The following is a 72,089-nucleotide window of genomic DNA, read 5'->3' as shown; positions in this document are numbered from 1 at the left end:
ACGGCGCTGGCGAACCGGCAGCCCGAGAGCCCCAGCGGCCTTCACGGGCCCAGGTGACAGCGTGGAGGCTGCGAGAGAAGCGGGTCCGGTTGGGCACGTGCGGCCTCCGTCAAGGCCAGTGCCTTGTACCACAGCAACCTGGGAGAGGACTCGAAAGCCATTCTGGAAAGTACTAGTGCCCACGGCCAGAAGCACCATGGAGTCCCTGCCCCGGCCCACGGCAGCCCTGAGCTAGGCCGCCCACCAGCTGCGTGCAGCCTGGCCCCTGACACGTCCGACAGGACAAATGTTCGACCATCTTCCGCTCAGTCAGCCTGGGGACACAGGGCCCGCTGAGCTGCACACACTGCCCACCTGCGGCGCGGAGGAGGGAGGCAGGCTGAAGCACTGCGTGGAGAGCACGCGCAAGGAGAGGCGTCCGCCGCCCCTTGGAGGTCTTCTGGGTAGAGGAGCAGTTCGGTGGCCCCGAGCAGGGGAGAGGCCCCGGCAGAAGACACCAGGGAAAGCAACGCAGGAAAGTTCACGCCCAAGATCCTGGGCACGTTCAAAGGCAAGAAGTAAGTCTCCTGGCCCACCAGTTCAGGCGGGGGTGCCCGCATCCCTGCTACCGATGAGCCAGAGCACCGGGCCCTCCTGCCACAGTAATTTGGAACCCAACTGAGCACAGGCAAAGCTCGGCTGCCCTTGGGACTCACTGTGGATGCTCTGTCTCTTGCCCCTCTGCCTTTCTATCCTTGAGGCCCCAGCTCCTCAATGCCCCATGCTTTACACCCCCTTCCCCCACTTCCATCCTTTTTTAGCACCTGTCTCTGGGCCCTCAGTCACCTCTTTATGCATCTGCCTCCACCCTTTTAGGCCTTCATTCAAATCAGGGAGCCATCCCTTCGTGGCTCAGTCCTCCATCTTTCCGGGGGGGGGGGCATCTTTTTGTGCTTCAGGCCCCCATTCTCTCAGGGCTTTGTGTTTTGGGGCGTCTGTGTTCTCAGGGTTCCCCTCTGTTCACAGCCTTCTGCTTTGCATCTTTACTCTGCCGCCTCTGTACTATTCTGGCACCTCATCCTCTCTCTCAGGACCTCCCACCTTGCACAGGTCCTTCTCAGGGCCTTTTCTCTCCCATCTCCATCTCACATTGGTGAGGTCTCACTTGCCCTGCTTGGATTCTCATTTTTTTGGTTTGCTCTCCTAGCACCTTCCTTGGTGGCCTATCCTTTTGCTGTGGGGAAGCAAGAGCTGGTTGCAGGCAGTTTCTGAGGGAGGGGTGGAGCCAGACCCAAAGGGTGCCTCTCTCAGCAAGTGCAGTAGGGCCAGTGCAGGCAAGGGGCAGGATACAGAGGATCCCTGAGAGGCTGCCCTGTCAATGCCAACTGAAGCAGATCTGGCTCACTCCACCAGCAAGGCTCCAGCTAGGACCTGGTGAGGAGTGAGAGCATTAGGCTTTGCAGCACAATAAAACTCAATCCGGGTAGATGATGATACCCCAGCTTCATGAAGGATCCCCGGCATCCTCTGACAGACACACATTCACAGGCCTATCGCCAGCTATGCCGGGAAAGGGGTTGGATGAGGACTGCTTCTTCTTGAACCGGTGAGGGCAAGGGACATAGGATGGTGGTGCCTGAGCCCCAGCCCACTGCTCCACCGGGTCCTGGCACACTATGAGATGGGAGTAGTCTTTGCCCTGCAGGTACCCAGCAGACCCCAACTTCACCATGTTGTTGGTCTTTTCCTCTTCGTCACAAACCTGCAAAATCTGTCCAAGTTTCTTTTCTCACTTTTCTTGTATCTTCTTCACCTCCAGAGAGTAACTTTGATTTCGAATGAGACATTTTGGCATTAAATGCTTAGAAAGTCCCCCACTGTAGTTTCTAGCACTGTGAAATTAGTGTTTCTGCTATTTCTTTTCCGACAGTTGTGTTTTTGTTTTTTTAAAGTGTAAGAATTTACAAGAGCAAAAGGATTTAAGAACCAAGGCCATTCAGCAAAGGCAGCAGTTCTGAGAAGCTGGAGAAGGGAGGATGGTGGTGTTTGGGGGACACTTTCACTCCCTGACAGCTTATTGTCTGTTACCAAAGCCACCTGTTAGGTAGGGGTGACAGCAGGGACTTTTTTGGGGGTGGAAAAAGTCATGTTTGTTTTTGTGCAGCCTGGTGTGTTGCTGTTCTGAGCAGGCTGTTCTAGGCCCGTTATTAAGGGAGAACCTTTGCAGGAAGTGGAGCATTCTGTCCATGCAGAGGCCAGGGTTTGGGAGTCCAGCCAGAGCCCTTGGAGCTTCTGTCTGCATCCTCTCACATCTTGTTAAATAAGACATCTCTTAAAATGTGATTCTTTACATTTTGGTGTTAACAACAAAACACAACACACACACACACACACACGAATAATGATGTACACTTTCAGAAAGAGTAATGGTAGGACATACCTTGTGTTCCCCTTGTTATTGATTATAAGACCAACCAAATTCTGGGTGTCCCAGTCTTTATTCTTGGAGGAGGAAGAATGAGAGTCTTGACTTAGGTTGGCTTAAAGAAAATTCCAAGATGAATAATGTAATAAGATCATAAGAGGAGCAATGTATTACATCATGATGTAATAACAATTTTTTACTGTTTTCCCCACAAAGAGTACCAATTTCGACAATCACCCACAGATGAGAGAGCCTTTGTGGAAGTCCAGAAGCTTAGCCCAGAAGTACCAGAACACTGTCGGAGCAAAAAAATCCAAGATTGGATGCATTGAAGAGGGTAAGAGGAACAGTTTCACTTTACCTATGTCCTGCCTCTCCCAAGGCAGCATAGCTCATTGCCAAAGGAGGTGTTCTTATAACCTGTGACTTGTGATTCCTTCCACTGGGAAAAGTAAGAGCATGTGAATGAAGGTCTGGTTTCCTCATCTATGGGAGACACTGCCAAAGAGATCCACTTCTCATCCCATTCAGATTGCTGAGGTATATTGTGTGACTGAGGGTGGGTGTGTCTGGGAAGGTAGCAGGTAGGATTGTTGGAGGGCATCAAAGCGATGTGGATCCTACTAATTATACCATGGACTCCATTGGGAAGCTTGTTATTGCGCCACTGGGGTTGTCCTCAAGTAGTCATGAGCACTCCCTACCTCTGTGCACCTTACCTACACATAACCCCATCCTGTAGATGGTTTTCCATTATGTGCTTCCAGTGACAGAAAGCCTTTGCAGATGGCTAGTAAGCACATGCAGAAAGGTGGCCCGACTCTGCAGGCTGGGGAAAAATCACACACTTGAGCGTTCAGTCCCACCCTAGGGAAAGGAAAAAGGAGGCTCTCAGCAGCTCACCTGACTTTGCAGGACGGAGGAAAGGCATACAAGTTTAAGAATTCTGTCATAAGATGAAATAAGAAGTTTGGAGCAGGAATAACCATAGAAAAGGTCTGAGAAAGCCTCAGAATCACGAGCAGGGGTGACAGAAGGTAATTCTCTGCTAAAGCAAGTCAGAAATACTGGAGGTAGCTGCTTCTTCATATATGAAGATAACAGCAGTCTTCAAGGAATATGAAAAATCAATGTAACCTGACACCACCAAAGAAACACAGTAATTTTCTAGAAATAGATCCCAAAGAAATGGAGATCTGTGATTTGTCTTAAAGAATTCAGAATAGCTATTTTAAGGAAGCACAGTAAGCTACAAGAAAACACATAAAGACAATTCAGTGAACCATGGAGACAATACACAAACAAAATGAGAAGTTTAATGTAGAGATAGAAACCATCAAAAAGAAGCAAACAGAAATTCTGGAGCTGAAGAATACAATGAATGAAATGACAAATGCAGGAAAGAATATCAGTATCAGACTGGATCAAGCAGAAGAATGATCTTTGACAGGACATTTAAAATTATGCAGTGAGAACACAGGAAAATAATAAAAAGGGATAAAGAAAGCCCACGTGGCCTATGGGATACCATTAAGAGAAACTACTAGACATTTTTGGAGTTCCAGAAAGAGCAGAAAGCTTGGTTAAAGGAATAATGGCTGAGAAGTTCCTAAATCTGGGGAGAGATTTGGACTCCTAACTTCATAAAATTAATAGTTCACCCCAATATTTCCACCCAAAGTGATCTTCTTCAAGACATACTATAATTAAGCTGTTTAAAATAAAAGATAATGGAAAGAATTTTCAAAGCAGCCAGAGGAAAAATAACCCTCATATACCAGGAAACCCCCATAAGGCTATCAGTAGATTTCTTTGGAGAAACCTTGAAATGCAGGATGATACACTCAAAATACTGAAAGAAAAAACTGTCAACCAAGAATGCTTTACTTAGTAATGTTATCTTTCAGAAATAAAGGTGAGAGGGCGCCTGGGTGGCTCAGTTGGTTAAGCGACTGCCTTCGGCTCAGGTCATGATCCTGGAGTCCCGGGATCGAGTCCCGCATCGGGCTCCCTGCTCGGCAAGGAGTCTGCTTCTCCCTCTCCCACTCCCCGTTTGTGTTCCCTCTCTCGCTGTGTCTTTCTCTGTCAAATAAATAAATAAAATCTTTAAAAAAAAAAAAAAGAAAGGTGAGATAAAGACTTTTCCAACAAACAAAAACTGAGGTAATTCATTACCACTAGCCTGCTTTATAAGAGATGCTGAAAGAAGTGCACTGAGCTGAAACAAAAAGACACTAACTAATAACATGAAAACATTAGAAAATATACAACACACTGGCAAATATAAATATATTTAGTCAAATTCAGAATACTCTAGTACTACAACATGGTGGTTAACTACTTAACTCTAGTAAAGGTTAAAGGACGCAAGTATTAAAAATAACTATAGCTACAATAATTTGTTAAAGGATATACAATATAAAAAGATAAATTGTGACATCAAAAACAAAATATGAGAAGGGAGTAAAAGAAGAGGAATTTTTGTATGTGATTGAAGTTGTTGTCACCTTAAAATAGACTGTAATGTCTATAAGATATTTTATGTAAGTCTGATAGTAACCACAAAATAGAAGCTGACAGTGGATACAAAAGGATAAAGAGAAGGGAATTGAAGCATACCATTACAGAAAGTTGTCAAGTCACAAAGGAAGACAGCAAGAGAGGAAGAGAGGAACAAGGGAACTACAAAACAGCCAGAAAATAATTAAGACGGCACTAATAAGTCCCTACCTATCAATAATTACTTAAAATGTAAATGGTTTAAATTTTCCAGTCAAAAGGCATAGAGTAGCTGAATAGGTAAACAAACAAATGAAAAACAAGACTTAACTATACTTCGCCTACAAGAGTCTTACTTCAGCTTTAAGGACACATAGACAATAATGAGGGGATGGAAAAAGATATTCCATGCAAGTTGAAACCAAAAAACAGTAGGGTTATCTATTCTTCATCAGATGAACTAGACTTTAACTCAATAGCTGTAACAAGAGATAAAGAAGATCATGACATCATGATGATGATATGATGCATAGGAGACGTTACAACTGATTCTGCAGTAATACAAAGGATCATAAGAGACTATGAACAATTATATGCAAATTGGCTAACCTAGAAGAAATGGATTTGTTTTTAGAAACAGACAACCTACAAGACTGATTCATGAAGAAATAGAAAATCTAGGGGCGCCTGGGTGGCTCAGTCGTTAAGTGTCTGCCTTCGGCTCAGGTCATGATCCCAGGGTCCTGGGATCGAGCCCCGCATCAGGCTCTCTGCTCAGCGGGAAGCCTGCTCCTCCCTCTCCCACTCCCCCTGCTTGTGTTCCCTCTCTCGCTGTGTCTCTCTCTGTCAAATAAATAAATAAAATCTAAAAAAAAAAAAAGAAAGAAATAGAAAATCTGAACACACCAATAACTAAGGACATTGAATCAATGATCAAAAACCCCCTAAGAAGGAAGAGCTCAGTACCTGGTGGTTTCACTGGGGAGTTTTACCAAACATTTAAAGAAGAATTGATGCCAAACGTTAAACTCTTCTAAAAATTGTAGGGAGGGACCACTCTCAAACTCATTGTACAAGGCCAGAATTACCCTTACATCAATGCCAGGCAAGGACATTATAAGAAAAGAAAACTACAGGCCGCTATCTCTGATGAATATTGATGTAAAATCTCCAAACAAAATTCTAGTAAACTATATTCAGTAGCACATTAAGAGGATCATACACTATTATCAAGTGGGATTTATCCACGGAATGCAAAGATGGTTCAACATATACCAATCAATAAATGTGATACCCCAGATTAATAGAATGAAAGATAAAAATCATATGATCATCTCAATAGATGCAGAAAAAGCATTTGACAAATTTCAACATTCTGTCATGATTAAAAAAGGACAGGAGATGGATTTCAAAAGAGTATGAAAGAACTTTTGAGGGTGATGGAAATGCTCTAGATCTTGATTATGGTGGCAGTTACGTGAATGTATTATTTTTTGAAAGTCATTGAAAAACTGTACTTTTAAAGTGGAGGCATTTTATTGTATTCGAATTATAACACAATAAAATTGATAAAAAAAGAGAAAATTGCAAGAAGAACAAGTCTCAACTGTGATCTTTCTGCCCCTGCCCCTGAAACATTTTCCATAAATAAAACAGATGTAGTTTTGTATTAAACAACAACCTCATTATTTTTAAATTACTACAGAAAGTTGAATAAATGTGGGTTGTAAAAAAATGCAGCACAACTCAATAGTAAAAGAAATGGAGCAATGATGCATGCAACAACTGGAATGGACTTAAGGGCATCATGCTTAGTGAACAAAACCAATTTCAGTGTTATGCATGGTGCAGTCTCATTTGTTGTCTTTCAAATGACTCCACTTTAGAGATGGAGAAGAGGTTAGTGGTTGCCAGAAGATACAGAGGAAGGTGGGAGGAATTGGGTGTGACTAAAAAGGGGTAGAAGAAGGGAGTTCCTGTATGGTATAGTGGGACAGTTCTCTTTCATGATTGTGGTCATGATCATATGATCATGATCTTGATCACATACCACACACTTTGTGGTCAGATCACATAGATCTACACACATAACACAAACACACAGTATATGTAAAACTGCTGAAATCTGAAAATGTTTGTAGTTCTGTATCCTGTTAACATTATTATACCAATGTCAATTTCCGGGTTTTGCTGTTATGCTACAGTTGTTAAAGATGTTACTACGGTAGGAAGCTGGGTTGATTTCAAGGAACTGTGTACATTATTTTTGCTGTTTTCTGTGAATCTATAATAATTTAAAAATAAAGAAAAATTAGATGCCTTCTCACAAGCATGATCATAAATTAATACATAACTGGGAATTCTAAAGTCATATTTTCTTGAAATGGAAGCTCCTTAACAGTGATTTTTCTTATAGATTTGATATAATATGTTGAAAGCAAAGACATACTGAGTCAGAACAACCCAAGGTAATTAAATTTCCATGAAATAATGGCTCATTTTTATATTAAATGATTTTTATTAAATAATAAGATCTGAAATCAGTTAAAAAGTTCCTTTTGTTCATGTCTATATAATTTGCTCACACACTGAATATTTAAAAGGACTCAAATATTTTAAAAAGGCAAAATAAATAAACTTCACTGAAATGTTCATAAATCTTTATGAAAAATCCTTAAAACTAATATGTTGCCTAGAATTATAATTAGAAAAATTTTTTTTCTTAATTTAAATTCAATTAGCCAACATATAGTATATCATTAGTTTCAGATGTAGTGTTCAACAGTCCATCAGTTGCGTGTAACACCCTGTGCTCATCACATCACATGCCCTCCTTAATTTTCAATGACATTAATTATTTGAACCTTTACAGGAGACAGCATAGGATCCTTTCTCATATGCCCTAGGGAATGTATAATCCCTGATGGAAATTAACATTTACTGTCACAATTAGGGTATAAACAGAGACACTAGTTTCTTCCCTACAGAACTTATCATAATGGGAAGGTCCTAAGGGAGATCTACGTGTACCTGGATTTCTAATCAGATTCAAAAAAATATAAGCCTTAAGCAAATGCCTTGAACTCTATGACACAGTGGCTCAGGTGTCAAGTGTGTAGTTGCCCGTCATACTTTCTTAGTAAATTTATAACAACAAGTTTGATCTACAACCAAGAATGACTCCTGGAATGCTCAGACTGTGAGATCTGTGATGTGACTCTTTGGCCAATAAAGGAAGAAGATTCTGTGACTACATTTGCTCAGCTTTGATATCCCAAAAGCCAGTTCTTCTTCCAGTGGAGGTGAAACACACATAAAGGGTCAGCACAGTTCTTTCAATGGAAGGAGAGTGAGTTAATCAAATTTCTATTTATCTCTTATTCACTCTGTTCTTGAAAAATGAGGAAAAACATTTATATTGAATAACAAGAAATTCAAAAGTATGGAGCTCTGACTATACCACCTACATTATTTTGAGCATACCTTCTCTGTGTTGACTTCATCTTTGGTCTGGCAGCAAGATAGCTATAGCAGTACCAAGTGACACAGCTAGAATATAATAACATCAAAGGAAGAGATTTATCTCTTTCCTAAGATAAAATTTTTAATTGAAATATGAATATAAAAAAATTTGTGTTACAAGCATGCAGCTTGATACATTTTCACAAACTTAACAACTAATTTAATCAATGTCCACATTAATTATCTTTCTCTTTCATGCCCTCCTACAAAACCAAGGAAAAGAAATCCACCTTCCTTTATTCATCCTCTGTCTGGCTAGGATGGAACAGAGAAGGAAAATGTGTAGAAACAACTGAGTATATGATGAATTATAAATCTTAGGCTACCAAGGTTCTCCTCAATACTTGTTATAAATTATTGACTTCATGGATTCTTGCAGTAAGTTACCTGAAAACATTATAGACTCATAGAGACTCTCTTCTAGGAAGCACAGTTGTGATATGGTCTCTGCCAAGAAGAATCCTCTCTTTCATGATGGCCATCACAGGGGAACTGAGGTGTCTGGTAGGGTAATGGAAACATGAGTAGGAACTAGGAAGTGAAGGATCAGATGAGTGGGAGGGAGAGAAGGGGACACCCTCTCACCAATGAAGGTCACCAACAGGTAGCCTTAATCCTCAGCTACTCCATCCCTGTATCTTCTAGTAATGATAGGAGCAGTTGTTTGTCACATGCAGCTCACGCAACAAAAGAAACAGTGATTTTAATGTTGAGGGGCATGTGTGCCAGTGCATTCTGACCCTGTGAAGCAAAGGAGGACTTATTTGCTGGTCTGAGTCTTCTTCTCATAAATAAGAGTGTGTAAGGAGACAGCTGGGGTTTCTATTAATGGCATTTTCTTCTGTTCTCACAGATTTCCAAAGAGGAGAATATTGGTTAGAAATGACTCCTTAGTGACTGAATTTCTTCTTGCTGGATTAACAGACCGCCCAGAGCTCCAGCAACCCCTCTTTTTCCTCTTTCTGATGATCTACATTGTCACCATGGTGGGCAACCTTGGTTTGATCATTCTCATTGGTCTCAACTCTCACCTCCACACCCCCATGTACTACTTCCTCTTCAACGTATCCTTCATTGATCTCTGTTACTCTTCTGTTTTCACCCCCAAGATGCTGATGAACTTTGTATCAAGGGAGAATATCATCTCCTATGTCGGGTGCATGACTCAGCTGTTTTTCTTTCTCTTTTTTGTCATCTCGGAATGCTACATGTTGACCTCAATGGCCTATGACCGCTATGTGGCCATCTGTAATCCATTGCTGTATAGGGTCACCATGTCCCATCAGGTCTGTTCCTTGCTAAGTGTTGCTGCATATATGATGGGATTTGCTGGAGCCTCTGCCCACACAGGGTGCATGCTTAGACTAATCTTCTGCAATGTCAATATCATCAACCATTACTTGTGTGACATTCTTCCTCTTCTCCAACTCTCTTGCACCAGCACCCATGTCAATGAGGTAGTAGTTCTGATAGTTGTGGGAATTAATATCACTGTGCCCAGTTTTACCATCCTGATTTCTTATGTCTTCATTCTCACTAGCATTCTTCATATCAAACCTGCTCAAGGAAGATCAAAAGCCTTCAGTACCTGTAGCTCTCACATCATTGCTCTTTCTCTTTTTTTTGGGTCAGCAGCATTCATGTATCTTAAATATTCTCCTGGATCTATGGAGCAGGGAAAAGTTTCTTCAGTTTTCTATACCAATGTGGTACCCATGCTCAATCCCCTGATCTACAGTTTGAGGAACAAGGATATCAAAGTTACACTGCAGGAAACCATGTTCAAAATCTGGAGGAGAAACATGCTGTAATTACAAGTTATAATGTAAGGAAACTCAATTTTAAAAAATTTTTATTAGTGTTTTTCAAGAAGAGGTTGTGATGATTACCAGTGTTGTTTCTGCAGATTGTGTTATCTGTGTTTTAATAGACTTATCATTTATCCCTTATATCATTTCCCTACCTTGTCTCATTTTTTGCTTCCATATTTCTGTACCTGATACCAGTTTACTAAATAACTAATAACATGTTTGCAAAAAGAACAAATATACACACTCTTTTTTTCATACTGTTTCTGTCTCTGGGATATTCCTAATCTGGACAAATATGGTAAGCTTCTTAAGTGCCAGAAAGTTGAAATTACAGCTTGCTTACCTAAACACAGAGGTGGCAAATACTATAGAAACATTCTTATTCTTCTCCATATTGTTGCTGGTATAGGCAACAGGCTTCAATGAGAAGTGTTCATTACAAACTGTGTATATAGCTTAAAGTATAATCAAATCCCTCTGATCCTTTCATTTTGTTCTATTTTCTTACCAACTTTTCTTTTTACTATTCTGTTCTTTCTTGTTCCCTTTGAAAATGGCCAAATCTGTATTACACACCACCTGGGGATTTTGAGAACCTCAATCAGTCCAGTTCATTTAATATTGAAGTGAATACATATGACTCCACCTTTTATTGCCAAAGTTATTAACATAGTATGACTAAAGAAATAATACATATGTATCTCAGGATCCAAATATGGGGGGTGACTGATGTATTAAAAGATTTGTCTTCATTACTATCTAATATGGCATCAGATATTTTGAAAAAGAGCATGAAGTTCTCACTGTAGTCTGTTACTTATCACTTAAAAGAAAATAATGCATATTGGGAGAAACATGTTAGACATCTATTTATTTAATGAAGTTTATAATGAAAAAAGGTATATATTAATGATAATAAACTTTATTTCTAGCAACATTTTGTGAGCTTACTTAAATCTGTGTCTTAGTCCATTTGGGCTGTTATAACAAAATACCACAAAATTGGTGGCTTATAAACAACAGAAATTTATTTCTCACAGTTCTGGAGGCTATAAGTCCAAGATCAGGATGCCAGTACGAATGGTTGAGGGCACTCTTTTAGGTCACACACCTCTCATTATATCCTCACATGGTGGAAAACACTAGTGATCTATATGGAGCTTCTTTTATAAGGCACAAATCACACTCATGAGAATTCCATTGTCATGACCTAAGCACCTTCCAAAGACCCCTCATCCTAATATGTTTGGGGGTTAGGATTTCAACATTTGACCATAGCACTGTGTCTCACCAAGAAGATAATAAGCATTTGAAGTAAATACTGTTTCCTATAATTTTCCTTTTTCTCAATGTTTTTCTCATTTGTATATTTAGAATGTCAGATATATTGGGAGGACAAGAAGTAGTTGTTGAATTGGATTATCTTGCTTGAACAACAACAGTAATGTTTATTGCTAAAACAATAGTTAATAAAATAAAATAATAATAAATAAAACAGAAAGAACTTTGGGGTGTAATTTGTTCTTGGGAGTGGACTGTGGCAGTCATAGGGAGGTGCTGCTCATCTCTTCAAGAGAACCAGCTGGGGGGAGCATTGTTGAATGATAGTCTATAGGTGATACTCCTTTGGATTCACCATTGTGTTCAGGCAGAGTCCATGCTCACTCTGAGATGTCGCCAGCCAATGGCTTACCATGATGGGTCATACAGGAGCTGGCCAATATCATCGTAACAAAGGTGCCTTCTGATAGGCAATTTTTGCTTAGGTAATTCTTGTCATCCTAACAGAGACTTTTTAGAACTGCCCTATAGTCTGAGATTTTCCTACTGTGTCCTTCCTTCTCTCTCTTCTTTCTTAGGTGTCAGAGTTTCAACCCATTTGAAGGCCTTTATCAATGACTCCTTCTTCCCATTTTACCCTTCACAACTATTTACCATAATAAATGTCTTGCAGGTCTAATTATTTCTTGGCATCTGCTCCTTGGGGATCTCTAGATGACACAGAAGATTTACGCTAACTGATTTTAACACTTAGTATTAGGCTCTGATAATGAAGACAGATTGGTTTTGTTATAAAGATAGATCAATAAGTCATGGTACAACATCGAAGGTCCAGAAAGAGATCCTTACTTATACAGTCATTTGATTTTTGACCAGGCAAGAAAGTAAATCCATAGGGATAGGAAAATATTTTAAGCAATTGATGCTGGAAATACTGTTCTTGAGAAAACAATTAAGTGATCTCTCCCTCACACCATATACAACAATTAATTTTAAATGGATCAGACTGCACACATAAAATTTAAACATAATTCTAGAAGAAAACATAAAAAAGTATGTTGGTGTAGACATAGATTTCTTACACATATTCTAGAAAGCACTAAACTCAAAAGAAAAAAAAAACCAAAGACAAAAATAAACTTCATTAACATTAGAGTACCTGTTTACCAAAAAAAATTCATAGGCAAGCCACAGACTTGAAGAATATTTGCAATACCTGTATCTGATAAAGATATTGTAACCATAATATATAACAAGTTAAAAATTAAAAGATACCTAAATAATAAAAGACCATTTCATAAATGGGCAGATGATTTGAAAGACATGTCCCAAAGAAAGGCATGCAAACGGCCAATAAGCACATGGAAATGTGTTTAACTTTCTGCACCACCTTAGATGTGTAGTCATTAGCTGGACAACACTCCCTTGGCAGCTGTACTGTCCTCCCTCGCTTCATTGCATGGGCTCTGCCCCTTGAGAAGCTTAAGTACTTGTTGGGCCTCCTCATTGGTCTCCCTGCATGTTGGACCCAGAACTGGGTGGAGCCTCTATTTCAGACGTCCAAGCACTTTCAAACCCTCCAGTCCTCCAAGCACCAATCCTATAGAGCTTCTCCTCTGAGAGTCTAGTATCTGGTTATGCTTCCTCTTTCCATGTTTTCTACCAGTTGTGAGTGGTAGCTATTTTCTGTAGTTTAATAGTCTTTATATTTTTCAACTTTTTTCTCTTTCCCCCTTGCAATATCTGAATAAACCAATTCTTTGTTTTAAATACACTCTATAAGAAGCACATATTTTACCATTTGCTTTTCTGACTGCACCTTGTTTGATACAGGTAGCACATTTTATGTGATTTTGATGGATTGATTTGCTCACTTTAAGAGGCACCTTATCTATCAGCACATTCCAAACCTCAGTGGCAGTGATTAGTCAGAAGTAGACATTTGACTTGTCTTTTCTACCATAACAGTTTCTTAACTTTTCTTTTCTCCTTAGAGTTACTGAGTTGGTAAGATTAAATGTAGGGATTTTGGTGGTTCTCCTTTTGCTACATGGGGAGAACCCATCTGAGATTAAAACTGAGTAGAACTAAGCAGAACAAAAAGTGGGAAGAGTGACACACACATGAATGACTTGGTCCGGGGTACAGCCATGCAAGAAGTCATGTACATCCTCAGCTTAGCAGTTTCACACACATTTGTGGTATGGGCTGGCTTATCTAGACAGATTCAGCTTGAATTTCTGTCACTTAATTTGAAGGATTCTTAATGTACCCTCTATAAAATATCCCACATATACCACACAATTCTGCATAGTGTAGTGGTAAAAGAAATCAATTCTGGATTCATAGATGCTTAAATATGAATCTTGGTCTGGCTGTTGCTATTTTGACTGTGGAACAATGAATTAATCCCTCCTGCCTGATTGAGGGTGGGGGGACAGGAGGGAAGGTGAATAGAGAATCTAGCACTGTGACTGGCTAACAATTACTAATAGTGGTACAAATTTCAGTTTCTTTGGTTATCACTCTAGTTATACTGAGAAATCATAGGGTCAAGCCCTGTACCTCATTTTGTGTGTGTTCACTCTGTTTTGCAGTCTAAATGCTCAAAAAATTGTTCATTAAATGTAATGAGTCAGGAAAATCTCTAAAATAGAGTCTGTTTATGGAGTTTTAGTCCTCATGCACCACCTACTTTGGGTAGAATAGAACTCTCAAGACCTGGAACATAAAATTCCAGGCTCTAGGTTCCTGTGGACTTGGTGTGCTCCTAGGTTTCATCCTAGAAGTACAGTGGAGGACTCTGGTTAAAGATGGAAGACTAATGTAGGCAACATGTCTCTATTTCTTCTTGAAACTCACTAACATGACAAAAAGGGATTAAAAATGACGTTAACTCACCTAATTTATTATTATAACCATATAACGGTAGGGATTAGGAATAGAGAGCAAGAAGAGAGTGTGCACATCTGCACAATAATGGTACGGGGTGGAAAAGTTACAAATTCTCATCTTAGTAGGAGTCCTGGGTAGAAAACTATTAGAGTAATCTGAATTGGAGATGAAGAGAGAATATAGAAGCTGTGTAAGAGGGAAGGCCAAATCTTTCAAGGAGTTGAATTCTCTGGGAATTGAAGACTGGATGAAGATGGCCAATGAGAGGAAGTTGCTTAAATTTAGTTTGTAGATTAGTTGCCTGGATGATGGCAAAAATAATGTGGAAAATGATGACCTGGAGGAGGGGCAGTGGGAATCATCAGAAAGTGCTGATTTCAGTTTTGGGCACTTTGAGCTTGAGGCACATAAGATAGAACTTTCTGAGAGGCATTTATGGAAGTCCATATAAATGTAGATATAGATCTACATATAGATCTGCATTTCTCAAAATGAGTGATTTTGCCACCCAAGGGACACATGCCAGTGTCTGGAGAACATTTTGATTGTCATACCTGGTGGTGGGGGATACTACTGGAATCTAATGGGTAGAGGGCCAGGGATGCTTTTATCTTATGATACACAGGACAGCTTCACAATAAAGAATTATCGAGTCCAAAATGTAAATAGTGCCAAGGTTGAAAAACCTTGATATAATGAATATGGATTGGGAATAGGGGAGGGATACCAACACTTATCAGGCTCTTTTTATGTGTCAGGCATGTTTCTGATACTTTATGTGATTTAACTCCTTTAATCCCCACAACAATCCTATGAGATTGCTCCTTTACTAAACTCATTTTATATCTATACATAGGTATTAAGTAGATATGAAAATGTACATACAAGGGCCAGAAAAGTTATATCACTGTCTTCAGTCTCACAATTAAGGATTTTAAAGTCCAGATTTGACTTGAGGGCCCACTCCCACTCTTTCTCTCTCTCTTTTAAAATTTTTATTTATTTTTATTATATTTTCTTTTCAAATTTTTGTTTAAATTTTAGCTAATTAGCATACAATGCAATATTGGTTTCAGGAGTAGAATTCAGTGATTCATCACTTGCATACAACACCCTAAGTCCATCATATCAAGTGCCCTCCTTAATACCTATCACCTATCAAGCCCAGCCCCAACACTCCCACTCTCTTAACCACTTTGCTAGAACATCCCTTTATAGAAGTGAAATCCACAAGCATGGACAGTGCTAAAGCTATGATTTAATGTTTTACTAATGCAATCCCAGAGACTTCAGGAAAGTGCTAGAAATGGCAAGTGACTATGCCCCAGACTTTACTCTTAGGACTGTGCATAGAATCCAGGGGATGATGAAAGAAGTGACAAAGGGAGGCACTCATTCCTCTGCTTTGGGGATTAGGAATTCTTATTGTCAAACTATAAACTGAGCAAAACATTGAGTCTCAAAGGATACAGTGTTAGGCTTGCGACACAGGATATGAATATGGGCTCAATAATTTCTACCCTCAATGGACTCATTTAACTTGGAAGGAAATAATGAGGGAGAGAATAATTTTCTGTGCTTCTAATCAATTTTTCCAGAACTACAGGTCATGGAATAGATTCCTGTTTGAGTCAACTGATTGTTTTGGAGCTCATTATGAGGTTGTTTTCCTTCTTTCAAGTGAAGAGGACTTCTGGGCAAATTTTCAGAGATCACGGCCTGTTCTCCAGAATACCTCTTTTAGCATGTCAAAGACTGAGGGCTGTGCTTATGTATATTGCCTCCTTTCTTGTCAGAAACGTTGACCCCCCCAGGACTGTAGAGTAGAAGTGGCCTTAAGGTCCAGCAGCAGTGAGGCTTCCAGGAAAAGGAAAATGAGGGTTGAATGACATTTGTCTTCATAATTTCCTTTCAGACTCCAACCTGCACAAATCAAGGGTTGTGGGGAACACCACTAATTTATTAATTTATTGCTCTTGTCAGCCCTAAACCTGAATGGATACTGGGGAGAAGGGAGGAAATGATGTGCAGAGACATTGTGGGTCTATCAGTATTCTTTCTGCACAGAGACAAACCACATGAGTGGAAGTAAAGGAGAATGAGGAATCATTAGGAATAATCAGAAGAAGTCTTGCTCCTTGGATTCCTTGCATGACAACCCTGAGCTTGTAAACGAGCAGATTCATCTCTTCCTTTGGAGACAAAGAGTGAGGGTCCATTGTTAATGTCACCTTCTACCTCTGTTCCTGCAGATCACACCCGTGAAATGAATGGCTGTGGAAAATGACTCTTCTGTGACTGAGTTTATCCTTATGGGGTTAACAGACCAACCTGAACTCCAACTACCTCTGTTTTTTCTGTTTTTGGTGAACTATGGGGTCACTGTGGTGGGCAATTTGAGCTTAATTAATTTAATTTACCTGAATTCTCACCTTCACACCCCAATGTACTTTTTCCTCTTCAATCTGTCCTTTATTGATCTCTGTTATTCATTTGTCTTCACCCCCAAAATGCTGATAAGCTTTATTTCAGAGAAGAACATCATCTCCTTTACAGAATGCATGACCCACCTATTTTTCTTCTGCTTTTTTGTCAACTCTGAGTGCTATGTGTTGACAGCCATGGCCTATGATCGCTATGTGGCCATCTGTAAACCCCTGCTGTACACAGTCACCATGTCCCCTCAGTTCTGTTCTCTTCTGATGTCTGGTTCATACGTGATGGGGTTTGCTGGTGCTATGGTCCACACAGGGGACATGGTCAGATTGTGATTCCAACATCATCAGCCATTACATGTGTGACATCTTCCCCCTCCTCCAGCTCTCCTGCAGCAGCACCTATGCCAGTGAGCTGGTGACTTCTGTTATTGTGGGCATACAATGACAGTTGTCATTGTATCTAGCCTCATTATCTGTATTTCTTATATTTAGATTCTTTCCAATATCCTTCACATCTCCTCATCTCAGGGTTGGTTCAAAGCCTTCAGCACCTGTGGCTCCCACCTAGTAACTGTTGGTCTGTTCTATGGATTTGGGTTGCTCACTCACGTCAAACCATCATCTGCTGGGTCTGTGGGCCAAGGGAAAATTTTCTCAGTGTTTTACACCAATGTGGTGCCCATGCTCAACCCTTTAACTTATAGTCTCAGGAACAAAGATATCAAACTTGCTCTGAAGAAAAAGATATCAAACTTGCTCTGAATAAAACCCTGAAGAGAATTACAAACTGAGCAGAACCATCTATCCCTCATTTGCTCTGTCTTTTTCTCCACTTTCTGCTCTTCCTTATCCTCTTCTTCCTATTCTTTTCTTTTCCTTACCTTTGTAAAAGTCTTTTTGGCAGGCTTTCTACTTTAATTTCTTTTTTCTCTTCTTGAGGGTCATCCTCAATTCCAAGGTGAACCCAAACTGATCTTTATTCCCCATATCAGTTGAAGACACTAGGATAACCTTCCCTATCTAAGGATAGCACTACCTATTATTTTTTCTCTTGTCTTTCCTATCCAAGATAACAATCAGGTAGCATGCTGTCTTACCAGTTCATTTCTTTTTTTACTTTCTCTGAAACAATTACACAGAGCACTTTCCTGTTTCAAGAGTTTTATTACTTATAATTGCATTAAAACAGAGAAGGTATGATAAAAATTGTGGGCACAGTATAGTTGTAAAAAAAAATGCAGAAAATTTTAGGGTTCTTTTAATAATGGTTCTTGTTCTTGATTTTTAGTCCCGTATAGGGAAAGGAAGTGAATACCTTGTTGAACCTAGTTTCTTTCTTTTATTCTTGAGGATGCTTGGGAATGAATGAGCCACACTATTCTGCTCACCTTCTTCAATCCCCACTAATAATGAATGCCTCTGTTTATGTAGTGGTCAACTGATATTTTGTCATAAAGAGAATTGAAATTGCCACCACTTGTCTATGTAACCATGGATTGTGATTGTGATTAAAAATCACACAATAATATCCTTGGCTACAGAATAGTGTCATGAGCAATGTCAAGATTCTTTGTTTGCCTAACTGTGTTAACAGGGATTCCGTTTTGCAAAGGAAGATCTGTTCCTGCTTTCAAAAGACAAACAAAAAATATATGGCAAAAACCTTGTTCTGTTGGGGTTTATTCTTTCACGATATAATTTGACTCCTCCCTTTGGTCAAATCAAATCTGTGGCCCATACATGTGCCACATTCTTTACAAATTATATTAAAAGGTAAGTCTCTTTAATCTGTTCTTTAGAGGAGGAAATAATTATGCAATTTGCTCAAGATCACCCAGCCAACGATGCAGAGCCCAATGTTTTATTTTATTTATTTATTTATTTTTTCTATTTGTTATTTTTTTTGTGTGATGTTAATCACCATACATTACATCATTAGTTTTTGATGTAGTGTTCCATGATTCATTGTTTGTGCATAACACCCAGTGCTCCATGCAGAACGTGCCCTCTTTAATACCCATCTCCCACCCATCTCCTCCCCTCTAGAAGCCATCTACCCATCCTCCCACCCTCCTCCCCTCTAGAACCCTCAGTTTGTTTTTCAGAGTCCATCGTCTCTCATGGTTCGTCTCCCCCTCCGATTTGCCCCTTTTCATTCTTCCCGTCCTACTACCTTCTTCTTCTTTTTTTTTTTTATAACATATATTGCATTATTTGTTTCAGAGGTACAGATCTGTGATTCAACAGTCTTGCACAATTCACAGCGCTCACCATAGCACATACCCTCCCCAATGTCTATCACCCAGCCACCCCACCCCCCACTCCAGCAACTCTCAGTTTGTTTCCTGAGATTAAGAATTCCTCATATCAGTGAGGTCATATGATACATGTCTTTCTCTGATTGACTTATTTCGCTCAGCATAACACTCTCCAGTTCCAACCACGTCATTGCAAATGGCAAGATCTCATTCCTTTTGATGAGCCCAGTGTTTTAATCCATGTTCATCTCACAAAGAAATGGAAGAGATGAAAGGAGAATTGTGAAGGAATAAGAGAACTTCTGGAGAGTTTTTCCAGAACGAGTTTGAAAGTGGGAATTTCATGGGAATAATGTCCTCAGCCAAGATGCCTGTCCAAGAAGCCTGCCATGCCCAACTAGGAAAATGCACCTGTCCCTGGAGAAGTTTGATTTTAAAGTGGGGGTAAACAGGGTGAGTTACAAAGAGATGTTTCCTCACTACCTTTTTTTGTGTGTGTGTGATCATTTCCTGGAATAGTGAGGCTGAGGAGTTTGGGGAATGCCACACTTTTCAGAATTATGTATACTTTAACAAGCCTGTTAGATATTATGCTATCAGTTGGAAAGAAGCAATGAAAAAGAGTTCTTTATAATTAATAAAATGGTAAACAGAGCTCTACAAAATTTTCTTATTCTCTGTGTTACACAGAGTATAAACTGTCTATCATCCATCACTACTTCTAATGATTTTACGGGAAGATGTATCTCAGAGGATATACCCTAGTTAGGGGATGTAGTAGATTATCCCTGTCATTTTTATGTTTACAAAGATATCATGAGTTTTGAAAAGTTCTACAATATTAGTTTGTAAGAACAGCCTTATTAAATAATTATGTCATTTAAGAACTTTACTTAAATCTGATTAAAGTTACTGCCACAAGAACAGATAATCAGGTAATTATATTTAGTAAAATGCCTATCTCACTGTCATAATTTTTTGAAAAAACTTTTATTCCTCAAGCAGAATATGAATGCCTCATATCTGCTTCTGTCCTTGTTTTGTCTATATCCATTAAAGTACCTGGTTAAATAGCTAGCTTAAAACTATTTGGTTTGAATTTGATTCCAAAGCACAGTTTTTAGAAGTTTACATGCTTTAATAAAGACATAGAATAAGATATATAAAACTCATGTCGATAAATCCTTGGTACTTAATGAAAAACTAAAATGTGAATCACAGGCATAGTACATAACTTGCGGTCTGAGTACTATATGTAAGCAGTAGTACTTCCTGGTGGAGGAGGAGTCAGCAAATAGATTGGCTCAGTTCTGTGAAGTCAACAGTCTTATTTCACAGGTTGAAATTCTTGTTTTGACCTGGCAAATCTAATTGATTTAACTTTTTAATTAAAACCTCCTTTTATAATATTTATTTATTTATTTATTTATTTTCACAATACAATCTTGTTTTAATTACTACTTCTCACCTACTTATGAGAAAAATTTTCATAACACTCAAATTAAGATATAGAATCAAGCAATGTATTATACATACTGTCTTATAGTATGCTAGATAAGATTCTTTTTTTTAAAAAAAGATTTTATTTATTTATTTGAGAGAGAGAATGAGACAGAGAGAGAGCATGAGAGGGGGGAGGATCAGAGGGAGAAGCAGACTCCCCGCTGAGCAGGGAGTCTGATGTGGGACTCGATCCCAGAACTCCAGGATCATGACCTGAGCCGAAGGCAGTCGCTTAACCAACTGAGCCACCCAGGCGCCCCTAGATAAGATTCTTTTAAAAGGCTAGAGTTTTAGAACAAATATTGTCATTTGAATGTTTTATTTGGTACAATTATAAGAGCACTCCATTCAGTCTTAAGGGTTAACTTAAGTGTTAGCAAATTAACACACTCCTTGCTTACTGAATTAAGGCCCTTGCTCTGTAACAGAACTAATTTATTTTCTTGAGATTTGCAGACCACTGGTCTTGGGGGATGAAAGACCAGAATTTCCCAGGCCTCAGAGGCCAGCAAGTCTCTTTGAAGCCACATTGGCTTTCTGATGAGCTTAGCAATCTTTTAGCAAAATGTTTTTCTTTTTTAAAGTCACACAAATGACTTTACCAACCTTCCCTTGTGCATCTGTAGACCTTTGCATCCTTTGCAGAAAGAACAGAATATTCTTGCACAACCATGCCTGGGTACCAAGGAGTCAGCCCTTCTTGCACATTATAATATTTATAAGTAAAATTGTTTAAAGCCTAATATCTTTAAAATTAATATAATAAGACAATTCAGTGTAAAATAATTTCAGAATATATTTCATTTGGTAACTTTTTAAAAGATATGGATATTATCATATACTTATTTATTATCCTCCTGTTTTATCATAGTTGCTCCATAAACAATTTAAATTGGAAAATTTTTATTTACTTATGTTCAACCCATATGCTAAAGGCATATCAAATCTTTGTTATATATAAAAACTTAGTTATATTAATTATAATCTGCCTTAATTAGATTAACATTAACCTAAAAGGGTCCCATGGTTTAACTAACAAAAAAAACATGAAGTAAGAAATCTTAGAAACTTACTGTTTTGGTGCTCGTGTAAAGGTGCCTGTTCATCAACCAGGTTCTTTCCATCACCTAAAGGAATTGAAATGTTTTCAGGTCCATGATTTGCCCTAGCTCTGAGGTGGACTTACTAATGAAAACGTTTTTAAATTTTTTTTAAAACATTTTATCTATTTATTTTGATGGAGAGAGAGAGAGAGAGAACACAAGCAGGGGGAGTGGGAGAGGGAGAAGCAGGTCTCCCACTGAGCAAGGAGCCTGATGCAGAGCTCGATCCCAGGACCCTGGGATCATGACCCAAGCTGAAGGCAGACGCTTAATGACTGAGCCACCCAGGCGCCCCAAGTTTTTAAATTTTTTAAAACAAAAGTTCTCATTCTTTCTCCTTCATGATACAAGTTGGGACAGAACTATCTAAACACTGTATAGTAGACAGTACAGCAAATGGTTAAGGTTAAGGTAGTTAGGACAATCATATTTGTCCTTGAACAGTTGGAGTTTCAGTGTGATTGCTCTGGCATGTTGTAGCCTATAAAGGGGTTTCTGGGAGATCAAGAATAAAAGAAGTCTGATGTGATTGCCCTTCTATGGCTTTGGCAAGCAGTAAGAATGAGACAAAAATGGTAGTCACTGCTCCATTTTAAAAGCCCAGCCAAAGAGGTGCTCTACCATCTGGTTTCCAGCTAAAGTAGCTACATATAGGGGAAGACAGTACCCACTGTGGGCAAGAGGCCCATGTTGCTGCTGAAGGAATTTTGTTTTAGGTGCCCAGGAGCACCTATAGGTGCTGTTGTTTGTGGTAGTGGAAGGCCAGGCAGGGAATCCTGAATTTGCTCAAGGAAGATGCCCAAGGTGTTCCCCCATTTCAGATACTTCTGATGATTTCCAGCTGATGTATCCTGTTAGTACCATTTAAGCTAGTGTGATTGCTCTAGGAATGTACAAGCCTTCTGAAAATTAGGGCTTCTTTGTTATTTTGAAGCATTTGAAATGAAAACATACAATTGGCTCTAAATTGCTTTAACATTAAATTTCTCTATGAAAGAAAAAAGCTCTTTCATTATTTGAATGATTTTAGTTGTAAACTTTTGAATGGTTTAAAAAATGATTTCAAACTGTGTTACCTTCATATTCAGTAATGTTTGGTATGGTGATTGTAAAAAAATTTATGGCTATAATTATTAAAAATTCTTGATCAGTAATTGCTGTTTAATTCACAAAACATAATAGAAAAATATATGTTCCAATCTGCCCTGCCCCTGCATTCTCTTGTGAAACCACCCTGTCCAACACACTCTTGGCAGGAGTCCATCCAAATCAGTGCCATAAGCATGGAAGTATGCAAATAGCCCTAACATGGGACAGTACCTCTCCAAATGACTCCTGCCTTGGTGAGAGGAGAAGATAAACACACACACCAGTTCAGTGGTGGCTCCAGCAGTGGGCTGGGGGCAGATATGTGATCTGATGGCAGCTGTGCCTACCAATGAAAGCTTCTCAGGGAACAACACCAGGAAAGTGCCTGCAGTTCCATATAACTGCACCACTGGCAAAGGCTGGATCTGACCCAACTCAAGCCCAAGGTGGCCCCCAGACTGGCCCATGAACAACAGGACTAAACCCTGCTCACAACTGGCAAGGAGAGCCATTGCAGACAACTGGACTGAAGGCAAACATGCCTGAGCCACAACAGTAGAGTAAAACACAGAGGAGGTAACACACAGCAGGTTAACACACAACAGGTAAAAACGCAGAGGAGATACTCCTGAAGTGCCAAGTTCTGGTGAACAGGGGACATTGCATTGCAGAGCATTACAGGGCCTCTTCTTCATAAGGTCACTACTTTCCAGAGCAGGAGACATAGCTGAATTTCCCAAAACATAGAAACAGATACAGAGAGTTAGACAAAATGAGTAGACAGAGGAATTTGTCCCAAATGAAAGAACAGGACAAAATTTCAGCAAAAGAGCTAAATGAAGTGGAGATAAGTAATAAGCCTGATAGAGAATTTAAAATAATGATAATGAAAATACTCATTAGACTTGAGGAAAGAATGGTGGATCTCAGTAAGTCCCTCAATAAAACAATAGCAAAATATAAAAAAGAACCAGAGATGAAGAACTCAACTAAAATTAAAAATAGACTAGAGAAAGCAGAAGAATGGATCAGTGATCTGGAAGACAGAATAATGGAAAGCAGTCAAGCTGAACAGGGGAAAGAAAAAAGGATAATAAAAAAATGAGAATAGATTAAGGGAAATCAGCAACATCATCAACCATAATAACATTTGTATTTTAGGGATTCCAGAAGGAGAAAAGAGAGAAAAGGGGGAAAAATTTATTTGAATAATAACAGCTGAAAAATTCCTGAATCTGGGGAAGGAAACAAATCTAGATCCAAGTGGCACACAGAACCCCTCAAAAAATCAACCCAAGGTGGTCCACACCAAGATACATAGTAATTAAAATGGTAAAAACGTAATGATAAAGAGAGAATTTTAAAGGCAGGAAAAACAAAACAAAACAAAAGCAAAAACAAGAGAACCCCCCAAAACCAGTTACATACAAGGAAAACCCTATAAGGATATTAGCTGATTTTTCAGCAGAAACATTGAAGGCTAGAAGGGCATTTCATGACATATTAAAATACTGAAAGAAAACAACCTTCAGTCAAGAATATTCTATCCAGCAAGACTATCTTTCAGAATAGAAAGAGAGATGAAGAGTTTCTCAGACAACAAAAGTTAAAGGAATTCATGAGCACTAAACCAGCCCTCCAAGAAATATTAAAGGGGACTCATGGATTATAAAGGAAAGACCATAAACAGGAGTAAGAAAAGTGGGAAGCACAAAAGTAGTAAAGTAAATATATCTATAAAAAGCAGTGAAGGAATTAATAAGATAAAAGTAGGTCAAGCATAACACCATCTACCTAAAACAGATGGTGGGGGAGAGGAGTAAAAATTTAGTGCTTTGGGTTGGGGGATGGGTTAGCCTGGTGATGGGTATTGAAGAGGGCACATACTGAATGGAGCACTGGGTGTTATATGCAAACAATGAATCATGGAACACTACATCAAAAACTAATGATGTAATGTATGGTGATTAACATAACATAATAAAAAAAAACTTAGTGCTTTTAGAATGGGTTCAAACTTAAGCATCCATTAACTTAATACAGACTACTATATCCATAAGATGTTATATACAAACCTGATGGTAACCACAAATCAAAAATCAATAATAGATATGCAAAAAATAAAGAGAAAGGAATCCAACTATATCACTAAAAAAAGCCAGCAAACCATGAGAAAAGAGAGCAAGGGAACAGAAAAGAACTACAAAACAACCATAAAACAAGTAATAAAATAAAACAAATGAAACAAGTAATAAAATGGCAATAAGTACATACCTGTCAATAATTACTTTTAATATAAATGGATTAAATGCTTCAATCAAAAGACATAGGGTCCATTCATCTGATGCAACCATCAAAAGGAATGAAATCTTGCCATTTTCAACGACATGGATGGAACTGGAGGGTATTATGCAGAGCGAAATAAGTCAATCAGAGAAAGACATGTATCATATGATCTCACTGATATGAGAAATTCTTAATCTCAGGAAACAAAATGAGGGTTGCTGGAGTGGTGGGGCGTGGGAGGGATGGGGTGGCTGGGTGATAGACACTGGGGAGGGTATGTGCTATGGTGAGCACTGTGAATTGTGTAAGACTGTTGAATCACAGACCTGTACCTCTGAAACAAATAATACATTATAAAAAAAAAAAAAGAAGAAGATAGCAGGAAGGGAAAAATGAAGGGGGGGAATCGGAGGGGGAGATGAACCATGAGATACTATAGACTCTGAGAAACAAACTGAGGCTTCTAGAGGGGAGGGGGTAGTGGGATGGGTTGGCCTGGTGATGGGTATTAAGGAGGGCATGTGCTGGATGTAGCACTGGGTGTTATACACAAACAATGAATCATGGAACCCTACATCAAAAACTAATGACGTAATGTATGGTGATAAAGATAACATAATAAAAAAAAAAACTCTAAAAAAAAAAAAGACATAGGGTGACTGAATGGATAAAAAGTAAGACCCGTCTATATGCTGCCTACAAGGGACTCACTTCAGACCTAAAGATGCATACAGATTGAAAGTGAAGGGATAGAGAAGCATTTATTATGCAAATGGAAGTGAAAAGAAAGCAAGGGTAGCAATACTTGTATCAGACAAAATAGACTTTAAAACCAAGACTGTAATAAGAGACAAAGAGGGACACTACATAATAATAAATGGAACAATTCAACAAGAAGGTATAACAATTGTAAATATTTGTGCAACCAACATGGGAGCACCCAAATACGTAAAGCAGCTATTAAGAAATAAAGGGGGGCACCTGGGCGGCTCAGTCGTTAAGCGTCTGCCTTCGGCTCAGGTCATGATCCCGGGGTCCTGGGATCGAGTCCCACATTGGGCTCCCTGCTCCGCGGGAAGCCTGCTTCTCCCTCTCCCACTCCCTCTGCTTGTGTACCCTCTCTTGCTGTCTCTCTCTCTGTCAAATAAATAAAATCTTTAAAAAAAAAAAAGAAAGAAAGGAAATAATTAATAGTGATACAATAATAGTAAGGGACTTTAACACCCCCACTTATATCAATGGATAGATCATCCAAACAGAAAATCAATAAGGAAACAGTGGCTTTGAATGACATATTGGACCATATGGATCTAACAGATATATTCAGAACATTCTGTCTGAAAAGAGTGGAATACATATTCTTTTCAAGTGCACATGGAACATTCTCCAGAATAGATCATACATTAGTCCACAGAACAAGTCTCAACAAATTAAAAAAGACTGAAGTCATGCCATGCATCTTTTCTGACCAAAACACTATGAAACTGATCATCAACCAGAAGAAAAAAATCTGGAAAGACCACAAATATATGGAGATTAAATAACATGCTGCTAAAAAATGAATGAGTCAACCAAGAACTGAAAGAGGAAATAAAATAAATGGAAACAAATGAAAACAAAAACACGATGGTCCAAAACCTTTGGGATGCAGCAAAAGCTGTTCTAAGAGTGAAGTTTATAGCAATACAGGCCTACCTCAAGAAGCAAGAAAAATCTCAAATAAACAACCAACTGTCATACCTAAAGGAGCTAGAAAAAGAAGAACAAACAAAACCCCAAACCAGTAAAGAAGTAATAAAGATTACAGCAGAAATAAATGAAATAGAAACTAAAAAACAATAGAACAGATAAATGAAACCATGAGCTGATTCTTTGAAAAGATCAGCAAAATTGATAAACCTTTAGCCAGACTCATTTAAGAGAGAGAGAGAGAGGGAGAGAGAGAGAGAGAGAGAGAGGAGTCAGACAAAATCAGAAATAAAAGAGGAGAAAGAACAACCAACACCACAGAAATACAAAGGAATATAAGAGAATATTATGAAAAATTATATGCTAAAAAATTGGACAAACTAGAAGAAATGGAAAAAATTCCTAGAAGCATATAACCTCCTAAAACTGAAGCAGGAAGAAATCGAAAATTTGAACAGACTGATTACCAGCAATGAAATAGAATCAATGATCAAAAAACTCCCAACAAACAAAAGTCCAGGACCAGATGGCTTCACAGGCAGATTCTACCAGACATTTAAAGAAGAGTTAATACCTATTCTTCCTCAAACTCTTCCAAAAGATAGAAGAAACACTTCCAAATCCATTCTACAAGGCCAGCATTACACTGATATCTAAGCCAGGTAAAGACACTACAAAAAAAAAAAAAAAAAAAAGAGAGAGAACTACAGGTCAGTATCTGATGAACATAGATGCAGAAATCCTCAACAAAATATTAGCAAAATGAATCCAACAGTACGTTAAAAAAAATCATTCACCACAATCAAGTGGGATTTATTCCTAGGATGCAAGGTGGTTAAATATTCACAAAACAACCAACATGATGCATCACGTCAACAAGAGATAGGATAAAAACTGTATCCTCATTTCAATATGCAGAAAAAGCATTTGACAAAGTACAGCATCCATTCATGATAAACACTCTGAATAAAGTAACAGCTAACATCAGCTAACATTATACATGATGGTGAAAAACTGAGAGCTTTTCCTCTAAAATCAGGAACAAGACAAAGATGTCTACTCTCACCACTTTTATTCTACATAGTACTGGAAGTCCTAGCAATGGCAATCCAACAAGAAAAAGGAATACAGAGCATCCAGATTGGTAAGGAAGAAGTAAAACTTTCACTATTTGTAGATGACATGATATTACATATAGAAAACCCTAAAGATTCCACCAAAAAACTATTAGAACTGATAAATGAATTCAGTATGGTTGCAGGATACAAAATCAACGTGCAAAATCCATTTAATTTCTATACACTAATAATAAAGTAGCAGAAAGAGAAGTTAAACAAAACAATCCCATTTATGATTACACCAAAAATAATAAAATACTTAAGAATAAACAACAAAGGAGGTGAAAGACTTGTTCTTTCACTATAAAACATTAATGGAAGAAATTGAAGATGACAAAAACAGTTACAAGACATTCCATGCTCATGAATTGGGAGAACAAATATTGTTAAAATGTCCATACTACCGAAAGCAATCTGCAGATTTAATGTAATCCCTATTAAAATATCAACAGCATTTTTCACAGAACTAGAACAAATAATCCTAAAATTTGTATGGAACCACAAAAGACCTCAAGTATCCAAAACAGTCTTGAAAAAGAAAAACAAAGCTGGAGGTATCACAATTCTAGATTTCAGGTTATACTATAAATCTATAGTAATCAAAACAATATGGTACTAGCATAAAAATAGAAACATAGATCAATAGAACAGAATAGAGACCCCAGAAATAGATTTACAATTATATGATCAATTAATCTATGACAAAGGATGCAAGAATATGCAATGGAAAAACACAGTCTCTTTAACAAATGGGGTTGAGAAAACTGGACAGCTACAGAAAAAAAAGAAAAAAAAAGAAAAAAAAGAGAAAGAAACCTTCTTATACCGTACACAAAAATGCACTCAAAATGGATTAGAGACCTAAATATGAGGCCTGAAACCATAAAAATCCTAAAAGAGAGCACAAGGAATAATTTCTCTGACATTGGCCATAAAAACATCTTTCTAGGTATGTTTCTTGAGGCAAGGAAAACAAAAGGAAAAATAAACTATTGGGACTACATCAAAATAAAAAGCTTCTGCACAGCAAAGAAACAGTCAACAAACAAAAAGACAACCCACTGAATGGAAGAAGATATTTATAAATGATATATCCAAAAAGGGGTAAGTATCCAAAAAAAAGAGTAAGTATCCAAAACATATAAAGAACTTATATAATTCAACACACACAAAAAAATCCAATTTAAAAATGGGCAGAAGACATGAGCAGACATTTCTCCAAATGAAGACAATATAGATGGCCAACAGACACATAAAAAGTTCCTCAACATCACTTATCATTCACTCATGTGAAGTGAGGAATATCACCTCACACCTGTCAGAATGGCTAAAATCAACAACACAGGAAACACCAGGTGTTGGTGAGTTTGTGGAGAAAGGGGAACTCTCATGCACTGTTGGTGGGAATGCAAACTAGTGCAGTCACTGTTGGTGACTGGAGGTCCCTCAAAAAGTTAAAAATAGAATTACCTTATAATCCAGTAATTCCACTACTGGATATTTACCCAAAGAATACAAAAACACTAATTTGAAAAGTTATATGAACCCCTGTTATTTATAATAGCTAAAATATGAAAGCAACCCAAGTGTCCATTGATAGATGAAAGAAATGGTATGTATATACAATGGAATATTAGCCATAAAAAAGGATGAAATCTTGCCATATACAACAACATGGTTGTATCTACAGGGTATAATGCTAAGTGGAATAAATCAGTCAGACAGACAAATACCATATGATTCACTCATATGTGGAATTTAAGAAACAAAATAAAACAAATTGAGAAAAAAAGAGATGAAATTAAAAAATCAGACTCTTAGCTAGAGAACAAACTGATGGTTACCAGAGGGGAGGTGGATGGGAGGATTGGTGAAATAAATGAAGGTGATTAAGAGTACACTTATTGTGATGAACACTGAGTAATGTATAGAATTGTTGAATCACTATACCTGAAACTAATAAAACTGTACCTTAATTATACTGGAATTAAAAAAATAAAAAATAAAAAATAACTTTAAAAGTGAAGGCATTATCCTTTTGGAGTTAACGCAGGAGAAACAACAATTGAATTGAATTACTGCAATATTTGAAATATTTCAGGTAAAGAAATAAAGAAGCCTGTAGGCAGAATCTATGGAAAATTTTCATTTAAGATATGGGAAGAAAGAGAGAAAGAACCTATGCAATAGATTTTCCATAAGAGATGAAGATGATAGGAAGATAGGAGTTTATTTTTGCTTCTACCTTGGAGGATGTACAACCCTTAGAGTGAAGTGTAAACTTGATTAGATTTTGAGTCCCTAAGGAACTAAATAGAGATTGTGGTTCTGAGTGTAAACACAATCAATCCCCTATTTCTCTTTTACGCATAGAATCTATTCCTTGGGGAAGAACCTGAGCAAACTTCTACCCTGTTTTTATAATCAAGTGCACTTTATCATTCAACTCACATTCAATCTTCTGTGTCTTTTAGCAAGTAGCAAATGTGATAATAATAAAGACTATTTTTCTCTGCCACTTGAGAGAACTCAGTTATAATCAGAAGTTATGATTTATAGTCCAGAAATATTTGAAGAGCATATTTGAAATTAAGTCTGGGCTAAATCCTTTTAGAATTAAAGAAACCAAAGTTTAGAGCCTGAAATTGCCTTTCCAAGACCAGAGGGGCAAATACCAAGGATAAGGAAGCACTGACGTTTTTTGGCCTAAGGAGGGTGAGTGTCTGAATTCTGTTTATATCAGTGTCCTTGTTTTGAGATGGAGGTCCAAAAATCTAAGATAAGCCCCTTTCTTTCCCATTTATGTAGTCCTGAGACTCAAATGAAACTGGCAGGAGAATATGCTTCAGGGGGATAAGAGAATGTTTGGAGATCAGGGGGTACAGTGGATGCAGTATCTCAGTAAGTTCCCTCTCCATGGGTGGAACTCTCAATCTTCTAGATTTATGGCTTTTTCTCTATGACATGTGGCAGTAACTCAACCTCCCCTAGACTCTGGTTCCTTAGTGTTGGATTAGGAATAACATTCATGGTTCCCAACCCACCAAGTCTAATCTGGTTCATTAGAGGCTAGCTTTAGGTTATTAGGATCTCTGCCTCCAATTTTGCTGGTGAGAAGGTTCAAGTGAATGAAGAAATTGTGCAATCAGAGAAGGATGATTCTGTCCTGGGCCATGCTTCTTCTTACTTACCCTTGGTTTTCCAGCAGTCACATTTGCATGTGGCAGCACTGGCCTTTCCTCTGCAGGCTAAGTTCGTGATGCCTTTTGCTATATTTACCTCATTAAGACTCTAGTAAGGGAAAGTCCTGTCACGTAGTCTCATGCCAATGAAAAAGGCAGATTCTATGTGTCCAGGTTGGCTAGTCTCAGACATTCCTAGTGTACACACTCCCTTATAAGATGGGATATTACAGGAAGAGCTGAGTTTTTCTGTAATGCAACCCATTTCTCCTGTGTCCACAGATCCCATTAGAGAAGAATGACTCCTGGAAATGCTTCTTTTGTGACTGAATTCATTCTGATGGGGCTAACAGACCTATCAGACCTCCAGCTCCCCCTGTTCTGCCTGTTTCTAGTCATGTATGTGTTCACTGTGTTGGGAAATTTGGGCCTGATAACTCTAATTGGGCTGAATTCACACCTCCACACCCCCATGTACTTTTTCCTCTTCAATTTGTCCTTCATAGACCTCTGTTACTCTTCTGTGTTTACACCCAAAATGCTGATTAACTTCACATCAAAGAAGAATATTATCTCCTACAGGGGGTGCATGACCCAGCTTTACTTTTTTTGTTTTTTTTTGCATTTCTGAAGCTTATGTGCTGACGTCAATGGCCTATGATGGCTATATGGCCATCTGTAACCCACTTTTGTATAATGTTGCCATGTCCCCTAAAGTGTGTTCCAGCCTTATGCTTGGTTCATATTTGATGGCATTTTCAGGTGCTATGGCCCACACAGGATGCATGCTGAGACTGACCTTCTGTGATGCAAACACCATCAACCATTATTTTTGTGATATTCTCCCTCTGCTCCAGCTCTCCTGCACCAGCACTTATGTCAATGAGCTGGTGGTTTTCATTGTGGTGGGCATCAGTGTGATTGTACCCAGTGTCACCATCTTTGTCTCTTATGGTTTCATCCTCTCCAGCATCCTGAGCATCAGCTCCACTGAGGGCAGGTCCAAAGCCTTCAGCACCTGCAGTTCCCACATAGTTGCTGTTTCTTTCTTCTTTGGATCAGGTGCATTTGTGTATCTTAAACCATCTTCTGTTGGGGGTATGGATGAGGAAAAAATCTCTTCTGTCTTTTACACCAATGTGGTTCCCGTGATGAACCCTTTCATTTATAGCTTGAGAAACAAAGATGTTAAAATTGCTCTGAGTAAAACGCTCATTAGGAGAAAGTTTTGATCACAGTCAGTGTTTCTGTGCAGATAGTCATGGGGCAGGGCAATTCCATGTGTTTATTTACAATATTTTTAGTGGTAGTCTCCTTATCCTATTACTTTCTCACTGTGGTAAAGGAAATTTGAGTCTTCTCTCTATTTGGTTCTAATTTTTTTTAGGGTTGGTCTGCTTCCTTTCAACATCATTTTTGCAACTTTAATTCCTTTCTCTCATTTTTCCTATTTAAGAATAACATTAAGGAATAAATTCATCTTTTTTTATTGTAATTAATAGACTTTTTTTCTCCTGGATAAAGGTGAATGATTCTGCAAATGATCAATAAAATAACACCAGTGTGACCTTGTGCATTGTGGGGTTTCTTAACTGCCATCTCTAAGGTTCTATTGGAAGCATGATTCACATAATGTCTGTTTACTCTTTTCTTTCAGTTCTACTGTGGGCAGGAATATGACTCCTTCAAATGCCAGTGTTTCACAATTACAGCAGATTCCATAACAACTATCAATTTTACTCCACTTTGCAGATGTAAACCCTATACATTAAGTTTATTTTAACAGACATTTCATATTTACTTCTCTACATTCAAAGTCACACATAATAGATTGTCAATATATATTGAGGTTACTGAATACTTAAAGTCACACAGCTTTTCATGAAGAATTCTAGAATAAGCTATTAGCTGCCTAATTTCAACTCAACTACTCTTTTTTAGTGTACTTTCTTTAAAAAAAAAAAAAGATTTATTTTAGAGAGAGAGCACATGTGTGCATGAGTGGGAGGAGGGGCAGAGTGCGGAGCCCAACATGGGGCTTGATCTCACATTAGATTATGACCTGAGCTGAAACCAAGAGTCTGATTGCTTAACTGACTGAGCCACCCTGGTGCCCCATTTCTAGTATACTTTCTAATTCATTTTATTTTTATTTTAGTAAACATGAAATATGAGAAAACATTTCCATTTTGAATGCTGACTTTTTTTATAAGAAAAAAATGTGAAATATTTTCAGGGTCTTGTAATTTAAAAAACAAGACACAGGAGAAAAATTTTCCAGGAACATGCCATTAGTGTATGACCCAAAGTGATACATGGCCAATAAATGAGAGCTCCTTCAGTAGGGAATAGACAATGAGATTTTAAAACTGTATTTCATTCTGAATTTGTAACCTATTCCATAGAGCTGTCATTATCCTTCACTATCCATAAAGTTTTCATTAAAACTTATTATACACAATGACCATATATTAATAGTGGTTTTGGGAATGAAGACCAATGGCTATGGCCTCATTTGTGGGGAACCAGGTAGAGTGAGGACAGCATCTTAAGGAGATAAAATAATGAATGCTAGTCAAAACTCAAGTTGGCAGGCTCAGTCGATTAAGTGTCTGCCTTTGGCTCAGGTCATGATCCCAGGTCCTGGGATCAAGCTCCACATCGGGGTCCCTGCTCAATGGGGAGCCTGCTTCTCCCTCTGCCTGCTGCTCCCCCTGCTTGTGCTCTCGCTCTCTCTCTGTCAAATAAATAAATAAAATCTTAAATAAATAAATAAATAAAACCCCCTCAATTTGGGATGAGGAATAGAAAGTAAAACGAGAAAAGAAATCTTTGGATAACTTTTCTTTCAGGAAGGCTCCAGAATATTATGTGGATGACAGGATTTCTATGGATAGAATAAAAGCTTATTTGATATTTAAAAAGTTAAACTCACAGGACTGCTGGGTCCTAGGGACAGTAACATCACTCCTGTTTTTGGTGGCTTCCATATGCTACTCCCATATGGATTTTGAAGTACAAAAACCTCAAATTACAGCTGGGAGAACAATGACAATTTGAAAGAACTATGTAATAAGTAAATTAAATTGTGATGGTGTCCTTTCTGTAATGGGATTTTGGCTTGTTTTTCTTTTGAGAGAATGGGCAAAACAATGATCACTCAAAAATCCTTAATATGACATGTGAAGTGACAATTTAAACGTGTTCTAAGATAACTTTAATAACATTTACTATGTTACTGTTTTCTAATCTCCACTCAATATTTAGGTATTTTGAAAGTTAGCATAGTTAGATTGTTGACTTGTTTGTTTTTGAGGTGTTTGGCATTGCTAAATGGCACTGACTTGTGGTTTTTAAATGGCCACTCCTTCCCCCATCTTCTGACTTCAATATTAATAAGCTTGATTTTCACTTAACTATTTATATGAAGTAGCTGATCTTGGGTGGAATTTTCATTTTGCTTTTCTTTTACTAACTGTTTTAATAAAATTGTTTTCCCTATTGGAAAAAAATATTTATAGCTGTGGAATTTAGAATAGTTTGTAGACATTGCAAAGGTGCATTCAGTCTTTATGTATTTTATCACTATTTTGAGGTGGCCCAAAGAGTGGATTTAAAAGTCATTAATCTTTCATTTGATGACACTCAAATACAAATGAAATCTGTTTCAATTTCAGAAAAAAATATTCTTCAAAATTAGGTTCCATTCTTTCAGATTGTTTTGGAAACCATCAGAAAAACAGATATAAAGACAGATTGTAAAATTTAAGGGTGGTAAAGTTTTAATAGAGGCAATTTAGTTTTTCTAATTTTTTTTAAGTTAATGCATTTAAGTACTATAAAGTGGTTTGTACTTCTTCCAGGGGGAAGAATATATCAGAGAAAACAAGTCAGGTGTTTTACATACACAGCATAGGGTTATCCTTTGTAGTTTTATATTCTATTTGTTATATGAAATGTGATAAAAGGGGTTTTGAGAAAAACTATAATTCTATTGAAATTGTCACAGCTGAGAGTCAAATAGGTAAGTTATAGGGTTCACCTGTGCCTGTGTATTAGGAAAGGGATTTTTCTAATTTAGTGTGAAAGCTTGGACTTTCTGAGTTGTAACAAAAAATGGTCCTCTTAGATAAACCATAGAGAAAATTTCCTGATTACATGCTAAATTTGTTTAATGGGAACTTTCTGTAAATGACCTACTATTGTAGGGTTAGGTTTGGAATGGGCATGACCAGTGTGTGCTGTGGTTAAGGATTGATGAAAGCCAGAAATAAAAGGGGTTTTAGTCTATTATCTCTTTAATTCCTGAACCCAAGCTTTGTAGAACTCCACTCTTCTTTATACTGTCTCCCTACACACACACACACACACACACACACACACACACACACACAGTGTATTCAAGTCTTACAGTTTATGAGATTTCTGCCTAACATCTATTGCATGGCATGCAACCCACTTTTAATCTATGCAAGAACATTCAGGTACATGGTTCCTGTTTTCAGCTCCAGTGAGGCAGGGCTGAGTAGGAAATGCTGCTGAATCCTGCAAGAGGAAATGGTTATTGCTTCAATCATTCATTTAATTATGTAAAAACAACAACCACAACAGCAAACATGTTTATACCTGCTAAGTGTTTAGTGATGTGTGCAATGTATGGTATGTCACAAACATAAATAAAGTAGAAGGATAGAACACAGAGAGTTACATGCTGCACACAGATAGAATCTAAAATCAGTCTTATATAGTCAAAATTATTATTAAAAATTAATTATGGTGAATCAGTGTCCATGTTGGGGACTCTCATGGTATTTTTCCATTAGTCTGGTGCAGTTGGTTTTTATCCCTAGCATTGGGACATTTCACTGTACATTCAGCTGAGTTCCAGATGAAGTAGTGGTTTATATGCAGGGCTCTGTGGTAAAAAATATGTATATTTGAACATCAAAATCACTCTGTGTGCAGTGTTACTGTTTTCTCTGTGCTGTTACATCTGTCAGTCTATGTCCTCCTCACGGAAGAACTGGGAGGTCAGTAGGGAAGGGGATCCAGTTTCCAGCTCATAGATGATGAAACTGATTCTCACAGATTTTGTGGCTTATTCCCAATCACAATTTATAAATGGTAGAAGTTGAGTTGAGGATCTGGGTGTTTTGATTCTAAACGTATCAGAATTTTAAAAATTATACAAAATTTACCATTCTTTTAAAACCAGTAAAACATGAACAGTGGTTTTAGTGAATTAAAATGTCTCAGGGGGCACTTGGGTGGCTCAGTTGGTTAAGCGACTGCCTTCGGCTCAGGTCATGATCCTGGAGTCCCTGGATCGAGTCCCGCATCGGGCTCCCTGCTCTGCAGGGAGTCTGCTCCTCCCTCTGACCCTCCCCCCTCTCATGTGCTCTCTGTCTCTCTCATTCTCTCTGTCTCAAATAAATAAATAAAATCTTTAAAAAATAAAAAATAAAATGTCTCAGAACACAAATAACAGCAAAGTATTCAAAGAAGAAAATGTCCAGAAAGTGTCTTTCACATTTCATTGACAGTATGGATTGGTTCACACAGAAGAAATCAGAGGAGGTCAAATAACACTTCCAAAGTAATCCATAACAGTCCAGGGCAGAGACAATCCCTTTACCACACTTGAAGAATTTCCACTGGTATCTGAGGGAAGAGGAAGGTCAATGTACGATCCCATTGTATAGATTTGTAGAAAGTGATATGTCACTATGTTTAGGGTAATGGTAATGAGGATATAGTTCTTATTCCATATAATATGATTTCATTTTCTTCACCATTTCTACTTTTTTCATACAGTCTTTTTATTTTTAAAGGCCTTCTTCAGTCATTATTTTTAATAGCTCTGTGATGAAAAGAATTTGGGAATATAGAAATATGAAATATTTAGGCATAGAGAAAATGAAGGAAAGACATTAACAGGCAAGTCATAGAAAAGCAAATTGCAAAGCTTTACAAATTTATGAATGAATGCTCAAGCTCATTAATATTTAGTGGAATACAATTTAGAAATGCTAGGAGAAGAAATATAGTTTCATATATTATCTGTGGGAATATGAATTATAATAGTCTTTGGGAAACCCAATATATAAACTTATATATTAAAATGAAAGACAATAGTCTGGGAACTTATCTCACTGAAATAAAGTTACTGTCATATAAAGATATATGTATAATAGTGATGGCATTGATTTTATGATGAAAAATTGGAAGATAGTGAATTTCCATCACTAGGCAGCAGGTGGATAAGTTTTGATATATCCACAGCATATAACATTGAAATAATTTCAGTGAAATGTTTTTAAATGACAAAGCAATAGGTTAACAAAAATGTTTCTTTGTAAATATAGGACATGACTCCTATGAATGCATTGGAATGTATGAGCAAGTAGGGAACTGTGGGAGGGTGTGTGCTAGGTTTAAACATGAACAAATGTCATTGATGAGGAGAGCTGTACACGGAAAGGGAGTGCTGAGAAAAAGAAAAGAGGAATCTGGGAGAATGGCAAAGTACAATGCACCAGGAATCTGTCTCTCCTCCTGAACAAAAATTGCAGTGCAGAATCTGCCTGATATAACTATTTTGGAACTCTGGAGTCTACTGAAGGCTTGCAATTTCCAGGAAAGTCTTGGGTGCTAAATTGCAGTTAATTTTGGTCAATTTCAGCTCTTAGTATAGTAGAAGCTGCCATCCTTCACTCTTCAGCTTTGTGGCAGGCAGCCATTCATGTCTCCAGAATCAGCTTGCATTCAACTCACAGGAGCTAGAGTGGATAAATAAGACCCTGTACTCCAAATACTGGGGAACCATGCTCTAATTGATGATTGCTACTTCCCGATTTCTCAGGTGCAGATAAAAATGTGGGCAGTGTTGTTGCACTCCTCAACTGTGGCAAGCTCCTTCTCTTCTTGCTGAATTGACTTTGAGTAGATTTAAAGAGCAGTGCCCTTTTTCACCTTTTGTTTGTTTGTTTGTTTTCACCCTTTGAGAGCCAGTTATCAAAAATCTAGGACTTTCAAAAGCAGTTGTATACACAGCGAAATAAGAAACTCACTGCACATGTACAGGGAGAGGGGCAGGGTCTGAAAAACCTGAAAAGACCTTAAGTTAACACCTCAGACTGACCCTTGGCACAGATACACTCTACAATAGTTAAAAAACAACAACAACAACAAAAAATAAACAACAACAAAACAGTAAACCCTGGTGAAGGGAAAGAATCTGATTTCTAGAGTTACCATATTATTAGATTCATATGTTCAATTTTCAACAAGAAATCACAAAATATACAAAGAAACAGGTTTGGGCCCTTCAAAGAAATAGCAAATCAACAGAAACTGTCCCTGAAAAAGGCTTCATGGCAGATCTATTAAACAAAGACTTTAAAATAACTGTTTCAGGAGGCTGAAATATGTAAAGGAAGATGGGGAAAGAGTCAATAAAACAATAAAAAACAAAATGGAAATACCAATAAAGACACAGAAAACCTAAAAAGAAGCCAAAAAAGAAATTCTGGACCTGAAAATTGCAATAACTGTAATGAAAAATTCACTAGAGCAATTCAAAGGCATATTTGAACAGGCAAAGGAAAGGATCAGTGAACTCAAAAGTAGAACAATGGAGATTATCAAATCTGAGGGACAAAAAGGAAAAAGAATGAAGAAAAGTGTATAGAATCTAAACAATCTGTGTGATAACATCAAGCTCATCAACATACTCATTGTGAGAGTCCAGGAGAAGAGAAAGTGTCAGAATATCTGAAGAGAAAATGACTTAAAACTTCCCAAGTATGATGAACATCATGAATGTAAACATCTAAGAAACCCATTGAATTTTAAGAAAGATGACCTCAAAGGAACTCACACCTAGACACATGGTAATTAAACTTTTGCAAGACAAAACAAAGGGAGAATCTTGATAGTAGCAAGAGAGAAATGACACATCACATAAAAGAGACCATTAGCAAACTTAGCAGATTTCTCATCAGAAACTTTGGAGGCAAGAAGGCAGTGGATTAATATGTTCAAAGTACTAGGTAAATCTCTCAAAAAACTGTCAACCCAGAATCCTGTACCCAACAAAAATTTTCTTCAAAAGAGAGGAAGAAATTAAGACATTTCCAGATACACAAAAGCTTAAAGAGTTCATTGTCTTGTAATAAATGCTTAAGGGAGTCCTGTAGTGTGAAATGAATACTACATAGTAACTTTAAGCCACATAAAGAAATGAAGTTTTCAATTAATGTAAGTACATAGGCAATTTTAAAAAAGGTAGTGTCATTATAAAAATAGTATGTAACTCCACTTTTTTTTCTACATGATTTAAGAGACAAGTACATTAAAAAATAAGTAAAAGTCTAAAAGCTAGTATTATTGTAACTTTGGTTTGTAACTCCACATATTATTTCCTACATAATTTAAGATAGTAATGCATGTAAATTAATTATTAATTTACGTTTTGGGTGTCATATAACAAAGATGTAGTTTTGTGATCTCAATCACTGAAAGGAGGTTGTACAGATATAAAAGCACATAATTCTTACGTGTTATTGAAGTTAAATTGGTATAAATTCAAATAAGAGTATTATAATGGTAGGATATTCAATATAATTAATCTCCATGGTAACCACAAAGAAATATTTATAGAGTATTCCCAAAAGAAATGAAAAATATTTAAACCTTTTAGTACAAAAGGCAACTAAACAACAACAAAAGAGTACTGTAGGAAATATGGAACAAAAAGCTATAAGACAAATGGAAAACAAATAGTAAAATGATAGAAGTAAATCCCTCCTTATCAGTAATTATTTCAAATATAAATAGATTAAGACCTCCAAACAAAAAATAGAGATAGGAGGAATGGATTAAAAAAAAAGGAATTCAACTATATGCTGTATACAAGAGACTCCCCTTAGGCCCAAAGACCCTAATAGATTGAAAGTGGAAGGAAGCCAAAGATTTTGTGTGAAAATACTAACCAAAGTAGAGCAGGAGTGGCTATACTGATATAAAACAAATAGACTTTTAATAAAAGAACTTTGCAAGATAACAAACAACACTACAGAAATACAAAGGATTATAAGAGAATACCATGAAAACTTATATGCCAACAAATTGAACAACCTAGAAGAAATAGATAAATTACTAGAAACATAATCTCCCAGAATTGAATCAGGAAGAAATAGAAAATTTGGACAGACCAATTACCAGTAATGAAATTGAATCAGTAATCAAGTAACTCCCATCAAACAAAAGTCTAGGACCAGACAGCTTCACAGGTTCTACCAAACATTTAAAGAAGAGTTAATACCTATTCTCAAACTATCCCAAAAAATAGAAGAGAAAGAAAAACTTCCAAATTCAGTCTACAAGGCCTGCATTATCCTGGTACCAAAACGAGATAAAGACACTACAAGAAAAACAAAACAAAACAAAACATAGATGCAAAAGTCCTCAACAAAGTATTAGCAAACTGAACCCAATAATACATTAAAAAAATCATTCACCATGATAAAGTGGGATTTATTCCCAAGAAGCAAGGGTGGTTCAATATTTGTAAATCAATCAGTGTGATACATCACATCAGTAAGAGAAAGGATAAAAACCGTATCATTTCCATACATGCAGAAAAAGCATTTGACAAAGTACAACCATTCATGATAAAAACTCCCAAAACAGTAGGTTTGGAAGGAATATTCTTCAATATAATAAATGTCCTATGAGGAACTGCAGCTGACATCAGATTCAATGGCGAAAAACTGAGAACTTTACCCCTAAGATTGGGAAAAAGATAAGGATATCTCACCACTTTTATTTCACATAGTACTGGAAGTCCTAGGGCAACAATTGGACAAGAAAAAGGACTAAAAGGCATCCACATTGATAAGGAAGAAGTAAAACTTGCACTATTTGTAAATGACATGATACTATATATAGAAAATCCTAAAGACTCCACCAAAAATCTACTAGAACTGATAAATGAATTCAGTCAATTTGCAAGATACAATATCAATGTACAGAAACCTGTTGCATTTCTATACACTAATGATTAAAAATCAGAATAGGAAATTAAGAAGCAATCTTATTTACAATTGCATCAAAAATAATAAAATACCTAGGAATAAACTTAACCAAGAAAGTGAAACACTTGTACTCTGAGAACTATAAAACATTGATGTAAGAAATTGAAGATGACACAAACTAATGGAAAGATATTCTATGCTCCTAGATTGGAAGAAAAATATTGTTAAAATGTCCATACTACTCAAAGCAATCTATAGATTTAATGCAATCCCTATAAAAATACCAACAGCATTTTTCACAGACCTAGAATAAATAATCCTAAAATTTGTATGGAAACACAAAAGACCCTGAATAGCCAAAACAATCTTGAAAAAGAAAAACAAAGCTGGAGGTATCACAATTCTAGATTTCAATTATGTTACAACACTGTACTAATCAAAACAGTATGATACTGGCACAAAGATAGACACAAAGATCAATGGAACAGAATAGAAAGCCCAGAAACAAACCAATGATTATATTGTCAATCTTTGGCAAAGGAGTCAAGAACATGAGATGGGAAAAAGATAGACTTCAACAAATGGTGTTGGGAAAACTGGACAGCTACATGCAAAAGAATGAAACTGGACCACTTTCTTATAACATACACAAAAATAAACTCAAAATGGGTTAAAGACTTAAATATGAGACCTGAAACCATAAAAATCCTGGAAGGGAACACAGGTAGTAATTTTTGACTTCCACCATAGGAACATTATTCTAAATATGTCTCCTGAGTCAAGAGAAGCAAAACAAAAAATAAGTTGTTGGGACTACATTAAAATAAAAATCTGCACAGTGAAGGAAACAGTCAACAAAACTAAAAGGCACTACTGCATGGAGCACTGGGTGTTATATGCAAACAATGAATCATGGAACACTACATCAAAAACTAATGATGTAATGTATGGTGATTAACATAATTTAAAAAAACTAAAAGACAATCTATGGAATGGGAGAAGATATTTGCAAATGACATATCTGATAAAGGGTTAATATACAAAATATATAAAGAACTTATACAACTCAACACCTAAAAAAACAATCTGATTAAAAAATAGGCAGAATACATGAATAGACATTTTCCCAAGGAAGACATACAGATAGCCAGCAAACACATGAAAAGATGCTTAACATCACTGATAATCAGGGAAGTGCAAATCAAAACCACAATGAGATATCACTTCACACCTGTCAGAATGGCTAAAATCAACAACACAAGAAACAGCAAGTTGGCAAGGATGTGGAGAATAAGGAACCCTCATGCATTATTGGTTAGGAATGCAAACTGGTACAGCCACTGTGAATGATAGTATGGAGTTCCCTCAAAAAGTTAAAAATAGAATTACCCCATGATCCAGTAATTGCATTACTGGATATTTATCAAAAAAATACAAAAACACTAATTTGAAAGAATATATGCACCTCTGTATTTATTGCAGCATTATCTACAATAGCCAAATTATGGAAGCAGCCCAAGCGTCTATCAAAAGATGAATGCATAGGGGCGACTTGGTGGCTCAGTCATTAAGTGTCTGCCTTTGGCTCAGGTCATGATCCCAGGGTCCTGGGATCAAGCCCCACATCAGGCTCCCCACTCTGCTGGAAGCCTGCTTCTCCCTCTCCCACTCCCTCTGGTTGTGTTCCCGCTCTCGCTGTGTCTCTCTCTGTCAAATAAATAAATAAATTTTTTTAAAAAAGATGAATGGATAAAGAAGATGTGGTGTGAATTGATTCAGAAAAAGCATTGGACTAAACTCAACATCCTTTCATGATAAAAATTTTCAACTGACTAAGACTAGAAGGAAAATACCTCAACAGAATAAAAGCTGTGTTTGAAATCTGGGAGCTTTTTCCTCAAAGGTCAGGGTCAAGGGAAGGACGCTCACTCTCACAGCCTCTATTCAACACAGCATTAGAATTTCTAGCCAGGACATTAGGCAAGAAATAGAAATAAATATTATCCAAATTGGAAAAGAAGAAGGAAAAATATCTCTCTTCTCAAATGTTAAAATCTTATATGTAGAATATTCTAGTCGACAAAAAATTAAAACCACAAAGGAATTTAGGAAAGTAGCAGGATACAAAGTCAACACACAAAGTTCAGATGCCTTTATATACACTAATAATGAACAATCCTTAAGGGAAATTAAGAAAAAAACAGTTTCATTTATAGCAGCATCAAATAGGATCAAATACTTAACCAAGGAGATAAAAGACTTGTAAAATGAAAATGAAAAAACATTGCTGAAAGTAAATACAGAAGACATAAATAAATAGAAACATACTCTATGTTCAGAGGTTGGAAGACTTACTATTGTTAAGATGTTAATGCTGCCCAAAGTGATCTACAGATTCAACACAATTCAAATCAAAATTCCAATGACTTTTTTTTTTTTGCAGAAATAGAAAAACCCATCCTAAAATTCATACGGAAACTCAGGGACCCTGAACAGCCAAAACAATCTTGAAAAGGAGTAAAGCAGGAAGACTCATACTTCCTGGTTACAAAACTTACTACAAAGCTATAGTAATCAAAAGAGCGTGGTACTGGCATAAAGTTGAACAGAAAGACCAATGGAATACATGAGAAAACCCTGATTAATTCTTGCATAACATGGAAGATTTTTTTGTATATGACACCATAACAAAGGCAACAGAAGCAAAGATAGATAAGTGGGATTATATCAAATAAAAAGCTTCTTCAGAGCAAAGGAAACAATCAGCAAAATGAAAGACCAACCTACAGAATGGGAGGAAATACTTGTAAACCATATATCTGTTAAAAAGTTATATCCAAAATATGCAAGGAACACCTAAAACTCAATAGTAATAATAACACAAAAGAAATAACTCTATGAAAAAGTGGGCGAAGGACCCGAATACACATTTCTCCAAAGAAAGCATGTACATGGCCAACAAGTATATGAAAAGATGCTCAATATCACACTAATCACCGGGGAAATGCAAATGCAAACCCCAATGAGATATCACCTCATGTCTGTTAGAATGGCTATTATCAAAAGGACAATAGATAACAGGCATTGGTGAGTTTGTAGGGCAAAAAAGGAAACCTTGTACAGTGTTGGTCAAACTGTACAAAGTTTCCTTTATGTAAGAAGAGTAAATCCTGGAGATCTAATGTACACTAATGTCACTATAGTTAACAATACTTTAGTGCATACTTTAAATTTGCTAAGAGGGTAGATCTGAGATGTTCTCACTATAAAATAAAGGTAACTATGTTAGGTGATAGATACTTTAACTTGATTGTGATGATTATTTGACACTGTTTACAAATATAAAATCAAGTCATTCATCTTAAATATATAAAATTATGGGGTGCCTGGGTGGCTCAGTCAGTTAAGCAGCTGCCTTCAGCTCAGGTCATGATCTCAGGCTCCTGAGATCGAGCCCCGAGTCCAGTTCCCTGTGCAGTGGAGAGTCTGCTTCTCTCTCTCCCTCTACTGCTCCCCCTGCTTGTGCTCTCTTGCTCACCCTCTCTCTTCAAATAAATAAATAAAATCTTAAAAATATATATATATAATTATTATTTTAAATTACACCCTGTAAAGATGGAAAAGAAAAAAAAATAACTTGGACTCAATTTCTTCTTTAGTTATACTGAGGCTGAATCATAGTTTCAAGATTTGCTTTCATGACAAAATTGCAGTTGCCCCAGATAATGGAGATCTATTGAAAGTTCTTGACGTAGGGAATAACAGATCTGAGCTTTCAGAGCTCATTCTAGCAGCAGTTTAAATGGTAAAATAAGAGGGCATTTGTGGAAATCCTAGAAAATAATTAGGAGCCACTATAGTTTGGTAGTAGAGTTAAAATAAAACCTAAAAACTGCCTGAATTTGTGTGGTGGCTCAGGAAAGGGGTGGAGGTCATTGCGGTTATAGACTCTATTGCTTAGCATGTGGGATATATGGAAATATTCTGAAGGTTTGTAACCAGAGAACCACATCATTTTCAGAAATATTTATTGAGTTCCTAGTATGTATACTATATGTACTTAAATAAATTAGACAAAAATGATGGTTATAGAACTTATGATTATTGGAGCACACAGGAATTAAAGGGAAAAATATCTGATGAGTGTGATGATGGAGGCTCTCTTGGAATTTATGAGAATCTATATAATGACAGCTGACATTAATTGACCATTTACCATGGGACAGGCACTGTTCCAGCCATTTTACTTACCATCATCATAACAATCAAAAGAAAATGGCATTATTTTTACCATTCCTATTTTACAATGAAAAATCAGAGGAAAAAAGAAATTAAGTAATTTACTTGGGGTTTTATTAGTAATAGTGAAGGTAGGATTCATGCACTCTCAAACTCTGTAGGTCCTATTATTTTGTGTGTGTGTGATGAGAAGAAATAGATGACCTCTTACTGAAATATTACAAAAAACCCAGCAGAACGGTCAGGTACACATTTCCAGTAGATGTTTAGAAGTAAAAACTCTAGAAGGAATATACGACATTGCAAATTATTTTAGAGATACCTCAAGAAAGAGACAATTGATGTGAGATGCTCCCTTTTGAAAAATATCAGATAAAGGAATGAAGAATGCTGGAGGCAGAACCCTTGGAGAAAATTTTCCATTTAGGATATGGGAAGAAAGAAGGAAATAAACAGTGTAGTAGATTTCCCTTCAGAGATGAAGATGACAGGGAGATAGGAGTTCATTTTTGGCTCTGTCATGGGAGATGGACAATCCCTAGAGTGATGAGAAACCTAGAGTAAATTTGGAGTCCCTAAGGACCTAAAGACAGATGTGTGGTCTAGGGTGTAAATACAATCCTCTTCTTTCTCTTTTACATCTAGAATCTAATCCCAAGGGGAAGAGACTGAGCAAGCTTCTACTCTATTTATAAGCAGGTGCATTGTATCATTAAACTCACATTTAATCATCTGTATCTTAACAAGGGGCAAATGAGATAAAAATAGACTGTTTTCCTCTGCTGCTTGAGAGAACTCAAGGTCATAATCAGAAGTTATGACCTGTAGTTTGGAAAGGTTTCTAGGGCATGCCTGGAATTAAGTGTATGCAACATCATTTTAGAATAAAGGGACAAAAGCCTCAGAACCTGAAATTGCCCTTCCAGGACTGCAGGGGTAAAAAACAATGATAAAGAAGCACTGAAATATTCTGGCCTAAGGAGGGTGAGTTCTTGAATTCCCTTTATATGAATGTCCCTCTTGTTGTGAGATGGAAATCCAGAGATCAAAGATATGCAGCTTTCTTTTTCATTTTGTGCAGTTCTGAGATTCAAGTGAGGAGGAATCTCTTCAAGGGGAAAAGAGGGGATGTTCACAGAGTTAAGGAGTGCAAGGGTACAATATCTCTGTCAGTAAGTTCCCTCTCCATGGATGGAAGTCTCACTCTTCAGGATTTATGGCTTTTATTCTGTGACATGGGGCTTGTTCTAGACTCTTAGTTTTTGATTAGAAACAATGTTCTTAGTCTCTACCCTGCCCCAAGTCTAATGTGCATTAGAGACTAGCACCAGGTTAGAGTATCTCTGCCTCCCTTTTTGCTTGATAGGAGGTTGAAGTGAAGGAAGAGAGATGGTGAGTCCAGAGAAGGACAATTGTGTCTTGGTCCATCCTGCTTCTCCCTTTTCCCTTGGTTTTTCCAGCAATCGTGTTTGTATATGGTAGGACTGGACTTCCCTCTCTAGGCTAAATTGTGGTACTCCTTGCTCTATTTAACTTATAAACCTCTAATAAAGGGGGAGTTAGTGTTTCTCAGTATCATTATAGAGACAAAGGCAGGTTTTCTGGGTCCAGATTTGGTTAGTCTCAGACCTCAGATATTCCCAGTGTATATTCCCTTTTGTAGGTCAAGATATTGTGGGATGAGCTGGCTTTTTCTCTAATGTAATCCCGTTTTCCTGTGCTCACAGATCATGCTTGGAGAAGAATGGCTCCTACAAACTCCTCTTTTGTGACTGAATCCATCCTGCTGGGGCTAACAGACCTACCAGATCTCCAGCTCCCCCTTTTCTGTCTGTTTCTAGTCATGTATGTGGTTGCCGTGTTGGTAAATTTGTGCTTGAACTCTAATCGGGCTGAATTCACACCTCCACACCCCCATGTACTTTTTCCTCTTCAATTTGTCCTTCATAGACCTCTGTTACTCTTCTGTGTTTACACCCAAAATGCTGATTAACTTCACATCAAAGAAGAATATTATCTCCTACAGGAGGTGCATGACCCAGCTTTACTTTTTTTGTTTTTTTGCTATTTCTGAATGTTATGTGCTGATACCAATGGCCTATGATCGCTATGTGGCCATCTGTAACCCACTTTTGTATAGTGTTGCTGTGTCCCCTAAAATGTGTTCCAGCCTTATGCTTAGTTTATATTTGATGGCATTTTGGGTGCTATGGCTAACACTGGATGCATGCTGAGACTGACCTTTTGTGATGCAGCCATTATCAAGCATTATTTGTGTGATATCTTCCCTCTGCTCCAGCTCTCCTACACGAGCACTTATGTCAATGAGCTGGTGGTTTTCACTGTGGTGGACATCGACATCATTGTGCCCAGTGTCACCATCTTTGTCTCCTATGGTTTCATCCTCCAGCATCCTGCACATCAGCTCCACTGAGGGCGGGTCCAAAGACTTCAGAACCTGCAGTTCCCACATAGTTGCTGTTTCTCTTTACTTTGGGTCAGGTGCATTTGTGTATCTTAAACCATCTTCTGTTGGGTCTATGGATGAGGGAAAAATCTCCTCTATCTTTTATACCAATGTGGTTCCCTTGATGAACCACTTCATTTACAGCTTGAGAAACAAAGACATTAAACTTGTTCTGAGACAAACCCAGAGTAGGAGGGTGTTTTGATCAGAATCACTGTCTGTGGGCATAATTATAAGACTGGTATATTCTGTTTCTTTTGTCAGAATAGTTTAGGTGGGAGTGTTCATATCCTACATATTTGTTACCGTTGTGAAGGAAATTTGATTTTTCTGTCAGTTTGTTTCCAATTTTTTTTGGCTGGACACAGTATACCTTATTGTTGGTACATGACAAGGTAGGGCTCCCCAATTCCCTCCTATACTTCAGGGGTTCTGGGATGGAGACTATAGAGGTGTGGAAATTCTCAGTGTGTTGGGGGATGAGTTGGGGCATGTACTCCCTACCAGCTGAGAGCCTCTTTCTTCTTGTTCTGTCTAGTGCTATTGGTCCAGTGGGCTCTTATTCCTTGGCAGCCATATAGCCCATAAGTTCACCAGCCAGTTGCTGTAGCCAAATTCATTACCATACTAGAATATGAACTTGACTAAGTGGTCATTGAGGACAGTGACAGCCCCAGCATTGAAGGTAGAAGATTGGGTGTCATTTTTAAAGCTGCAGGAGACTACCTGGTCCTCAGTGGGGCCCAGGATGCTCTTGAGGGGGTCCTCCAATGCCTGCTTCACCAGCTTCTTGATGTCATAGTACTTGGCAGCTTTCCCCAGGTGGCAGCTCAGATCCACAACTGACACTTTGGGGTGGGGGGACATGGAAGGCCATGCCAGTGAGCTTCTTATTTAACTCAGGGATGACCCTGACTACAGCTTTGGTGGCATAAGTAGAAGCAGGAATGATGTTCTTGGAAGCCCCTCAGCCATCATGACACAGTTTCCCAGCCAGGCCTGGCATGGTCTTCTTGGTGGCAGTGATGGCATGGACTGTGGTCATGAGTTCCTCCACAATGCCATTGTTGTAATGGATGACCTTGGCCAGAGAGGACAAGCAGCTGGTGCTGCAGGAGGCATTGCTGATAATCTTGAGAGAGTTGTCATATTTCTCATGGTTCACACCCATTGCAAATATGAGGGCATCAGTAGAATGGGCAGAGATGCTGATCCTCTTGGCCCCACCTTCGAGTAAGGAGCAGCCTTCTCCAGTGGACTCCACAGCATACTCAGCACCAGCACCGCCCCATTTGATGTTGGTGGGATCTCGCTCCTGGAAGATGGAGATGGGCTTTGCATTGATGACAGGGTTCCTCTTCTCAGCCTTGACTGTGCCTTTGAATTTGCCATGGGTGGAATCATACTGGAATATGCAGGTGATGTAGTTGAGGTCAATGAAGGTGTCCTTGATGGTGACAGCATCCACTTTGTCAGAGTTAAAAGCACCCCTGGTGACCCAGTGCCCAATGTGGCCAAATCTACTTACTCCAACCTTCACCATCTTGTCTCTGGGATGGTGCTGTCACTGCACCAGAAGATGTAGCTGTGTGTCAGACAGGGAGGAGCAGAGAGCCCAATTTGTTTCCAATTTTTTAATAATAGATCTTCCTTCCTTATCATTTTCACAATGTCTTCTCCTTTTACCACTTTAACCATTTATGAATAACATTAACAAATTTATCTCTGTTTTTTACATTATCATTATGGAATTTGTTTTTTTCTCCTGGAAAAGGATAAATAGGTCTGTTAATGATCATGTAAAGTAACACTATGGTGATCTTATACCTGGGGGGGTTTCTTATACTATGCTTTTAGAATCAGGAATCAGATAATCTTTACTCTGTCTATACCCTTCCCTGGCCTGTAATGTGTCTCCTTGAAATGTCACTGTTTCACAGATACAGCAGGTTCCAGAACATCTATAAAATATAATCCACTTTCCAGCTAAACACTGTGTGTTAAGCTTCTTTTGACAGAGATTTCATATTTACCATAGGACACATACATGATCCTCAATATATATTTATTGCATAGACATGATACAGAAGCTGAGAAAAGTTAATGAGTTAAGTCATACAGCTTATTAAGGAAACACCTAGATAAAGTGTAGCCTCCTGATTTCAAGTCTACTGCTCTTTCAAACATACTTTTTTTCTACTTCATTTTATTATTTTTATTTTATTTCAGTAATCCTGAAATATAAGAACATTTATTTTGAAAGTTGACTGTGCTTTGTTGGCTTACACATGAATATCCCTCAGGGTAATGGTTGTTTTAGGAAAATAGTTTGATAGTTCTTCCTCTTGAAAGAGAAGTCCTATTAGGCTGGGGTAGTTGAGAGAGAATTGACTGAAACAGGGAGCTTTTCTGCAAATTAATTAAAAAAATATTTTAGAATGTTTGCAAGTACTAATAATTCAGAGACTAGGGCACAGGAGAGAAAGGAACCCAGCAACAAACATTAGGCCAGGACCCAAAAACTGCATGGACAATAAACAAGAAATCTCTCTGTAAAAAAGGGCTATGAGGTTTAAAACCACATTTCATCTGACTTTGTATCCTACTCTTTAGAGTACTGCAATTTCCCTCAGTGTCTATACAGCTTTGATAAAACTTATAATGCACAATGATCCTACAATAATAGTGTTTTGGGGAATGAAGGCCAAAGGGCCAAATTGATCTCCACATTTATGAGGAACCAGGAACATAGAGAACAGGAGATTAAATAGTGTTTGGTATTCAAAACACAAGATGAAGGAATTTAGAAAGCAAATGATGGGAAGAAGACAGCTCTTTTTGTGATTCTTCCTTTCTAGAAAGCTCTAGAAATATTATGGAGACCACAGGATTTCTCTGGGTAGGATAAAAGCACAAGTCATTTGATATTTAAACCAGGAGATGGGCATTAAGGAGGGCACATGTTGTGGTGAGCACTTGGTGTTAAAGCAACTATTGGAACATTGAACACTACATCAAAAACTAATGATGTACTATATGATGGCTAGCTGAACATAATAATACTGAAAAAAAAAACAGGTAAAGTAGCAGGGCTGGAGGACCTGGGAACAGCTAAATCACTCCTGTTTTTGTTGGCTTCCGTGTGCTGCTTCCATATGGATTTTAAGTTACAAAAACCCTGAAATAGCAGCTGGGAGAGCAATGACAACTTGAAACATTTGGTGAATAAACCAGATTGTGACAATTTCTTTTCTGAAATAGGATGTTGGACTATTTTTCTTTTGAGAAAACACAAAAAGATGACTACTTTAAAAGTCCTTAATCCAGGGGGAAAGATGGCGGAGGAGTAGGGGCCCCTATTTCAACTGGTCCCTGGAATTGAGCTGGATATCTACCAGACCACCCTGAGCACCCACGAAACCAGCCTGAGATGTAAGAAGATCTGGATCTCTACAAACAGAATATCACAGGCGGTTGGTTTTGAGGTATGAAGCGGAGAGCCGCGATTCTTCGGGCAGATATCGGAGGATAAACGGCAGTGGGAGGGTGCCTGGCCATGGGGATCCACCACCACCGGTGAGTGACAGCCTTCCACGCTGCAGACGGGGTACAGACTCGCAGACCGGTAGCCTCGGGAAAGGACTTTAGGGCAGCCCCCGGGGTGGAAGACCAGACTGGCGGGTCGCGCGCATGCGCGAACCGCAGCCCCACGGACAGAAACCCGGAGCGACCGTCCCGCCCATGCAAACTGCAGCCTCTGAGACGGAAACTGGTGCGCCGGGGTCCCAATGGTGAACTGCAACCCCCGGGGTGGAAACCCCAAGCGGCAGAGTCACGCACACACGAACTGCAGTCCCCAGGACAGGACCCCAAGCAGCTGAGACGTGCGCGCACGCGAACTGGGAGCAGCTGGCGGTTTTAGAAGCACAAAGGGCAGAGATGTGCCTGACCTGGAGGCAGGACTGGGGGCACTGCGGAGGGGCGCACAACCCAGGACACTGCAGTTTATAGCAGCACGGACAGAAACAGAGATGGTTTGGCCTGGAGAGCTCACTGAAGAACAGACTGCGGTCTCTCTGCTCTGAGGCAGAGGGTTGGAAACGGTCTCTTCTGCTCTGACTCGCGGAAGAGACGCGGAAAGCTGCCAGGGAAAGGCGCCAGAGAACAAAAGCCCCAAAGACTGATTCCCACTGAGCCCATCCCCCGCCACAGGGGTGCAGGGCAACTCCGCCCAAACAGGGTTGCCTGAGTAACAGCGCAACAGGCCCCTCCCGCAGAAGACAGGCTGGGAAAACAAGAGGCCAGCAACCCTAAGGTCCCAGGAAAACAGGTGCGTCTTGCTTGGGTTCTGGTCAATAATTTGGACTCTATACATTCCCTCAAACACCCATCAACAGAATGACTAGGAGGAGGAGCCCCCAAAACAGAAAAGACTCAGAGATTATGACTTATGCTGCAGATTTACAAATGGATGCAGATATAACCAAGATGTTGGAGATGGAATTCAGGCTAGCAATTGTGAAGACAATGGCTAGAATGGAGAAATCAATTAATGGCAACATAGAGTCTCTAAGGGCTGAAATAAAAGGTGAATTGGCAGAACTTAAAAATGCTATCAATGAGATCCAATCCAATCTAGATAATCTAACAGCTAGGGTAACTGAGACAGAAGAGAGAATAAGTGATCTGGAAGACAGTATAATAGATAAAAAGGGAAAAGAGGAGGCCAGGGAAAAACAACTCAGAATCCATGAAAATAGAATCGGAGAAATAAGTGACACCATGAGGTGTTCCAATGTCAGAATAATTGGAATCCCGGAGGGAGTGGAGAGAGAGAGAGGGCTAGAAGATGTATTTGAGCAAATCGTAGCTGAGAACTTCCCTAATCTGGGAAATGAAACAAACATTCGAGTCCTAGAGGGAGAGAGGACCCCTCCTAAGATCAAGGAAAACAGGCCAACACCCCAGCACATAATAGTAAAACTTGCAAATCTTAGAACCAAGGAAACCATCTTAAGGGCAGTTAGGGGGAAGAGATTCGTTACGTACAGAGGGAGGAACATCAGAATAATGTCAGACCTATCCACAGAGACCTGGCAAGCCAGAAGAGCCTGGCAAGACATATTCAGGGTACTAAATGAGAAGAACATGCAGCCAAGAATACTTTAACCAGCGAGGCTTTCATTTAGAATGGATGGAGAGATGCAGAGCTTCCAAGACCGGCAGAAACTGAAAGAATATGTGACCACTAAGCTGGCCCTGCAAGAAATATTAAGGGGGGTTCTATAAAAGGAAAAAGACCCCAAGAGTGATCTACAACAAGAATTTACAGGGACAATCTATAAAAACAACATCTTCACAGGCAACATGATGACAATTAATTCATATCTTTCAATAATCACTCTCAACATGAATGGCCTAAACGCTCCCATAAAATGGCACAGGGTTGCAGATTGGATAAAAAGACAGGACCCATCCATATGCTGTCTATAAGAGACTCATTTTGAACCTAAAGATACATCCAGACTGAAAGTGAAGGGATGGAGAGCTATCTTCCATGTGAGCAGACCTCAAAAGAAAGCTGGGGTAGCAATTCTTATTTCAGGCAAATTAGATTTTAAACTAAAGTCTGTAATAAGAGACACAGAAGGACACTATATCACCCTTAAAGGGTCTATCCAACAAGAAGATCTAACAATTGTAAATATCTATGCCCCCAACATGGGAGCAGCCATCTACATAAGCCAACTGTTAACCAAAATAAAGAGTCATATTGATAACAATACGTTAATTGTAGGAGACCTCAATACTCCACTCTCAGCAACAGACAGATCATCTAAGCTGAAGATCAACGAAGAAACAAGAGCTTTGAATGACACACTGGACCAGATGGACCACATAGATATATACAGAACATTCCACCCTAAAACAACAGAATACTCATTCTTCTCGAGTGCACATGGAACTTTCTCCAGAATAGATCATATACTGGGTCACAAATCAGGTCTCAACTGATACCAAAAGATTGAGATTATTCCCTGCATATTCTCAGACCACAATGCTCTAAAACTGGAACTCAATCACAAGACAAAAATTGGCAGAAATTCAAACACTTGGAAGCTAAAGACCACTCTGCTCAAGAATGTTTGGGTCAACCAAGAAATCAAAGAAGAATTTAAACAATTCATGGAAATCAGTGAGAAGGAAAACACATCAGTCCAAAACCTATGGGATACTGCAAAGGCGGTCCTAAGGGGGAAATACATAGCCATCCAAGCCTCACTCAAAATAGTAGAAAAATCCCGAATTCACCAACTAACTCCACACCTTAAAGAACTAGAGAAAAAGCAACAAACGACGCCTAAGCCACGCATTAGAAGAGAAATAATTAAAATTAGAGCAGAAATCAATGAATTAGAAACCAGAAACACAGTAGATCAGATCAATGAAACTAGAAGTTGGTTCTTTGAAAGAATTAATAAGATCGATAAACCACTGGCCAGACTTATCCAAAAGAAAAGAGAAAGGACCCAAATTAATAAAATTATGAATGAAAGGGGAGAGATCATGAGTAACACCAAGGAAATGGAAACAATTATTAGAAATTATTATCAACAACTATATGCTAATAAGCTGAGCAATCTGGATGAAATGGATGCCTTCCTGGAAACCTATAAGCTGCCAAGACTGAAACAGGAAGAAACTGACAACCTGAATAGGCCAATAACCAGTAATGAGATTGAAGCAGTGATCAAAAACCTCCCCAAAACCAAGAGTCCAGGGCCTGATGGATTCCCTGGGGAATTCTACCAAACATTCAAAGAAGAAATAATACCTATTTTTCAACTTTGAAATTAACACACTTAAAAATAATAAATTTTCCTTACATATTCCTAAAAAAAAAAAAAAGAAAGAAATAATACCTATTCTACTGAAGCTGTTTCAAAAAAATAGAAACAGAAGGAAAGCTTCCAGACTCATTCTGTGAGGCCAGCATTACCTTAATCTCCAAACCAGGCAAAGACCCCATCAAAAAGGAAAATTTCAGACTGATATCCCTGATGAATATGGATTCCAAAATCCTCAACAAAATCCTAGCTAATAGGATCCAACAATACATTAAAAGGATCATCCACCATGACCAAGTGGGATTTTTCCCTGGGATGCAAGGGTGGTTCAACATTCGCAAATCAATCAATGTGATAGAACACATTAATAAGAGGAGAGAGAAGAACCATATGGTCCTCTCAATTGATGCAGAAAAAGCATTTGACAAAATACAGCATTCTTTCCTAATTAAAACTCTTCAGAATGTAGGGATAGAGGGAACATTCCTCAAGTGCATAAAATCCATCTATGAAAAACCCACATATGAAGAGTCTTTTTGCAGACTTTTCTCTTTTACCTTTTTACAGTCAAACCAACACATAACTGATCATCAAAATATATTTATTATATGGCTGGGAAAGTGAAGCTCAGAGTAGTTAGATTTACCTTAAGTCACACAGGTTTATAAAATAAGAGTTTAGACTAAAATCTTAGCCTTTTGATTTTATGTCTGCTACTCTTTGTAGTCTATTTTGCTCTATTTTATTTTATTTTATTTTTTTAGTTTCAAGTGTTTATTTAAATTCCAATCAACATATGGTGTAATATTATTTTCAGGGCTAAAATTTCATGATTTATCACTTACATCCAACACTCAGTGCTCATCACAGTCAGTTCCCTCCTTAATTGCCATCTCCTATTTAACCTATCTCGCTGCCCACCTCCCCTCCAGCACCCTGTTTGTTGTATTTAGTCAAGAATCTGTTTTATGGCTTGCCCTCTTTTTTCCCCCTATGTTTATTTGTCTTGTTTTTTAAATTTCACATATGAGTGAAATCATATGGTATTTGTCTTATTCTGACTGACTTATGTCACTTAGTATAATACTCTCTAGCTCTATGCACATCTTTGTAAATGGCAATATTTCATTCTTTTTTATGGCTAACATTCCATCGTGTGTGTGTGTGTGTGTGTATGCCACATCTTCTTTATCATTTCATCATTCAGTGGATATCTGGGCCCTTTCAATAATTTGGCTCTTGTTGATAATGCTGCTGTAAATCGGGGTGCATGTGTACCTCGAATCATTATTTTTGTATCCTTTGGATAAATACCTACTTTTGCAATTACTGGATCATAGATTCGTTCTATTTTTATCCTTTTGAGGACCCTCCATACTGTTTTCAAGAGTGGCTGCACCAGTTTGCATTCCCACCAACAGTGTAAGAGCATTCCCCTCTATCCTCATCCTCATCAACATCTGTTGTTTCCTGTGCTATTGATTTTATCCATTCTGACAAGTGTGAGATGATATCTCATTGTAGTTTTGATTTGTATTTCCCTGATGATGTGTGATATTCAGCATCTTTTCATGTGTCCATTGGCCATCTGTATGTCTTGTTTGGAAAAATGTGTCTATTCATGTCTTCTGCCCATTTTTAACTGGGTTATTTGTTTTTGGGTGTTGAGTTTGATAAGTTCTTTATATATTTTGGATACTAACCCTTTATCAGATAATGTCATTTGCAAATATCTTCTCCCATTCTGAAGGTTGCCTTTTAGGTTTGTTGATTGTTTCCTTCACTGTGCAGAAGCTTTTTATCTTGATGAAGTCCCAAAAGTTCATTTTTGCTTTTGTATCCCTTGCCTCCGGAGACAATATATAGTAAGTTGTTATGGCTGATGTCAAAGAGATTACTACCTGTGTTCTCCTCTAGGGTGTTGATGGTTTCCTGTCTTACATTTAGATCTTTCATCCATTTTGAATTTATTTTTTTTGTATGGTACAAGAAAGTGATCCAGTTTCATTCTTTTGCATGTTGCTGTCTTGTTTTCTGAACACCATTTGTTGAAGAGACTGTCTTTTTTCCATTTGATATTCTTTCCTGCTTTGTCGAAGATTAGTTGACCATATAGTTGTGGGTCCATATCTGGGTTTTCTATTCTGTACCATTGATATATGTGTCTGTTTTTGTGCCACAACCATACTGTCTTGATCATTACAGCTTTGTAATGTATCTTGAAGTACAGAATTGTGATGCCTTGCACTTTACTTTCCTTTTTCAAGATTGCTTTGTCTATTCAGGGTCTTTGTGGTTCAATACAAATTTTAGGATTGTTTGTTCTAGCTCTGTGTAAGACGCTGGTGGTATTTTGAGAGAGATTGCATTAAATGTATAGTTTGCGGGGCGCCTGGATGGCTCAGTCATTAAGCGTCTGCCTTTGGCTCAGGTCATGATCCCGGGGTCCTGGGATCGAGCCCCATATCGGACTCCCTGCTTCTCCCTCTCCCACTCCCCCTGCTTGTGTTCCCTCTCTCGCTGTGTCTCTCTCTGTCAAATAAATAAATAAAATCTTAAAAAAAATAAATGTATAGATTGCTTTGGGTAGTACAGACATTTTAACATATTCGTTCTTCCAATCCATGAGCATGGAATGTCTTTCCATTTGTTTTTGTCATCTTGTATTTCTTTCATCAGTGTTTCATAGTTTTCAGAGTGCAGATCTTTTACCTCTTTGGTGTGGTTTATTCCTAGGTATCTTATGGTTTATGGTGCAATTGTAAGTGGGATTGATTCCTTGATTTTTTTTTCTACTGCTTCATTATTGGCATATAGAAATGCAATAGATTTCTCTATATTGATTTTGTATCCTTCATCTTTAACTGAATTTGTGTGTCAGTTCCTGCAACTTTTTGGTGGATTCTTTGGGTTTTCTATGTAGAGTACTATGTTGTCTGCAAATAGTGAAAGTTTGACTCCTTTCTTCCAGATTTGGATGCCTTTTATTTCTTTTTGTTGTCTGATTGCTGAGGCTAGGACTTCTAGTACTGTATTAAATATTAATGGTGAGAATGGGCATCCTGGTCCTGTTCCCAACTATAAAGGAAATTCTGCCCCCCCCCCCCAGGATGATATTATCTGTGGAGTTTTATATGTGGCTTTTACTATGTTGAGGTATGTTCTCTCTACCCTAATTGGCTGAGGGTTTTTATCACGAATGGATGTTGTACTCTGTCAGATGCTTTTTCTGCCTCTATTGAGAAGATCATATGGTTCTTATCCTTCCTTTTATAAATGTGGTGTATTATATTGGTTGTTTTGCAAATATTGAACTACCCCTGCAGCCCAGGAATACCTCTCACTTGATCATGACGAATGATTATTGTAATGTACTGCTAGATTATATTTACTAGTATCTTGTTGAGATTTTTTGCGTCCATGTTCATCAGGGATATTGGCCTGTAGTTCTCTTTTTTAGTGGAGTCTTTGTCTGGTTTTGGATTCAGGGTAATGCTAGCCTCATAGATGAGTTTGTAAGTTTCCCTTACATTTGTATTTTTTTGGAATAGTTTGTGAAAAATAGGTATTAACTCTTCTTTAAATGTTTGGTAGAATTTCCCTGTGTAGCCACCTGACCCTGGACTTTTGTTTGTTGGGAGATTTTTAATTACTAATTCAGTTTCTCTGCTGGTTATTCATCTGTTCTACTTTTCTATTTCGTCCTGTTTCAGTTTTCGTAGCTTTTATGTTTCTAGGAATTTATCTATTTCTTCCAGATTGCCCAATTTGTTGGCATATACTTTTTAATATTATTCTCTTGTAATTCTTTGTTCTGTGGTGTGGCACTGTATGATCTCAGTCTTTTTGTACTTGTTGAGGTCTGATTTGTGACCCGTATGTGATCTCTTCTGGAGAATGACCCACATGCACTTGAAAAGAATGTATATTCTGCTGCTTTAGGATGAAATGTTCTGAATATATCAGTAAAATCCATCTGGTTTAGTGTGTCATTGAAAGCAATTGTTTCCTTATTGATTTTCTGCTTAGATGATGTGTCCATTGATGTAAGTTGGGTGTTAAAATCACCTACTATTTAGTATTATTATCAATGAGTTCCTTTATGTTTGTTATTAATTGTTTGATATATTTGGGTGCTCCCATGTTGGGGGTATAAATATTTACAATTGCTTTATCTTCTTGTTGGGTAGTCCCCCTAATTATTATATCGTACCCATCTTCATCTCATGTTACAGTCTTTGGTTTAAAATCTAGTTTGTCTGATATAAGTATTGCTACTCTGGCTTTCTTTTGACATCCTTGCATGGCAAATATTTCTCTATTCCCTCACTTTCAATCTACAGGTGTCTTTAGGTCTAAAATGAGTTTCTTGTAGGCAGCATATAGATGGGTCTTGTTTTTTTATCCATTCTGATACTCTATGCCTTTTGATTGGAGCATTCACTCCATTTACTTTCTGAGTAATTATTGATAGATATGAATTTAGTGCTATTTTATTACTTGTTTTGTGTTGTTTCTGGAGATTTTCTCTTTTCCTTTTTAGTCTTTGTTGCTTTTGGTCTTACTTTCCCAGTCAGAGTCTACTTTAATATTTCTTGCAGGGCTGATTTAGTGGTCACAAATTCCTTTAGTTTTTGTTTGGGAAACTCTTTATCTCTCCTTCTATTCTGAATGATAGCCTTGTTGGATAGAGTATTCTTGCCTGTAATTTTTCCCTTTCAGGACAATGAATATATCATGCCACTTTCTTCTGGCTTGCCAAGATTCTCTTGACAGATCTGCTGCTAATCTTATTGTCTTCCCTTGTAAGTTAGGGACTTCTTTTGTCTTGCTGCTTTTACAATTTCCTTTTTTTGTTTGATAAAATATTTTCTTATAAGAACTTCTTTGGGCATTATTTTTGACAACTGTGTGATGATAATTATTTGGGAATATTGAAAAATCAATATACTTAGGCATAGAGGAAAGACTGCTTAAAAGACCAGAGGTATCATAAAGCATGATGATTAAATAGGAACCAGATATCACAGTCGTAATTCAAGTTTACAGGTGATTCAGCAGCCAATAAATTTGTGTTAAGTTCCCAAATATAGGGTTAGAGCATTTTATATCTCACCTGCTTATATAAGCATTGTTCCTGGAAATTGGTATAGACCTGAGTCTGAAGCGGAAGTCAGGTTAGTTAGGTTAAGTAAAGTGGAGAGTGGATAAGTAGTTGACCCTTGGACTGGTGTGTGTATGTGTGTGTGTGTGTGTGTTTATTATGCAATTTTTCTTGATTTTACCTTACTGTAAGTAAGTCACAGTATTGGAACATTGCCATAATTTGTGATTTTTTCAGCCTTTTTTAAATTTGAATATGCTTCCTGGTTCTTTCTCACTCTCCTACTGGGGTTTCTTAAATGCATACATTGATCCACTTGGTAGTATCCAATAAGTACCTCAGGCTTTCTTCACTATTTTTCATTCTTTTTTCATTTGCCCTTCTGATTGAATAATTTACAGTGACCTTTAATCAAATTCAGTGATCTTTTCTTTTGTTCGATCTCATTTGCTCTTGAACCCCTGCTGAATATTTCAGGTCAGTTATTGTATTTTTCAGCTCAATGATTTTGGTTTAATACTTTTAAGTTTTCTGGCTCTGTTGAAATTTTCTCTTGGTTGTGTATTATTCTCTGACTTCAGTGAGCATCTTTATGACAGTTATTTTGAATTCTCTGTCAGGTATATCACATCTTTTTATTTCATAGAGGCAGTTTGTGGAGATTTCTCTTGTTCCTTTTTGGAAAGTATTTCAACCTGTCTTCATTTTCATTTACTCTCTGCATTGGTGTCTGCACATTAGACAAAATGCCCATCTATCCTAATATTCATAGTCTTGCCTTGGACTCAAGAAGGTATCACCAATATGCCTGATCAGAGACTTTGGAAGCCTCTCAAATTTGTGCAGTCTAATTCTCTTTCTTTGTTCTTAGTTGCTACCTACCCCCCCCCCCACCCTGCCCCAGTCTTCCATTGTGGGCTGAGTTGCATCTGTGATCTAAAACAAGCAAGATTGACGCCAATTCCTCAGGTAGCTCACAGATAAGTTGGGTTATTAGCGTGTGGTGCACATTTTCCCCTCACCCTAGAGAAGTTGTAGGAAAGAGGTTTTTAATTGCTTTCTCTATACTGAGCCTGGGTGAGGAACTCTGATGACTTCCAGCACAAAACACCATCTTTTGTGTCTCTCTCCCTGGGCAGCTAAAGTATGCTGTGTCTTGTATCCCCTCTGCTTTCTGACACAGACTATCTAGAAGCCAGTCTTCTGGGCACACCTAATAAAGGTTGGGGCATTGGACACATGATGTATTTCTTTTCCTCTCCAGGAAAAGCCAGAAACTGGGGGGTTGTGTCCCAATTTGAAGGTGCTGTGCAAGGAAAAGTGTTAGAACAAGAGGATATCTAGAATTTCCCTAACATTTCCAATATGACTAGATTCATTGTTTAACTGGGAACAGGACTACCTTAACTACTGACTGGATTTCTTATAAAGGAATATGTATGTGAAACTTTTTGAATCAGGGTGTTCATGGAGGGTAGAAGGTTCTAGAGCTTCCCCTTCTGCCATGTTGCTGACCTGGAAATGGGAATTTATTTTTGGCTCCTCTCAGGGGATGTCCAATCCCTACAGTGGAGCATAATCTTGAGTAAAATTTTGAGTCCCTAAGGAATTAGAGACACATTCTGGTCCCTTGTGTAAATACATCCCCTCAAGACCCCATTACCCCAGAAACCATTCCCTGCGGAAGAGCGAGCAAGCTTCTGCCCTGTTTATAACTGAGGACATTATATCATTACACTCACTTTAAGTCTTCTATGATTTACCAAGTGGCAAAAATGGTAATAATAAAAGGTGTTTATTTTGGTCTGCTGCTTGAGAGGACACAATCAGAAATTGTTATCTGTGGTTCAAAAGGATTTCCAGAGCTGCTCAGAAATTAAGTGTGGGCTGCATCCTCATAGAATCAAGGGGAGAAAAGGTACAGAGACCAAATCTTCCCTTTCAGGACCACAGGGGTAATACTGGTAAGGAAGGACCAAGGTGTTCCTTCTTGCCTAAGGAAGGTGAGTTTCTGAATTCCATTTATATTCATGTCTTCCTTTTGTGATGGAAGTCCAGAGATCTAAGATATGCCACTTTTCCCCAGTTTTTGCAGTCCTCAGACTCACATGAAATTGATGGAAGGACCTGTTTGAGGGGAGGGTGGTGGTGCAGGGAAGGTTCAGAGACATTATTGGGTTTCAAGGATGAAATATATTGGTCAGTTCCATGGACAGAACTCTCACTTTTGTACATTTATGGTTTCTACTCTGTGACGTGGGGCATGAACTTAAACTCCCCTAGACTCTGGTCCTTTATTTTTGGATTAGAACAATGTTCTCCATTCCCACAACACCAAATCCAATCCCCATTAAGGCCAGCACCAGGTTGGTGGGGTTGCTGCCTCTATTTTACTGGTTAGGGGAGGAGTCACGTGGTCATAGAAATGAAATGAGAGAAGGTGATTCTCTCCTGGTCCAATCTTCTCCCTTAACCTTTGGTTTTCACAGCAGTCCTGTTGGCATATAGAAGCACTGGCCTTCATACTGTAGGCCAGTTTTTGAATGTTTTTGCTTATAAAGCTTATTAAGTCTCTAATGAGGGAATGTCCAAGTAACTAGGTTCATGATAATAGTTAAGCATTTTCTGTTGGTCCAGGGTGGGCTAGTCTCCAACATTCCCAGTACAAACCCAACTCCCGTGAGAAGAGATATGGTGGGAGAAGTTGAATTGTTCTCTGTGTAACTTTTCCTCCTGTGTTCACAGATTCCCTTGGAGAAGAATGACTCCTGGAAATGCTTCTTTTGTGACTGAATTCATTCTGGTAGGGCTAACAGACCTACCATATCTCCAGCTCCCCCTCTTCTGCCTGTTTCTACTCATGTATGTGGTCACCATGTTGGGAAATTTGTGCTTGATAACTCTAACTGGGCTGAATTCACACCTCCACACCCCCATGTACTTTTTCCTCTTCAATTTGTCCTTCATAGACCTCTGTTATTCTTCTGTGTTTACACCCAAAATGCTGACTAACTTTATATCAAAGAACATAATCTCTTACAGTGGATGTATGACCCAGCTTTACTTTCTCTGTTTTTTTGGCATTTCTGAAGCTTATGTGCTGACATCAATGGCCTATGATCGCTATGTGGCCATCTGTAACCCACTTTTGTATAATGTTGTCATGTCCCCTAAAGTGTGTTCCAGCCTTATGCTTGGCTCATATTTGATGGCATTTTCAGATGCCACGGCTCACACAGGATGCATGCTGAGACTGACCTTCTGTGATGCAAACACCATCAGCCATTATGTTTGTGATATCCTCCCTCTGCTCCAGCTCTCCTGCACCAGCACTTATGTCAATGAGCTGGTGGTTTTCATTGTGGCGGGCATCAGTGTGATTGTACCCAGTGTCACCATCTTTGTCTCTTATGGTTTCATCCTCTCCAGCATCCTGCGCATCAGCTCCTCCAAGGGTAAGTCCAAAGCCTTCAGCACCTGCAGTTCGCACATAGTTGCTGTTTCTCTCTTCTTTGGATCAGGTGCATTTATGTATCTTAAGCCATCTTCTGCTGGGTCTATGGATGAGGGAAAAATCTCCTCTGTCTTTTATACCAATATGGTTCCCTTGATGAACCCCTTCATTTACAGCTTGAGAAACAAAGACATTAAATGTGCTGTGAGAAAAACCTTGGGTAAGAAACAGTTTTGATCAGAAACAGTGTCGTCTGTGTAGTTTGTTACACAGAAGCAGATTCTGTGTGTTTAAATAAAATACATTGACTTGCAACCTTGTTTGCCTATTTTTTTCCTTAACATGGTAAAGGAAGTTTGAGTCTTCTATTTTTAGTCTCTATGAAGTAGGTCTTCTTTTTTTCCTCACCTATACCACAATATCTTCTCCACCTCTTTGTTCTGTTTAGTAATTACATTAACTAAAACATGTTGTCTTTTTTTTTTCCCCCGTTGTCATTTTGAACTCCCCCCTCCTCCCCACCTTGGAACATGATGAGTAGTCTTCAAAGTTGAATTAGGTACCAGTAGCATGACATTTTATTATTTGGCTGTTCTTACCTGCCACTTGGTATTAGAAGCATGTTTCAGATACTCTGTTTGTACTCCCATTTTCCATCTTCCAATTATCAAGACTATGTCTCCTTTAAATGACAGAGATTGAAAATTGTATAAAGACAATCAAGGTTGATCCATTTTGCCTATGTAGACATTATGTATCAAATGTCTTTTAGCAGACTTTTATTTTTTACCTTTATACAGCCAAACCAACACATAACTGATCATCAAAATATATTTATTGTATGGATGGGAAAGTGAAGCTTGGAGTAGTTAGATTTATCTAAAGTCACACAGCTACATAAAGTAAGAGTTGCCCTAAATTCTTGGCCTTCTCATTTCAGTTCTACTCCTCTTTATAGTCTGTTTTGCTCTACTTTATTCTGTTTATTTGTTTGTTTCTAGTTTTTATTTAAATTCCACTTAGTTAACATACAGTGTAATATTAGTTGCAGGTATAGAATATCATGATTATCACTTATATACAACACCCAGTGCTCATCATAACCAGTTCCCCCCTTAATCCCCATCACCCATTTAACCCATCTCCCCACCTACCACCCCTCCAGTAATCCTCAGTTTGTTCTCTATAGTTAAGAGTCTGTTTTATGGTTTGTCTCTCTTTTAACCTCCTATTCATTTGTTTTGTTTCTTCAATTCCATATATAAGTGAAATTTATATGGTATTTGTCTTTCTCTGACTAACTTATTTCACTTAGCATAATAATCTCTATCTCCATCCAGGACATTGCAAATGGCAAGATATCATTCTTTTTCATGGCTGAATAATATTCCATTTTTTATCTTTATCCATTCATCAGTCAATGGACATTTTGGCCCTTTCCATAATTTGGGTATTGTTGATAATGCTGCTATAAACATTGGGGTGCATGTATCCCTTTGAATCATTATTTTTTTATCCTTTGGGTAAATACCTAATAGTATAATGATGGATCATAGGTTAGTTCTATTTTTAATTTTCTGAGGAACTTCCATACCATTTTCCAGAGTGGCTGCACCAGTGTGCATTCCCACCAACAGTGTAAGAGTGTTCCCCTTTCTCTGCATCCTCTCCAACACCTGTTGTTTCCTGACTTGTTAATTTTAGCCATTCTGATAGGTGTAAGATGATATCTCATTGTAGTTTTGATTTGTATTTCCCTGATGCTGAGTGATGTTGAGCATCTTTTCATTTGTCTCTTGGACATCTGTATGTTTTTGGAGAAATGTCTATTCATGTCTTCTGCCCATTTTTAACTGGGTTATTTTTTGGGTGTTGAGTTTGGTAAGTTCTTTATATTTTGGATTCTAATCCTTTATTAGATATGTCATTTGTAAATATCTTTTCCCATTCAGAAATTGCCTTTTAGGTCTTTTTTTATTTTTTACTTTGCTGTAAGAAGCTTTTTATCTTGATGAAGTTGCAATAATTTATTTTTGCTTCTGTATCCCTTGCCTCAGGAGACGTATCTAGTAAGAAGTTGTTATGGCTGATGTCAAAGAGGTTTCTACCTGTGTTCTCCTCTAGGATTCTGATGGTTTCCTGTCTCACATTTAGATCTTTCATCCATTTTGAATTTATTTTTGTGTATCGTGTAAGCAAGTGGTCCTGTTTCGTTGTTCAGTTTTCCCAACACTATTTTTTGAAGAGACTGTCTTTTTTTCATTTGATATTCTTTCCTGCTTTGTTAAAGATTAGTTGACCATACAATTGAGGGTCCATTTCTGGATTTTCTATCTTATTCCATTGATCTATGTGTCTGTTTCTGTGCACACCATACTGTCGTGATCACTACAGCTTTGTAATATAATCTGAAGTGTGGAATTGTGTTGCCTCCCTCTTTGGTTTTCTTTTTCAAGGTTGCTTTGACTATTCAGGGTCTTTTATGGGTCCATACAGATTTTAGGATTGTTTTTTCTAGCTCTGTGAAAAATGCGGTTGGAATTTTGATAGGGATTGCATTAAACGTATAGATTGCTTTGGGTAATATAGACATTTTAACAATATTTGCTCTTTCAATCCATGAACATGGGATGTTGTTCCATTTCCTCATATGAAAAACTCACAGCTATTGTCATCCTCAACTGGGAAAAACTGGGAACTTTTCCTCTTTGGTCAGGAATAAGACAGAGATGTCCACTCTCACCACTGTTATTTAATATTGTAGTGGAAGTCCTAGCCTTTCAGCAATCAGACAACAATAAGAAATAAAAGACATCCATATTAGCAAGGAAGAAGTCAAACTTTCACTATTTGCAGATGCAATGATACTCTAGTAGAAAACCTGAAAGACCACCAAAAAATTGCTAGAACTGATATACGAATTCAGTAAAGTCACAAGATCAAAGTCAATGTACAATAATCTGTTGCATTTCTATACACCAATAATTAAGCAGCACAAAGAGAAATCAAGGTATTGATCCCATTTACAATTGCACCCAAAAGCATAGGATACCTAGAAATAAGCCTAACCAAAGAGGTAAATGATCTTTACTTTGAAAACTTTAAAACACTTATGAAAGAAATTGAAGATGACACAAAGAAATCTTTTAATATTATCTTTTATTTTATTATTTTAATAATATCTTGCTTAGAGGAAACATTTTTAATTTTGATAATGTCCAATTTAACTGTTTTACTTTATGAATTTTTTTTTTTATCATGACTTAGAAAAATTTCCCTAAGCCTAGGTCACAAACCTTTTTCTTTTTTTTCTTCTCTTATAAAAGTCTCAAGGTTTTATGTTTTACATTTATAAATTATGTTTATTATCTATCATGTCTGAAGTAAGTTGTAGATTTTTGTGTAGCTGCCTGTTTTCAGGTTTAGAAAGTTCCCTTTTACTTAGGTATTTTATACAAAATAGTAAACTCACATTGTAATTTATCAAATATTTTTCTGTATTTATTCAGATGATCTTATAGTTTTCCTAATTACTCTTTTGATATGATGAGTTACTCTGATTGATATTCAGATATTAAGCCAGGCTTGTATTCCCATGGTTAAACATTAGTTTTTGTGATATATTTTTACTTTTATATATTTGGATTCAATGTGCAAAAACTAAAAAATTACATCTATGATTATGAAGAGCATTGGTCTACAGTTTTCTTGTAATGATTTTGGTTTTGGTATCAATGTATTACATGTTGTATAGAATGAATTTTCATGTTTATCCTTTTTAATTTTTACAAGAGATTGTGTAGAATTGTATTATTTCTCCTAGAAATGTTTGGAAGGATTTAACAATGAAATTATCTAGATATACCTAGTGCTTTTTTCATGGGAAAGTTTTTAACTGAAATTTCAAGTTCTTTAATAGATATAAAGCCACTGTAGATATCTACTTCTTAAGTAAGCTTTGGAAGCTTGTGTGTTTCAGCAAACTTATCCATTTAATTGGTTGTCAAATTTATTAGCATAAATTTGTTCATAATATTCCCTTACTGTCCTTTTAAATCCATAGGATCTGTGGTAATAACCTCTTATGTTTCTGTGGTATCAGTAATATGTGCCTTTCTCTTTTTGCTTATTCAGTCTGGCTAGAGGATTATCATCTTAATTGATCTCAATAACAGAGGTTTTAGATTAATTGATTTTATATATTGTCCTTTGTTTCCTATTTTATTGCTTTTCACCCTTACATTTATCATTTAATCTTTCTGCATATTTGGGGTTTATTTTTTTTTAAAGATTTATTTATTAATTTGAGAAAAAGAGAGCAAGAGCTTGGGGGGAAGGGCAGAGGGAGAGAATCTTCAAGCAGCCTCCCTGCTGAGCATGAAGTCCATCGTGGGGCTCAATCTCACCAACCATGAGATCATGACCTGACCCAAAACCAATAGTCTGTTGCTTAACCAACTGAGCTACCCAGGCATCCCTAGGGTTTATTTTGTGTGTGTGTGTGGTTTCATGAGACAGAGGTATAAACCTTTGGCTTGAAATATCTCTTCTTGTCCAGTACAGGTACTTAGGTGCCTAAATTGCATGTAAATACTATATTTAACTGTATTACATATGTTTTGACAAGTTTTGTTTTTATTTTTATTCACTTCAAAATGTTTTCTGATTATTTCTTTTCATTTCATCTTTATTTTTTTAGAGTTTAGTGTTATTTTTCTAGTAAAAGCTTTACTGATATGATTCACATATTTAAATTAAATGGTTTACACTTTACTCACAGAGTTGTGTAACCATTGCCACAGTATATTTTGGGATCTTTTCACCATTCCCAAAGGAAGTTCCATATCCATCAGTCTCCTATTCCTCATCCCAACCTAATCAACCACCAATCTCATTTCTGTCTCTATAGGTTTGAATGCCCTGGATATTTTATGCAAATGGAATAATATAACATGTGATCTTTTGTGACTGGCTTTTCTTACTTGGCTTACTCTTTTCAAAATTCCTCCATGTTGTAAAGTGTAAAGGCACTTGGTTTCTTTTTTTGTGAGTACTACTCCATTAGATGGATACACTGCATTTTGTGGTGTAAATTTTGTTGAATTCCAATTTATCTATTTTTTCTTTTGTCATTTGTGCTGTAGGTGTCATATTTAAGAAGTCATTGCTGAACCCAAGGTCACAATGTCTTGCTCAGATATCTTCTTCTATAAGTTTTATGGTACTACTTATATTTGTATCTATGATTTATTTGGAGTTAATTTTGTTTCTTGTGTGAGATAAGGGTCCAATTTCATTTCTTTAAATTTGAACATCCACTTGTTCCAGCATTTGTAGAAGAGATTATTGGCTCTCTATAAAACATCTTGGCACCCATGTTGAAAATCAAGGACTATTAATGTGAGGGTTATTTTTGCATTCTCTTCATTGAAATAAATGAGTCATATATATGCACCTGTCATGAATTTAAATGCAGTCAATTTATCTCTATACTCTAGCTCTTTGTTTTCCTTTCACATGTCACTTGTATGAGTTCTTTACCACATTTGCATTTGAGCCTTTCTATTCCACTTGGTTAGCACTTAGAAACAAAGGGGTAGTGGTGGTATTAAAATGTTTTCAAGCTACGATATTGATGAATTTAGATTACACAGAGGCATAAGATTGTTGGTGGGAAGGAATAAGGAACAGCCTTAAAATTTTTCTCTCCCTGAATTAACTAGTATTTGAACAGTGCTGTGTGTATTAGATGTCCAGAACACATTCATCTTCTAATGGGAAGTTTGTACTATCTGATGAACATCATCCCAATTCCACCTCTCCTCAGCACCTGGTAACCACCTTTCTATTCTCTGTTTCTTTGAGTCTGGCTTTTTTAGGTTCCACATACAAGTGATAGCATACAGTATTTATCTTTCTCTGCCTAGTTTATTTCACTTAGCAAGTCCTCTAGGACCATCTATGGTGTTGCAAATGGCAGAATTTCATTATTTCTCATGGCTGAATAATACTCCATTGTATATGTATACCACATACTTGGAATTTACTAAGAGAGTAGGTCTTAAAAGTTCTCACCACAAAAAAGAAATGGTAATTATGTAACTTGATGGAGGTGTTAGCTAATACTGCTGTGGTAACCATATGGCCATATATGTTTATCAAATAAACATGTTGTACACTTAAAGCTACACAGTGTTATATGTCAATTATATCTAAATAAATCTGGAAGAAAAAGAATTCAAATGCTTCTCACATCGACATAAGGGTAAGTGAAAGGAGAATGCAAAATAATTACCAAATTTTTCTTCAAGCATATTAAAATGTATAGTATTTTTTTGCATTTTTAAAAGTGAGACAAATTTGTATATATATATATATCTGTCAAGGATCTTAATTTGACTTTAAAAAAAATATTCACTCATATGTGGAATTTAAGAAACAAAACAAACGGATGGGGGGGAGGGGAAAAAGAACAGAAAACCAAGAAACAGACTCTTAACTATAGAGAACAAATTGATGGTTATCAGAGGGGAAGTGGGTGGGGAAATGGGTTAAATAGGTGATGGGGATTAAGGAATGCACTTGTTGCAGTGAGCAGCAGGTGTCCTATGGAAGTGTTGAATTGCTAAATTCTACACCAGAAACTAAATTTACACTGTATGTTAACCTACTGGAAATTAAATAAAAACTTAGAAAGAAAAAAGAAAATAAATATTCCTAAAGCCTTGGGATATTCCTTACAACAATTTTTTTTCCTTTTAAATTGATTCAAATGTTGTCTAAGACAAAAGTTCCCATCAGAGGGAGCTGTTTACTTAGATTATCACTGAAACATTAATTTCCAATTGATAGGGACCTCCTTGGACCACATAACTCTATACCTTAATTCATAGCGAGAAGTAAAACATTAAATTTCACACTGTTACAGTTTTGATACAGAAGAAAATTCTTATTTTTAGGACAGTTGTAATTGTAAGAAGGCTTTCCCCTGAAGACCCAAGTGTTCCTTCTCTCTCTTACTATGAGTTATATTCTAAATTGTGTAGAAAATTTATGAATTAGAAAATCTCAGAGGCAACACATTTTTCCTAGAAGTGAATTGATAGGACAGTTGATACCCAAAACAGGGCAAATCTCATATTGCTGCACTTCTCTTTGAATAACACATGTACTGTCACATTGTGGGATTTGTTAGGACACATTCCTGAGTTCTACTGTTGTCCAGAAATGCAATAGTTCATTTGCTTTACACCCAGGATTTTTATATTTTTGACCTCAGAGATTTCATTTTATTTATTTATTTATTTTATTTTTTAAAAGATTTTATTTATTTATTTGACAGAGAGAGAGACAGCGAGAGAGGGAACACAACCGGGGAGGAGCCCGATGTGGGGCTTGATCCCAGGACCCTGAGATCCTGACCTGAGCCAAAGGCAGACGCCTAACAATTGAGCCACTCAGGTGCCCAGAAATTTCATTTTATGACAAGATTTGAGTACAGGAAAGAGTAGCTCTTAATCATGACCACTTATTTTTGAGCAGGGGATGGGAATTAAATGCACTGGTCACACAAGTCATGGATTGGCAGATCCCTTTTCTCCCTCTTCATTTTTACTGATTCCAGGAGAAAAATAAAGTCAGGGTAGCCGGCTCTTAATCGTAACTTCCATTTGCAGTTTTATAGTTATACTTTCTTCAAGATGGGGAGCTTTGGTTTTTATAAGGATGCCCATGAAGGGAGCCTAGTGTCTCTTTTTAAATACCACACGCAGTAGTGGAGTTTTCTAGCAGGATTTCTAACCTCATTTCATATAGTTAATAATCTACTCTTTACCTTGGATCCCTTTCCAAAATGTTGTATCTTGAATCCCCCCCCACCTTTTAACCTAATTTTGTGAGTATAGAAGTTTCAAAATCATATGTGGTATGTTGGAAAGATCCTAAACATGGATCTTAGATATAGATCTTAGATATTAAATAAAAGAATGAAGAAAGACCTTTAAAGTCTGCTATCTTCTATCGACTGAATGTTTGTGGCTTCCCCAAATTCCTATGTTGAAACTTAGTCCTTACTGTGATGGTATTAGGAGGTGAGAACTCTGCTGGTTGATTAGGTCATGAGGGTGGAGCCTTCATGAATGGGATCAGTGCCCTTATAAAAGAGATATCAGAGAGTTCCCTTTTTTCTTGTTCATGTGAGAAGAAGTCAAGCAGTCTATGAGCCAGGAAGAGAGACCTCACCAGAGATGAAATCTCCTGGTGCCTTGATCTTGGACTTCCCAGACTCCAGAACTGTGAGAAATAAATTTCTCTATAAGCCATCATCCATGGATTTGTTATAGCAGCCCAAAGAGACCAATACATGCCTAAGTGTTTTTTTCCATCTTTCTCCCTTTAGAGTTGGCATTAAGGAAGGCACTTGCTGTAATGAGCACTGGGTGTATATGCAACTGATGAATCACTAAATTCTACCCCTGAAACTAATAATACAGTATATGTTAACTAAGTTGAATTTAAATAAAAAATTAAAATAAAAATCCATAATCGTTGTAGGCACAAATCATTGTTTTGTGTTTGGAGCCATATTTTATTTTGAGCAGTTTACACATTGGGAGAAATTCAGAGTCTGATTGCTTTTTTACTACTACTAGAATCCCCTCTATATAAGTAAAGAATGATGCCCTTCTGCCCTTCTCCCCTACTAAATATAAGTGTGTGTGTAAATATATGCTTATGTATTCTTCAGATGAATAAGAGTTCAGAATTCATCAGGGATACTAGCTTCTAATTTACTTTCCTTTTAGTGCTTTTGTCTGGATTTTTTATCAGGGTAATGCTGGCCTCATACAATGGATTTGAAAA

At 37.6% G+C, this 72,089-nt stretch overlaps 3 protein-coding genes and 3 pseudogenes across 3 annotated transcripts; 5 read left to right on the top strand and 1 right to left on the bottom strand.

Annotated features, from left to right (window-relative positions):
- The first annotated feature begins 8,788 nt into the window (after window positions 1-8,788).
- LOC118013104 (olfactory receptor 8B3) lies at window positions 8,789-10,346 on the top strand. The gene has a single exon (XM_035008750.1). The coding sequence runs from the start codon at window positions 9,391-9,393 to the stop codon at window positions 10,234-10,236; it is 846 nt and encodes a 281-aa protein (XP_034864641.1). The 5' UTR covers window positions 8,789-9,390; the 3' UTR covers window positions 10,237-10,346.
- A 5,801-nt stretch (window positions 10,347-16,147) lies between these two features.
- On the top strand, window positions 16,148-17,612 carry LOC118013499 (annotated as a pseudogene).
- A 12,789-nt stretch (window positions 17,613-30,401) lies between these two features.
- LOC118013103 (olfactory receptor 8B3-like) lies at window positions 30,402-32,310 on the top strand. Its single transcript, XM_035008749.1, is given in 2 exon segments — window positions 30,402-31,682; window positions 31,684-32,310. Coding segments are annotated over 2 exon segments (933 nt in total). The 5' UTR covers window positions 30,402-31,376.
- A 14,674-nt stretch (window positions 32,311-46,984) lies between these two features.
- On the top strand, window positions 46,985-48,026 carry LOC118013102 (annotated as a pseudogene).
- Window positions 48,027-48,173: 147 nt separating this feature from the next.
- Window positions 48,174-49,391, bottom strand: LOC118013101 (annotated as a pseudogene).
- A 12,556-nt stretch (window positions 49,392-61,947) lies between these two features.
- LOC118013100 (olfactory receptor 8B3-like) lies at window positions 61,948-63,484 on the top strand. Its single transcript, XM_035008748.1, has one exon. The coding sequence runs from the start codon at window positions 62,535-62,537 to the stop codon at window positions 63,462-63,464; it is 930 nt and encodes a 309-aa protein (XP_034864639.1). The 5' UTR covers window positions 61,948-62,534; the 3' UTR covers window positions 63,465-63,484.
- Window positions 63,485-72,089: the final 8,605 nt, after the last annotated feature.

Source organism: Mirounga leonina, unplaced genomic scaffold (assembly GCF_011800145.1).
Source record: "Mirounga leonina isolate KUSES-001 unplaced genomic scaffold, KU_Mleo_1.0 Mir_153, whole genome shotgun sequence".
In the NCBI taxonomy this organism is placed as follows: domain Eukaryota; kingdom Metazoa; phylum Chordata; class Mammalia; order Carnivora; family Phocidae; genus Mirounga; species Mirounga leonina.
The sequence above is the reverse complement of the archived record's forward strand: the minus strand, read 5'-3'. Positions and strand labels throughout refer to the sequence as shown.

Coding starts and splice junctions, on each gene's coding strand:
- LOC118013104 (XM_035008750.1), top strand. CDS start 9,391: ATGATCTACATTGTCACCATGGTGGGCAACCTTGGTTTGATCATTCTC.
- LOC118013100 (XM_035008748.1), top strand. CDS start 62,535: ATGACTCCTGGAAATGCTTCTTTTGTGACTGAATTCATTCTGGTAGGG.